Source organism: Eschrichtius robustus, chromosome X, assembly GCF_028021215.1.
Source record: "Eschrichtius robustus isolate mEscRob2 chromosome X, mEscRob2.pri, whole genome shotgun sequence".
Taxonomy (NCBI): domain Eukaryota; kingdom Metazoa; phylum Chordata; class Mammalia; order Artiodactyla; family Eschrichtiidae; genus Eschrichtius; species Eschrichtius robustus.
The window spans coordinates 56,227,538-56,299,626 of NC_090845.1; the positions used below are offsets into that span (position 1 = coordinate 56,227,538).

The following is a 72,089-nucleotide window of genomic DNA, read 5'->3' on the forward strand; positions in this document are numbered from 1 at the left end:
CTAAAGACATAAAGAAGGAGCCACAATGAGATGGGTAGGAGGGATGGACTCACCATATAGTCAACTCCCATACCCACACATGGAGAATAATTACATTGCAGAGGTTCTCCCATGGGAGTGAGAGTTCTGAGCCCCACATTAGGCTCCCCAGCCAACGGGGCTTAATTTTGGGAGTCCCACAGGGCTGGGGAAAATAGACACTTCACTTTTAAAGGGCACACACAAAATCTCACAGGCTCTGGGACCCAGGGCAAAAGCAGTCATTTGATAGGAGCCTGGGCCAGACCTACCTGCCAGTCTTGGAGAGTCTCCCAGAGAAGCAACAGGCAAATGTAGCTCATCTTGAGGATATAGACACTGGTGGCAGTCATTCTTGGATGCTGCTTCTACCATGTGGACACCGGTACACACGGCATCACTGTGGAATCCTCCCTTTAGCTCATTTGTGCCAAGACCTGGCCCAACCAACTGCCTATAGGCATCAGTGTTGGGCTGCCTCAGGTCAAGCAACTAACTCGACAGGGTCACAGGCCCACTCATCAACAGAAAAGCTGCCTAAAGTCCTCCTGAGCCCACAGACACCTGTAGATATTGCCCTGCCCATTGGAGGGCCCAAGACCCTTCTCCACCCACCTTGGGCAGCCATCAGTCCCAGAATCCCCTAGGCCCTGGCCCTGCTCTACAGGAAACCTGCTTTGGCCTCTGGACCAGGCTCAACCACCAGGGGGCAGACACCAGACACAAGAAAACCACAATCCTGTGGCATACAGACCCATGCTGCCCACAGCATAATAGACCCTGCCCTGAGCCCAGCTGAGTGCTGGCCCTGACCACTAGCAGGGCAACAAAAGCTTCAGGACACCCCAGAACTTGGACCCAAATGTGTCAGGAACTAAGCCCCCCTCCAAGCTGACACTGGCTCTGGGATCCCTGGGCCCTGCAACCAGACCCCAGGACATGACTCAGCTTGCCAGTAGTTCAACACTAAGCCCAGGACCTGACTTCATCAACCAGTGGGTGGGCAAGAGCCCTGGAGGCTTCTGGATTCTGACTCTGTCCACCAGTGAGACAGCACTAGCCCTGGGGATACTGTGGCCCCACCAACAAGCAGCTGGTAGCCTCCGCACAAGACAGGGCCTGGCAATCAACAAGACTGGGGGCTAACCAAGCCTACCATATTGCCCACATAGCTCACCACAACAAAAGGAACCACCTAGCCCTTATAGGGGAAACCCCTAGACCATATAGCTTGGGTGAGAAGAGGGAGTGTGCTTCTGGACCACATAGGATACCTTCTACAGAAGGCCACTTCTCCAAGGTCAGGAAATGTAACTAACTTACTGGATACATAAAAATACAAAAAGCAACTTAGGCAAAATGCGGCAACAGAGGAACAAGTTTCAGATGAAAGAACAAGATAAAACCCCAGAAGAAGAACTTAAGTGAAGTGGAGGTAGGCAATCTACCTGAGAAAGAGTTCAGGGTAGTGATCATAAAGATGATCAAAGAACTTGGGAGAAGAATGGACGCACAGAGTGAGAAGTTAGAAGTTTTTAATGTAAAGTTTGAAAGTATAAAGAAAAACCAAATGGAGATGAATAATAAAATAACTGAAATGAAAAATACACTAGAAGGAATCAATAGTAGACTAAATGATACAGAGGAACGGATCAGTGAGCTAAAAGAAAGAGTAATGGAAATCCCTGATGCTGAACAGAAAAAAAAAAAGAAAAGAGAATGAAAAGAAATGTGGAAAGTTTAAGAGACCTCTGGGACAACATCAACTGCACTAATATTCACATTATAGGGGTACCGGAAGGAGAAGAGAGAGAGAAAGGGACTGAGAACATAGTTGAAGAGATAATAGCTGAAAAATTCTCTAACCTGGGAAAGGATACAGTCACCCAAATCCAGGAAGCATAGAGATTCTCATACAGGATCAACCCAAAGAGGAACATACCAAACCACATTGTTATTAAAATGACAAAAATTAAAGATAAAGATAGAATATTAAAAGCAACAAGGGAAAAGCAACAAATTAACTTCGTTGTACAGCAGAAACTAACACAACATTGTAAAGCAACTATACTCCAATAAAAAAAAACTTAAAAAAAAACATACAAGGGAACTCCCATAAGTCTATCAGCTGAATTTTCAGCAGGAACTCTGCAGGTCTGAAGGGAGTGGCAAAATATATTTGAAGTGATGAAAGGGAAAAACCTACAACCAAGAATACTCCACACAGAAAGGTTCTTGTTCAGATTTGATGAAGCTTTATAGATAAGCAAAAACTTAAAGAGTTCAGCACCAACAAACCAGCTTTACAAGAAACGTTAAAGGAACCTCTCTAAGAGAAAAAGAAAAGGCCATAACTAGAAACATGAAAATTACAAAATGAAAAAGCTCACTGGCAAAGACAAACATACAGTAAAGTTAGGAAATCATCCATGCCCAAAGCTGGTAGGAAAGTTAAAAGACAAAAGTAGTAAAATAATCTATATCCACAATAAGCAGTTAAGGGATATATGAAACAATTAGATGTAAAATATGATATTAAAAATCAGTAATCATGTGGGGAGAAGAGTACAAATGCAGAATTGTTGAAATGCATTTGAAAGTAATAAATCAGCAACTTAAAACAATCACGCATATATACAGTTCTGTATAAAAACCTCATGGTAACCACAAACCAAAAATCTATACTATATATACAAAAAGCAAAAGGGATCCAAAGATAATACTAAAGATAGTCATCAAATCACAAGAGATGAGAACAAAAGATGAAGAAAGGGGAAAAAAAGACCTACAAAACAACCCCAAAACAATGAACAAAATGGCAGTAAGAGCATACATATCAATAATTACCTTAAATGTAAATGGATTAAAGGCTCCAACCAAAAGACATATACTGGCTGAATGAATACAAAAACAAGACCTGTATACATGCTGTCTACAAGAGACCCACTTCAGACCTAGGGACACATACAGACTGAAAGTGAGGGGATGGAAAAAGATATTCCATGCAAATGGAAATCAAAAGAAAGCTGGAGTAGCAATACTCATATCAGACAAAATAAACTTTAAAATAAAGACTTACAAGAGACAAAAAGGACACTACATAATGATCAAGGGATCAATCTAAGAAAAAGAATAATATGAAAGAAATAACTCTCCCTGATGCTACATCTCACTATATAGCTTTAATAAACAAGACAATGTGATACTGACACACAATAGACTTTTGAGAAAAGTATGATAGGAATTCAATGAAAGAAGGTAGTCTTTTAACAATTGTCAGTGAGCAATTGAACATCCACAGGGAAGAAGGAAGGAAGGAAGGAAAGAAAGAAAGAAAGAAAGAAAGAAAGAAAGAAAGAAAGAAAGAAAGAAAGAAAGAAAGAAAGAAAGAAAGAAAGAAAGAAAGAAAGAAAGAAAGAAAGAAAGAAGGAAAGAAGGAAAGAAAGAAAGAGAAAGAAAGAAAGAAAGAAAAGAAAGAAAGAAGAAAAGAAAGAAAGAAGGAAAGGGAGAGAAAGGAAGGAAGAAAGAAAGAAGGAAGGAAGGAAAGAAAGAGAAAGAAAGAAAGAAAAAGAGAGAAAGAGAGAGAGAGAAAGAAAGAAAAAGAGAGAAAGGAAGGAAGGAAGAAAAGAAGGAAGGAAAGAAAGAAAGAGAAAGAAAGAAAGAAAAAGAAAGAAAGAAAGAAGAAAAGAAAGAAGAAAAGAAAGAAAGAAAAAGAAAGAAAGAAAAAGAGAAAAAGAAAGAAAGAAAGAAAGGAAGGAAGGAAGGAAGAAAGAAGGAGGGAGGAAGGAAAGAAGGAAGGGAGGGAGTGAGGAAATTAACCTTTAAACCTCAAACCTTATACAAAAATTAACTCAAAATGGATCATAGATGTAAACATAAAACCGTAAAACTTTTGGAACAAAACATAGGAGAAAACCTTTATGACATAGAGCTAGGAGAAGAATTTTTAAATTGACACAAAAAGCACAATTCATAAACAGAAAAATTGATAAATTGGGCTTCATAAAAGTTTAAAACTTTTGTTTTTTTTAACAAACTCTCTTAAAATGATAAACAGACAAAATACAGAATAGGATACCAAAGTACTTGTGTATAGAATATATAAAGAACTCTAAAAATTGAACAGTAAAAAATAATTCAATTTTAAAAAGCAAAAACAATATGAACAGATGTTTCATAAAAGAGGATATGTAGATGGAAAAAAACCCATGAAAGCATATTTATCAGTAGTCATCCGAGAAATGCAAATTGAAACCATAATGTGATATCCCTACACACCTATCAGAATGGCTAAAGTAAAATATAGTGATAATAACAAATTTTGACACTAATGTAGAGACAATGGATTGCTCATACCTTGCTGGTGGGAATGTAAAATGGTACAGATACTCTGGAGGAAAGTATGATAGTGTCTTTTTAAAATATACATACATTATCATATGACCTTTGCAAACACAGTGTGCTCTAATATATATAACAACTTTATTCCAACTGAAAAGTGTAAACACTCCAAATGTCCTTCAACAAGTGAATAAACGAACTGTGGTACAACCATACTACTCAGCAATAAAAATAAATTAGTGTTAGATAGATGAAATCACTTGGATGGATCTCAGAGGGATTAGGCTAATTGAAAAACACTTATGTACTTTATAACAAAATTATAAAGACTGAGAATGTATTAGTGGTTTCCAGAAGTTAGAGATTGCAGGAAATGTGGTGAATTTGGTATAAAGGGGTAAAATAAGGGATCCTTGTAGTGATAGAACCCTTCTGTAACTACCATTTTGTGGTGCATACATAAATCTACACATATAGTTAAAGTGTATAGAATTGTATTCTATGCACACAAATATGAAAATAGTGAAAATCAATAAGTTCTCTGGATGGTATCAATGTCGATTTTGTACTTTAGATATTATACTGTAGTTATGCAAGATGCTCCTATTGGAGAAAACTGTGTGAAGTGTACATAGTAATTCCCTGTACATTTTTATGAAATTTCATGTGAATCTACAACTGTTTCAAAATACCAAAAAATTTAAATCTATTCCCAGTGTCTTTTGAGAGATGAGTTTAACTCATATACATTTATTTTACTTACTGATGCATTTGGATACTTTGCTAACATTATTATTTTGAGTGTTTCTATTTATCATACTTTTCATTCTTCATTTCCTGATTTTGTTGGTTTGATCAAGTTGTATTTCTTTTTTTAATATATTGTTTATAATCTGTTTATTCTACTTAGCACAGAAAAAATATTTTACATACTATTAAATATATTTTTGTAGTGGCTTACCCAAGCTGCCTTTTTTTTTGAAATTTTGAATTTTATTTTATTTATTTTTTAATACAGCAGGCTCTCATTAGTTATCCATTTGATACATATTACTGTATATATGTCAATCCCAATCTCCCAAATCATCACACCACCCCCCCACCACTTTCCCCCCTTGGTGTCCATACGTTTGTTCTCTACATCTGTGTCTCAATTTCTGCCCTGCAAACTGGTTCATCTGTACCATTTTTCTAGGTTCCACATATATGTGTTAATATACGATATCTGTTTTTCTCTCTCTCACTTACTTCACTCTGTATGACAGACCCTAGATCCATCCACGTCTCTACAAATGACCCAATTTCCTTCCTTTTTATGGCTGAGTAATATTCCATTGTATATATGTACAATATCTTCTTTATCCATTCGTCTGTCGATGGACATTTAGGTTGCTTCCATGTCCTGGCTATTGTAAACAGTGCTGCAGTGAACATTGAGGTGCATGTATCTTTTTGAATTATGGTTTTCTCTGGGTATATGCCTAGTAGTGGGATTCCTGGGTCATATGGTAATTCTATTTTTAGTTTTTTAAGGAACCTCCGTACTGTTCTCCATAGTGGATGTATCAATTTACATTCCATCAACAATGCAAGAGGGTTCCCTTTTCTCCACACCCTCTCCAGCATTTGTTGTTTGCAGATTTTCTGATGATGCCCATTCTAAATGGTGTGAGGCGATACCTCATTGTAGTTTTGATTTGCATTTCTCTAATAATTGGTGATGTTGAGCACCTTTTCACGTGCTTCTTGGCCATCTGTATGTCTTCTTTGGAGAAATGTCTATTTAGGTCTTCTGCCCATTTTTTGATTGGGTTGTTTGTTTTCTTAATATTGAGCTGCATGAGCTGTGTATGTATTTTGGAGATTAATCCTTTGTCCGTTGATTTGTTTGCAAATATTTTCTCCCATTCTGAGGGTTGTCTTTTCGTCTTGTTTGTAGTTTCACTTGCAAAAACTTTTAAGTTTCATTAGGTCCCATTTGCTTATTTTTGTTTTTATTTCCATTACTCTAGGACGTGGGTCAAAAAAGATCTTCCTGTTATTTATGTCAAAGGTTGTTCTTCCTATGTTTTCCTCTAAGAGTTCTATAGTGTCCAGTCATACATTTAGGTCTCTACTCCCTTTTGAGTTTATTTTTGTGTATGGTGCTAGAGAGTGTTCTAATTTCATTCTTTTACATGTAGCTGTGCAGTTTTCCCAGCACCACTTATTGAAGAGACTGTGCTTTTCTCCATTGTATATCCTTGCCTCCTTTGTCATAGATTACTTGACCATAGGTGTGTGGGTTTATCTCTGGGCTTTCTATCTTGTTCCATTGATCAATGTTTCTGTTTTTGTGCCAGTACCAAACTGTCTTGATTACTGTAGCTTTGTAGTATAGTCTGAAGTCAGGGAGTCTGATTCCTCCAGCTCCGTTTTTTTCCCTCAAAACTGTTTTGGCTATTCGGGGTCCTTTGTGTCTCCATACAAATTTTAAGATTTTTTGTCCTAGTTCTGTAAAAAATGACATTAGTAATTTGGTAGGGATTGCATTGAATCTATAGATTGGTTTGGGTAGTATAGTCATTTTCACAATATTGATTCTTTGAATCCAAGAACAAGGTATATCTCTCCATCTGTTTCTATCATCTGTAATTCCTTTTATCAGTGTCTTATACTTTTCTGCAAACAGGTCTTTTGTCTCCCTAGGTAGCTTTATTCCTAAGTGTTTTATTCTTTTTCTTGCAATGGTAAATGGGAGTGTTTCCTTAATTTCCCTTTCAGATTTTTCATCATTAGTATATAGGAATGCAAGAGATTTCTGTGCATTAATTTTGTATCCTGCTACTTTACCAAATTCATTGATTAGCTCTAGGAGTTTTCTGGTAGCATCTTTAGGATTCTCTATGTATAATATCATGTCATCTGCAAACAGTGACAGTTTTACTTCTTCTTTTCCAATTTGTATTCCTTTTATTTCTTTTTCTTCTCTGATTGCCGTGGCTAGGACTTCCAAAACCATGTTGAATAATAGTGGTGAGAGTGGACATCTTTGTCTTTTTCCTGGTCTTAGAGGAAATGCTTTCAGTTTTTCACCATTGAGAATGATGTTTGCTGTGGGTTTGTCGTATATGGCCTTTATTATGATGAGGTAGGTTCCCTCTATGCCCACTTTCTGGAGAGTTTTTATCATAAATGGGTGTTGAATTTTGTTGAAAGTTTTTTCTGCATCTATTGAGATGATCATATGGTTTTTATTCTTCAATTTGTTAATATGGTGTATCACATTGATTGATTTGCTTATATTGAAGAATCCTTGCATCCCTGGGATAAATCTCACTTGATCATGGTGTATGATCCTTTTAATGTGTTGTTGGATTCTGTTTGCTAGTATTTTGTTGAGGATTTTTGCATCTATATTCATCAGTGATATTGGTCTGTCATTTTCGTTTTTGTAGTATCTTTGTCCGGTTTGGAATCAGGGTGATGGTTGCCTCACAGAATGAGTTTGGGAGGATGGGTGTTAGTTCTTCTCATGTTATCATGTTTGATAGAATTCACCTGTGAAGCCATCTGGTCCTGGACTTCTGTTTGTTGGAAGATTTTTAATCACATTTTCAATTTCATTATTTGTGATTGGTCTGTTCATATTTTCTATTTCTTCCTGGTTCAGTCTTGGAAGGTTATACCTTTCTAAGAATTTGTCCATTTCTCCCAGGTTGCCCATTTTTTTAGCATAGATTTGCTTGTAGTAGTCTGTTAGGATGCTTTGTATTTCTGCGATTTCTGTTGTAACTTCTCCATTTTTATTTCTAATTTTATTGATTTGAGTACTCTCACTCTTTTTCTTGATGAGTCTGGCTAATTGTTTATCAATTTTGTTTATCTTCTCAAAGAACCAACTTTTAGTTTTATTGATATTTGCTCTTGTTTTCTTTGTTTCTATTTCATTTATTTCTGCTCTGATGTTTATGATTTCTTTCCTTCTACTAACTTTGGGGTTTTTTTGTTCTTCTTTCTCTAATTCCTTTTGGTGTAAGGTTAGATTGTTTATTTGAGATGTTTGTTGTTTCTTGAGGTAGGCTTGTATAGCTATAAACTTTCCTCTTAGAGCTGCTTTTGCTGCATCCCATAGGTTTTGGATCGTCGTGTTTTCATTGTCATTTGTCTCTAGGTATTTTTTGGTTTCCTCTTTGATTTCTTCAGTGATCTCTTGGTTATTTAGTAATGTATTGTTTAGCCTCCATGTGTTTGTGTTTTTTACATGTTCTTCCCTGTAATTTATGTCTAATCTCATAGCGTTGTGGTTAGAAAAAATGCTTCTTATGATTTCAATTTTCTTAAATTTAATGAGGATTGATTTGTGACCCCTGATGTGATCTATCCTGGAGAATGTTCCGTGTGCACTTGAGCAGAAAGTATAATCTTTTGTTTTCAGATGGAAAATCGTATAAACCTTAGCTAAATCTATCTGTTCTATTGTGTCATTTAAAGCTTCTCTTTCCTTATTAATTTTCTGTCTGGATGATCTGTCCATTGGAGTAAGTGTGGTGTTGAAATCCCCCACTATTATTGTGTTACTGTCGATTTCTTGTTTTATAGCTGTTAGCATCTGACTTATGTATTGAGATGCTTCTAAATTGGGTGCATATATATTTATAATGTTTATATCTTCTTCTTGGATTGACCCCTTGATCATTATGTAGTGTCCTTCCTCGTGTCTTGTAACAGTCTTTATTTTAAAGTCTATTTTATCTGATATGAGTATTGCTACTCCAGCATTCTTTGATTTCCACTTCCATGGAATATCTTTTTCCACCCCCTCACTTTCAGTCTGTTTGTGTCCCTGAGCCTGATGTGGGTCTCTTGTAGACAGCATGTATATGGGTCTTCTTTTTCTATCCATTCAGTGAACCTCTGTCTTTTGGTTGGAGCATTTAATCCATTCACATTAAAGGTTACTATTGATATGTATGTTCCTATTACCATTTTCTTATTTGTTTGGGGTTTTTTTTGTAGGTCGTTTTCTTCTCTTGTGTTTCCACTTAGAGAAGTTCTTTTAGCGTTTGTTGTAGAGCTGGTTTGGTGGTGCTGAATTCTCTTAGCTTTTGCTTGTCTGTAAAACTTTTGATTTCTCTGTCGAATCTGAATGATATCCCTACTGGGTAGCGTAATCTTGGTTGTAGGTTCTTCCCTTTCCTCACTTTAAATATATTGTGCCACTCCCTTCTGGCTTGTAGAGTTTCTGCTGGCAAATCAGCTGTTAACCTGATGGGAATTCCCTTTTATGTTATTTGTCATTTTTCACTTGTTGCTTTTAATAATTTATCTTTGTATTTAATATTTGTCAATTTGATTACTATGTGTCTCAGCTTGTTTCTCCTTAGGTTTATCCTGCCTGGGACTCTCTGCCCTTCTTAGCCTTGAGTGGCTATTTACTTTCCCATGTTAGGGAAGTTTTCGACTATAATCACTTCAAATATTTTCTCAGGTCCTTTCTCTCTCTCTTCTCCTTCTGGGACCTCTATAATGCGAATGTTGTTGTGTCTAATGTTGTCCCAGAAGTGTTTTAGGCTGTTTTCATTTCTTTTCATTCTCTTTTCTTTATTCTGTTCCATGGAATTGAATTCCACCATTCTGTCTTCCAGGTCACTTATCCGTTCTTCTGCCTCAGTTATTCTGCTCTTGATTCCTTCTAGTGTAGTTTTCATTTCAGTTATTGTATTGTTCTTCTCTGTTTGCTTGTTCTTTAATTCTTCTAGGTGTTTGTTCTTTAATATTTCTAGGTCTTTGTTAAACATTTCTTGAATCTTCTCGATCTTTGCCTCTATTCTTTTTCCGAGGTCCTGGATCATCTTCACTATCATTATTCTGTATTCTTTTTCTGGAAGGTTGCCTATCTCCACTTCACTTAGTTGTTTATATGGGGTTTTATCTTGTTCCTTCATGTAGTACATAGTCCTCTGCCTTTTCATTTTGTCTATTTTTCTGTGAATGTGGTTTTCATTCCACAGGATGCAGGATTGTAGTTCTTGTTTCTGCTGTCTGCCCTCTGGTGGATAAGGCTAGCTAAGAGGCTTGTGCAAGCTTCCTGATGGGAGGGACTGGTAGTGGGTAGAACTTGGTGTTCCTCTGGTGGGCAGAGCTCAGTAAAACTTTAATCTGCTTGTCTGTTGTTGGGTGGGGCTGAGTTTCCTCCTTGTTGGTTGTTTGGCCTTTGGTGACCCAGCTCTGGAGACTACAGGGTCTTTGTTGGGGTTAATGGTGGACTCTGGGAGGGCTCATGCCAAAGAATACTTCCCAGAACTTCTGTTGCCAGTGTCCTTTGTCCCCACAGTGAGTCACAGCCACTCCCCGCCTCTGCAGGAGACCCTCCAACACTAGCACGTAGGTCTGGTTCAGTCTCCTATGGGATCACTGCTCCTTCCCCCTGAGTCCTAATGCATGCACTACTTTGAGTGTGCCCTCCAAGAACTGAGTGTCTGTTTCTCCCAGTCCTGTCGAAGTCCTGCAATCAAATCCCACTAGCCTTCGAAGTCTATTTCTCTGGGAATTCCTTCTCCCATTGACAGACCCCCAGGTTGGGAAGCCTTACCTGGGGCTCAGAAATTTCACTCCAGTGGGTGGACTTCTGTGGTATAATTGTTCTCCAGTTTGTCACCCACCCAGCAGTCATGGGATTTGATTTTATTGTGGTTGTGCCCCTCCTACCCTCTCATTGTGGCTTCTCGTTTGTCTTTGGATGTGGGGTATCTTTTCTGGTGAGTTCCAGTGTCTTCCTGTCAATGACTGTTCAGCAGTTAGTTGTGACCCAGTGCTCTTGCAAGAGAAAATGAGCACACATCCTTCTACTCTGCCATCTGGAACCAATCTGCAAGTTTGCATTCTTAAACAGTATCTGTTTTATCCCCTCACTTCAATCCCCTGGTAACCATAATTTTATTCTCTGCTTTTTCAAGTTTTACTTTCTTAGGTTCCACCTGTAAGTGATGTACATTTGTCTTTCTCTGCCTTACTTATTTCAAATAGCCTATAGCTCTTGTGAATACTGCTGCAATAAACACGGGGGTGCATAATCTCTTTAGTATTTTGTTTTTATTTCCTTTCGTTATATACCCAGAAGAAGTGGAATTGGTGGATCATATAGTGGGTCTTTTTTAAATTTGTTGAAGAATTACCATATGGTTTTCCATAGTGAACCAATTTAAATTCCCACCAACAATGAACTAGGGTTCCCTTTTCTCCACATGCTTGCCAACACTTATCTCTTGTCTTCTTGATGATAGCCATTCTATCACATTTGAGGTGATATCTCATTGTGGTTTTATTTGATTTTACCTGGTGACCAGTAATATTGAGCATCGTTTAATATACCTGTCATCCATTAGTTTATCTTCATTGGAAAAACATCTCTTTAGTTCCTCTGCCCACTTTTTAAATTGAATGGTATGCTTTTTTTTTGTTTGCTTCTTTATTTTGCTATTGAGTTGTATGAGTTCTTTATATATTTTAGATATTAACCCCTTATCTGATATATGATTTGCCAAATTTTTTTCCCATTCTGTAGGTTACCTTTTCATTTTGTTGATTGTTTCTTTTGCTGTACAGAAGCTTTTAAGTTTGATGTAGTCCCTTGTTGATTTTTGTTTTTGTCGTTTGTGCTTTGGTATCATGCCAAGACCGATGTCAAAGACCTTCCCTACATTTACTTCTAGGAGTTTTATGGTATCAGGTCTTAGTTTAAGCATTTGATCCATTTCAAGTTAATTCTTGTGAGTGGTGAAAATAGTGGTCCAATTTCATTGTTCTGCATGTATTTATCTAGTTTTCTCAACACCATTTGTTGAACAAACTATCCCTTCCCAATTGGGTAACTTTGCTCCCTTGTCAAATATTAGTTAATCATATATGCAAGGGTTCAATTCTGGGCTCTTAATTTTGTTTCATTTGTCTATGTGTCTCTTTATGCCAGTACCATAGCGTTTTTTTTTTTTTTTTTGAAGTTTGAAATAATTTACTTAATCAGCTTCTAGTCCAGTTGGGCAGATTTGATTAACAGACATGAAGCAATTGTGAACAATACCAGATAACATGTTAAATGCCAAATTAAATGGGGCCTTTTGTTACATTCTAATTCTGTATAGTCACAGCAATCTTATTCTACTTGTCCGATGAACACTAGTTTAGAATTATTTTTAAAAACTTTAAATTTTAATAAAGTTAACACATAAAAAGACTTCAGTAAGATACATTGCTTTGATATGCACAAAATCACAACCTATACATTGATAAATTTTTACCAGAACCTCTATCCGCTGATCTGATTTCAGTATGTGCTGCTCTATTGAACAAATGCACGGTCCCTGCTGAATAACTTATTAAGGTTATTGATGTTTCTGGCTGAATGCAAGGATCAGTCTTGGTAACAAAAATTAGTTGACTGAAGGCCATTTTATCTGCACAGGTATTAACCAAATAATTAATTTTATAAAATGCCTATAATAATCGTCTGCTTTCAACGATAAGGCCAAGTCATCCATATCTTCACAATATTCGAATGTCTGAAATTTGACATGTAAAATGACATTGGGTCTTCAGGCAGAGATAAGCCCCCCTCACAACTTTCAGAGGTTTGAGATAAGGCTCCAGAGTTGGCTCAGGAGCTTGCTCTCTGCAGCCTCCAGGGAGAAGTGTGTTAGTAAACATAGAGGGATGCCAGGTAAGTTGGCAGAGATGAAGGCAATTCACTTGCTAATCAGTGCTGAAGCTCTTGGAAATTTGTAGCAGTTATCAATCATGCTGTGGACAACACAATTTTGTGGTTAAAGGGAAATCCATTTATCCTGTAACATTTGTAGCATGTGTCTCTCTTGAGTTTTGATTTCTAAGTTCAAAACTAAGAAAAATTATGTCTCAGGCTTTTCTTCCCATAGTGGAAGCTAACTTTCTTCTTGGCTTTTGTTTGCTAAGGCTTCAAATTAAGCAGCTCTTGGATTCTGATCCAATTAGTATTTGGTTTTATTTTGATGCTTTGAATTTGGTCAACTAGGTCTTTAATCTGTGGTCTGTCTTTGGCAAAGATGGCCAAGAAAAAATAAACTTTTCCAAGAATTGAATATGGCACCCGTTGTTAACTTTGGAATAATTCAATAGTTGAGAGTCTACTTGTTTCTTTACTAAGCAATTTAATGTTATTAGGATGAAATCCAATTATGATAAAGGAATGTCATGTAAATGGGCAGATATATTCCCTGCTTCCCTATGCTCTTTTATAACAGTTAGAAGAAACAGACAAACAAAAAGGCAATTTGGTTTCATTACCTGCTTTTTGGAAAGATTGTTCTCCCCTGTATTTCCTGTTTATTATTCTAGGAGCAAACGATGCGTTTTTAGGATTCCCTGTAACTTGGAGAGATTTTATTGTACTGACAGGAGAACTGTGTGGTTGCAATGCATGAGCAAAGAAGGGCAGGACATTCGAGTCTTTCCAGTCATGGAAGGGAAGAGTCAGGTTCACTAATTTCATCACTATACAAAGTGACAGGTAGACAACAGTGAAAACAAAGCCGCTCGCTTGTCTAGCTATCCACAGCACATTTTTCCTTAATGATCCAACGGATTGCTGCTGCTACAGACCGCACTTACTAATTTTCCTTTCCAACTATTGTTTTCTCTGTTTGTCTCAGTCTATTTCTCTCCTTGGCAATTTTATGTGTCCAATTCACAATCTGTAGCATCATTTCTTTTTTTGGTTTCCTGGTTCTTGGATGTGAACTTTCATTTTTAGTTTACAGCTCCCATGATCCTTGATTTATTTCCTGTTCTTGCTTTTGACGGGGTTTCCCTATGCTGGTCAATCTTGTATATGGTGACTTTTTCTTTATTTTTTTTTTCTTTTATATATTATTTCTCTTTTGTTTAGAGCTTGTGCTTCTAAGCACCGCAGCAGTGAGCATGTGAACTCAAGGCCCTGCAAATCTGGTTGGTCTTTGTATATTCTCGCAGGTCTCCACTAAGAATGTAGAATTCCTTTTATTCTCTTCTCTTTGTCAAACTCAGTTATTTCTTCCTTTGAATGACTCCCAATAGACTTCCGTAGTCTATCTGGAATAAAAAATAAGGGATGCATGCACAGATTTTCTAAATAATCTGGAAAAGTTGATGTATATCTGAAGTATTTTTTAAAAAGTGTACATTTTAGTTTCAACAAGGTGTCCAAGGAACCAGGCCCTATGTGTAAACAGTATTTAAAGATGGCTGTCTCTGCCTCTAATTATACTTTCATTTATTCAATAAGCATTTACTTAAGACTTACCCATGTACCCAACCCCACTGATACTTCATAGAAGGCAAAGGAAAGGAAGATATCAGTATCCCTCTTCAGATAGCCTCCTCATGTTGAAGAGACAAATCACAAAGCTACTAGAAAACAAAGATCAATACGTGATAATACAAGTCAGAAGGCATGAATGAATGTGGATGAGAGACAACGCAAAGGGCTCCTGCATGGTATTACTCAGGTAGACATTTGGAGGAAGTCTATTGGGAGTCATAGCGTTTTAATAACTATAGATTTTGTAGTGTAGTTTGAAAACAGGGGGAGTGATACCTCTGCCTTTGTTCACTTTTTTCTGCGGACTGCTTTGTCTATTCATGTTTTTTTGTGGCTTTATGTAAGTTTTAGGATTTTTTTCTATTTCTATGAAAACTTTCATTGGAATTTTGATAAGGATTGCATTGAATCTATGGCTTCAGATAGTATGGACATTTTAATAATATTAACTCCAGATCCACGAACATGGGATGTCTTTCCATTTGTTTGTGTTTTCTTCAATTCCTTCCAATGAAGTCTTACAGTTTTTATGGTAAAGATATTTCACTTCCTTGTTTAAACTTATTCCTAGAATTTTCTTTCTGTTACTGTGAATGAAATAATTTTCTCTATTTTTTCAGATATTTTATTTTTAGTGTGTATAAATTCAACTAACTTCTGTATGTTGATTTTACATCCTGCAACTTTACTGAATTCCTTGATTAGTTCCAACAGTTTTTTGGTTGAGTCTGTGGGATTTTGTATACATAAAATCATATCATTTGCGAATAATGACAATTTTACTTCTTCCTTGCTGATTTGGATGCATTTCTTTGCCTTGCCCGATTTGGGAGGACTTTCAGTGCTATATTGAATAAGAGTGGTGAGAATGGGCAACCTTGGCTTTTTTCTAATTTTATAAGAAAAGCTTTCAATTTGTCCCCTTTGAGTACAGTGTTAGCTGTGGGTTTGTAGTATATGGCCTTTATCATGTTGTGGTATGTCCCTTCTATAACCAATATTTTGAGTGTTTTTATCACGAAAGGATGTTGTATGTTATCAAATGATTTTTCTGCACCTATTGAGTAGATCACATGATTTTTATCTTTCATTCTGTTAGTGTGTTATTATATTACATTTATTGATTTGTCTTTACTGAACCATTCTAGCATCCCAGAGATAAATCTATCTTGGTAATGTTGTATAATCCTTTCAGTGTGTTATTGAATTTGATTTGGTAAATTTTTTAACAACTTTATTGGAGTATACTTGCTTTACAATCGTGTGTTAGTTTCTGCTTTAAAACAAATTGAATCAGCTATACATATACATATATCCCCATATCTTCTCCCTCTTGCGTCTTGCTCCCACCCTCCCTATCCCACCCCTCTAGGTGGTCACAAAGCACTGAGCTGATCTCCCTGTAATCATCAGGAATAAGGGTATATAGTGTTCTTTCCTTGTAGTCTCCTTATCTGGCTTTGGTATCAGGTTAATGCTGGACTTGTAAAATAATTATGGAAGTATTCCTTCCCCTTCAATATTTTGGAAGATTTTGAGAAATATTGATGTTAATTCTTCTTTAAATATTAGATAGAATTTCCCAGTAAGACCTTCTGATCCTGGGGTTTTCTCTGTCTGAGGGTTTTGATTCCTCATTCAATAATTTTACTCATAATTGTCTCTTCAGGTTTTTTGTATCTTCCTGATTCTGTTTTAGTAGGTTGTGTGTTTCTAGGAATTTAACTATTTCTTCTAGGTTATCTAATTTGTTGTCATATAATTGTTCATAGTAGTCTTTTATGATTCTATGCATTTCTGTGGTATCATTTGTAATGTCTTCTCTTTCATTTCTAGTTATATCATTTGAGTCCTCTCTTTTTCATAGTCTCACTAAAGATTTGTCTATTCTATCATTTCAAAAAATCAGCTCTTAGTTTTGTTGATTCTTTTTATAGATTTTCTGTTTGCTATATCATTTATTTTCACTCTGAGCTTTATTATGTTCTTCCTTATGCTAACTTTGAGCTTAATTTGTTCTTTTCCTAGTTTACTAAGGTGTAAAGCTCAGTTGCTTTTTGAGATAATTCTAATTTCTTAATATACACACTTATCACATAAACATTTCTCTCAGAAGTACTTTTCCAGCATCCCATAGGATTTGATATATTTTATTTCCATTTTCACTTTTTTGAGATACATTTATTTTTTCATATTTTAAGTTATTTATTTATTTTTATTTTATTGGAGTATAGTTGATTTACGATGTTGTGTTACTTTCAGGTGTACATCAAAGTGACTCAGTTATACAGGTACATATATTTATTCTTTTTTAGATTCTTTTCTCATGTAGGTTATCACAGAATATTGAGTAGAGTTCTCTGTGCTATACAGTAGGTCCTTGTTGGTAATCTATCTTATATATAGTAGTTTCTGTGTGTTTATCCTAAGCTTATGATTTATTCCTCCCCTTATGTTTCCCATTTGGTAACCATAAGTTTGTTTTCGATATCTGTAAGTCTGTTTCCATTTGTAAATATGTTCATTTGCTTCTTTTCCTTTTTAAAAAAAAATTAGATTCCACGTATGAGTGATATCGTATGATATTTGTCTTTGTCTGACTTACTTCACTTAGTATGATAATCTCTAGGTTCATCCATGTTGCTGCAAATGGCATTATTTCATTCTTTTTCATGGCTGAGTAGTATTCCATTGTATATATGCACCGCAACTTTTTTATCTATTCCTCTGTCAATGGACATTTAGGTTTCTTCCATGTCTTGATTATTGTAAATTGTGCTGCAATGAATATTGTGGTGCATGTACCTGTTTGAATTATGGTTTTCTCTGGATACATGCCGAGGAGTGGGATTGCTGGAATATATGGTAGTTCTATTTTAGTTTTTTTTTTTTAATTAATTAATTAATTAATTAATTAATTAATTTTTGTCTGCGTTGGGTCTTCGTTGCTGCATGCAGGTTTTCTGTATTTGCAGTGAGTGGGGGCTACTCTTCATTGTGGTGTGTGAGCTTCTCATTGCGGTGGCTTCTCTTGTTGTGGATCACTGGCTCTAGGCATGTGGGCTTCAGTAGCTGTGGCACACAGGCTCAGTAGTTGTGTCTCACAGGCTCTAGAGTGCAGGCTCAGTAGTTGTGGCACACGGGCTTAGTTGCTCCACGGCATGTGGGATCTTTCTGGACCAGGGCTGGAACCCATGTCCCCTGCATTGGCAGGTGGATTCTTAACCTCTGTACCACCAGGGAAGTCCTCGATTATAGTTTTTTAACGAACCACCATACTGTTCTCCATCGTGGTTGTACCAATTTACATTCCCTCCAACAGTGTAAGAGGGTTTCCTTTTCTGCACACCCTCCCCAGCATTTATTGTTGTAGACATTTTGCAGATGGCCATTCTTACTGGTGTACTTTGATTTTACTTTACTTGCATCATACTTTTGATTTGCATTTCTCTGATAATTAGTGATGTCAAGCATCTTTTCATGTGCTTTTTGACCATCTGCATGTCTTTTTTAAAGAAACATCTATTTAGATATTCTGCCCATTTTTTAATTAGGTGGCTTTTTTTTTTTTGAACAGCATGTGCTATTTTTATCTTTTGGAGATTAATCCTTTGTTGGCCACTTTGTTTGCAAATATTTTCTCCCATCCTGTGGGTTGTCTTTTGTTTTGTTTATGGCTTCCTTTGCTGTGCAGAAGCTTTTGAGTTTAATTAGGTCCCATTTGTTTATTTTGTTTTTATTTTCATTAATCTAGGAGGTGGATCAAAAAAGATATTGCTGAAATTTATGTCAGAGAGTGTTCTGCTTATGTTTTCCTCTAAGAGCTTTATAGCATCTGACCTTGCATTTAGGTCTTTGACCCATTTCACGTTTATTTTTGTCTACGGTGTTAGACAGTGTCTAATTTCAGTTTTCGTTTTTTTTTTTTTTTTTTTTTTGCTGCACTGAGTCTTCGTTGCTGTGCATGGGCTTTCTCTAGTTGTGCCGAGTGGGGCCTACTCTTCGTTGTGGTGCACAGGCTTCTCCTTGTGGTGGCTTCTCTTGTTGTGGAGCACAGGCTCTAAGGGTGTGGGATTCAGTAGTTGTGGCACGTGGGCTCAGTAGTTGTGGCTCTCAAAAGTGGTGACAGTGGACGTCCTTGCCTTATTCCTCATCCTAGAGGGAATGCTTTCAAATTTTCACCATTGAGAATGATGTTACCTGTGGGTTTTTTATATATGGCTGATATTATGATGAGGTGAGTTCCCTCTATGCCCACTTTCTGAAGAGATTTTACCTGAAAAGGGTGTTGAATTTTGTCAAAACCTTTTTTTTGTATCTATTGAGATTATCGTATGGTTTTTATTTTTCTGTTTGATAATATGGTGTGTCACACTGATTGATTTGTGGATATTAAAGAATCCTTGCTTTCCTGGGATAAACCCCACTTGATCATGGTGTATGATCCTTTTAATGTGCTGTTGGATTCTGTTTGCTAGTATTTTGCTGAGGATTTTCACATCTATGTTCTTCAGTGATATTGGCCTATAGTTTTCTTTTTTGTGGTATCTTTTTCTGGTTTTGGTATCAGGGAGATTGTGGCCTCATAAAATGAGCTTGGGAGTGTTTCTTCCTCTGCAATTATTTGGAAGACTTTCAGAAAGATAGGTGTTAACTCTTCTCTAGATGTTTGATAGACTTTGCCTGTGAAGCCATCTGGCCCTGGGATTTTGTTTGTTAGAAGCTTTTTAATCACGGTTTCAATTTCAGTACCTGTGATTGGTTTGTTCATATTTTCCATTTCTTCCTGGTTCAGTCTTGGTAGGTTGCATCTTTGTAATAATTTGTCCATTTCTTCTAGGTTGTCTGTTTTATTGGCATATATTTTTTTGTAGTAGTCTCTTATCTTTTGGATTACTGTGGTGCAAGTTTTAACTTATTCTTTTTCATTTCTACTTTTTTTTTGGGCTGGAGATTTTATTTGATGACTTTAAGATCCTTTCATTCTTGAGAATTGAGAGATATTGTTTTCCCATTCCAAAATTAGTCACAACTGATGTTTGACATGCTATGGAATTTTCATGTGATATGTATTCTCCTCTTCAATGGCTGTCTCATCTCTTTTCTTTTTTGAATCCAAACTTCTAGAATTAGTGTTCTCAACTATATCCTCTAAGTTCCAGTCTCCTAGCTTCACCGCAACTAAGAGAAATCAGGCTTTTGTGTTTATCATGTCACTGAAAGGCACTGTTTTTTTTTTGTTTGTTTGTTTTTGTTTTTTGTTTTTTTTAAACATCTTTATTGAAGTATAATTGCCTTACAATGGTGTGTTAGCTTCTGCTTTATAACAAGGTGAATCAGTTATACATATACAATATGTTCCCATTTCTCTTCCCTCTTGCATCTCCCTCCCTCCCACCCTCCCCATCCCACCCCTCTAGGTGGTCACAAAGCACCGAGCTGATCTCCCTGTGCTATGCGGCTGCTTCCCACTAGTTATCTATTTTATATTTGGTAGTGTATATATGTCCATGGCACTCTCTTACCCTGTCACATCTCACCCCACCCCCTCCCCATATCCTCAAGTCCATTCTCTAGTAGGTCTGTGTCTTTATTCCTGTCTTGCCACTAGGTTCTTCATGGCTTTTTTTTTTTCCTTAGATTCCATATATATGTGTTAGCATACTGTATTTGTTTTTCTCTTTCTGACTTACTTCACTCTGTATGACAGACTCTAACTCCATCCACCTCATTACAAATACCTCCATTTCATTTCTTTTTATGGCTGAGTAATATTCCATTGTATATATGTGCCACATCTTCTTTATCCATTCATCTGTCGATGGACATTTAGGTTGCTTCCATGTCCTGGCTATTGTAAATAGAGCTGCAATGAACATTTTGGTACATGACTCTTTTTGACCTATGGTTTTCTCAGGGCATATGCCCAGTAGTGGGATTGCTGGGTCGTATGGTAGTTCTATTTGTAGTTTTTTAAGGAACCTCCATACTGTTCTCCATAGTGGCTGTATCAATTTACATTCCCACCAACAGTGCAAGAGTGTTCCCTTTCCTCCACACCCTCTCCAGCATTTATTGTTTGTAGATTTTTTGATGATGGCCATTCTGACCGGTGTGAGATGATATCTCATTGTAGTTTTGATTTGCATTTCTCTAATGATTAATGATGTTGAGCATTCTTTCATGTGTCTGTAGGCCATCTGTATATCTTCTTTGGAGAAATGTCTATTTAGGTCTTTTGCCCATTTTTGGATTGGGTTGTTCGTTTTTTTGTTATTGAGCTGCATGAGCTGCTTGTAAATCTTGGAGATTAATCCTTTGTCAGTTGCTTCATTTGCAAATATTTTCTCCCATTCTGATGGTTGTCTTTCGGTCTTGTTTATGATTTCCTTTGCTGTGCAAAAGCTTTTAAGTTTCATTAGGTCCCATTTGTTTATTTGTGTTCTTATTTCCATTTCCCTGGGAGCTGGGTCAAAAAGAATCTTGCTGTGATGTATGTCATAGAGTGTTCTGCCTATGTTTTCCTCTAAGAGTTTGATAGTGTCTGCCTTTACACTTAGGTCTTTAATCCATTTTGAGTTTATTTTTGTGCATGGTGTCAGGGAGTGTTCTAATTTCATACTTTTACATGTACCTGTCCAATTTTCCAAGCACCACTTATTGAAGAGGCTGTCATTTCTCCACTGTATATGCTTGCCTCCTTTATCAAAGATAAGGTGACCATATGTGTGTGGGTTTAACTCTGGGCTTTCTATCCTGTTCCATTGATCTATATTTCTGTTTTTGTGCCAGTACCAAACTGTCTTGATTACTGAAGCTTTGTAATATAGTCTGAAGTCAGGGAGCCTGATTCCCCCAGCTCCATTTTTCGTTCTCAAGATTGCTTTGGCTATTCGGGGTGTTTTGTGGTTCCATACAAATTGTGAAATTTTTTGTTCTAGTTCTGTGAAAAATGCCAGTGGTAGTTTGATAGGGATTGCATTGAATCTGTAGATTGCTTTGGGTAGTAGAGTCATTTCCACAATGTTGATTCTTCCAATCCAGGAACATGGTATATCTCTCCATCTATTTGTATCATCTTTAATTTCTTTCATCAGTGTCTTATAATTTTCTGCATACAGGTCTTTTGTCTCCTTAGGTAGGTTTATTCCTAGATATTTTATTCTTTTTGTTGCAATGGTAAACGGGAGTGTTTTCTTAATTTCACTTTCAGATTTTTCGTCATTAGTGTATAGAAATGCAAGAGATTTCTGTGCATTAATTTTGTATCCTGCTACTTTACCAAATTCATTGATTAGCTCTAGGAGTTTTCTGGTAGCATCTTTAGGATTCTCTATGTATAGTATCATGTCATCTGCAAATAGTGACAGCTTTACTTCTTCTTTTCCGATTTGGATTCCTTTTATTTCTTTGTCTTCTCTGATTGCTGTGGCTAACACTTCCAAAACTATGTTGAATAATAGTGGTGAGAGTGGGCAACCTTGTCTTGTTCCTGATCTTAGTGGAAATGGTTTCAGTTTTTCACCATTGAGGACAATGTTGGCTGTGGGTTTGTCATATATGGCCTTTATTAGGTTGAGGAAAGTTCCCACTATGCCTACTTACTGCAGGGCTTTTATCATAAATGGGTGTTGAATTTTGTCAAAAGATTTCTCTGCATCTATTGAGATGATCATATGGTTTTTCTCCTTCAATTTGTTAATATGGTGTATCACATTGATTGATTTGCGTATGTTGAAGAATCCTTGCATTCCTGGGATAAACCCCACTTGATCATGGTGTATGATCCTTTTAATGTGCTGTTGGATTCTGTTTGCTAGTATTTTGTTGAGGATTTTTGCATCTATGTTCATCAGTGATATTGGCCTGTAGTTTTCTTTCTTTGTGACATCTTTGTCTGGTTTTGGTATCAGGGTGATGGTGGCCTCGTAGAATGAGTTTGGGAGTGTTCCTGCCTCTGCAATATTTTGGAAGAGTTTGAGAAGGATAGGTGTTAGCTCTTCTCTAAATGTTTGATAGAGTTCGCTTGTGAAGCCATCTGGTCCTGGGCTTTTGTTTCTTGGAAGGTTTTTAATCACAGTTTCAATTTCAGTGCTTGTGATTGGTCTGTTCATATTTTCTATTTCTTCCTGGTTCAGTCTCGGCAGTTTGTGCATTTCTAAGAATCTGTCCATTTCTTCCAGGTTGTCCATTTTACTGGCATAGAGTTGCTTGTAGTAATCTCTCATGATCTTTTGTATTTCTGCAGTGTCAGTGGTTACTTCTACTTTTTCATTTCTAATTCTATTGATTTGAGTCTTCTCCCTTTTTCTCTTGATGAGTCTGGCTAATGGTTTATCAATTTTGTTTATCTTCTCAAAGAACCAGCTTTTAGTTTCATTGATTTTTGCTATTGTTTCCTTCATTTCTTTTTCATTTATTTCTGACCTAATCTTTATGATTTCTTTCCTTCTGCTGGCTTTGGGGTATTTTTGTTCTTCTTTCTCTAATTGCTTTAGGTTCAAGGTTAGGTTGTTCATTCGAGATGTTTCCTGTTTCTTGAGGTAGGCTTGTATTGCTATAAACTTCCCTCTTAGCACTGCTTTTGCTGCGCCCCATAGGTTTTGGGTCGTCGTATCGCCATTGTCATTTGTTTCTAGGTATTTTTTGATTTCCCCTTTGATTTCTTCAGTGATCACTTCGTTATTAAGTAGTGTATTGTGTGGCCTCCATGTGTTTGTATTTTTTACAGATCTTTTCCTGTAATTGATATCTAGTCTCATAGCGTTGTGGTCAGAAAAGGTACTTGATATGATTTCAATTTTCTTAAATTTACCAAAGCTTGATTTGTGACCCAAGATATGATCTATCCTGGAGAATGTTCCATGAGCACTTGAGAAAAATGTGTATTCTGTTGTTTTTGGGTGGAATGTCCTATAAATATCAATTAAGTCCATCTTGTTTAATGTATCATTTAAAGCTTGTGTTTCCTTATTTATTTTCATTTTGGATGATCTGTCCATTGGTGAAAGTGGGGTGTTAAAGTCCCCTACTATGATTGTGTTGCTGTCGATTTCCCCTTTTATGGCTGTTAGTATTTGCCTTATGTTTTGAGGTGCTCCTATGTTGGGTGCATAAATATTTTCAATTGTTATACCTTCCTCTTGGATCGATCCCTTGATCATTATATAGTGTCCATTGTTTTCTCTTGTAATAGTCTTTATTTTAAAGTCTATTTTGTCTGATATGAGAACTGCTACTCCAGCTTTCTTTTGATTTCCATTTGCATGGAATATCTTTTTCCATCCCCTCACTTTCAGTCTGTATGTGTCTCTAGGTCTGAAGTGGGTCTCTTGTACACAGCATATATATGGGTCTTGTTTTTGTATCCATTCAGCCAGCCTGTGTCTTTTGGTGGGAGCATTTAATCCATTTACATTCAAGGTAATTATCGATATGTATGTTCCTATTCCCATTTTCTTAAATGTTTTGGGTTTGTTATTCTAGATGTTTTCCTTCTCTTGTGTTTCTTGCCTAGAGAAGTTCCCTTAGCATTTGTTGTAAAGCTGGTTTGGTGGTGCTGAACTCTCTCAGCTTTTGCTTGTCTGTAAAGGTTTTAATTTCTCCATCACATCTGAATGAGATCCTTGCTGGGTAGAGTAATCTTGGTTGTAGGTTTTTCTCCTTCATCACTTTAAGTATATCCTGCCACTCCCTTCTGGCTTGCAGAGTTTCTGCGGAAAGATCAGATGTTAACCTTATGGGGATTCCGTTGTGTGTTATTTGTTGTTTTTCCCTTGCTGCCTTTAATATGTTTTCCTTATATTTAATTTTTGACAGTTTGATTAATATGTGTCTTGGCGTGTTTCTCCTTGGGTTTATCCTGTATGGGACTCTCTGTGCTTCCAGGACTGGATTAACTATTTCCTTTCCCATATTAGGGAAGTTTTCAACTCTAATCTCTTCAAATATTTTCTCAGTCCCTTTCTTTTTCTCTTCTTCTTCTGGGACCCCTATCATTCGAATGTTGGTGTGTTTAATGTTGTCCTAGAGTTCTCTGAGACTGTCCTCAGTTCTTTTCATTCTTTTTTATTTATCCGGCTCTGCAGTAGTTATTTCCACCATTTTATCTTCCAGGTCACTTATCCTTTCTTCTGCCTCAGTTATTCTGCTATTGATCCCATCTAGAGTATTTTTAATTTCATTTATTGTGTTTTTCATCGTTGCTTGGTTCCTCTTTAGTTCTCCTACGTCCTTGTTAAATGTTTCTTGCATTTTGTCTATTCTATTTCCAAGATTTTGGATCATCCTTACTATCATTATTCTGAATTCTTTTTCAGGTAGACTACCTATTTCCTCTTCATTTGTTAAGTCTGGTGTGTTTTGACCCTGCTCCTTCATCTGCTGTGTGTTTTTCTGTCATCTCATTTTGCTTATCTTACTGTGTTTGGGGTCTCCTTTTCACAGGCAGCAGGTTCGTAGTTCCCGTTGTTTTTGGTATCTGTCCCCAGTGGCTAAGGTTGGTTCAGTGGGTTGTGTAGGCTTCCTGGTGGAGGGAACTAGTGCCTGAGTTTTGGTGGATGAGGCTGGATCTTGTCTTTCTGGTGGGCACATCCACGTCTGGTGGTGTATTTTGTGGTGTCTGTGGCCTTATTATGACTTTAGGCAGCCTCTCTGCTAATGGATGGGGCTGTGTTCCTGTCTTGCTAGTTGTTTGGCATAGGGTGTCCAGCACTGTAGCTTGCTGGTCGTTGAGTGAAGCTGGGTCTTGATGTTGAGATGGAGATCTCTGAGAGATTTTCGCCGTTTGGTATTACGTGGAGCTGGGAGGTCTTTTGTGGACCACTGTCCTGAAGTTGGCTCTCCCACCTCAGAGGTACGGCCCTGAATCCTGGCTGGAGCACCAAGAGCCTTTCGTCCACACGGCTCAGAGTAAAAGGGAGAAAAAATAGAAAGAAAGAAAGAAAGAGGCTATAATATAGTGAAGTAAAATAAAGCTATTATAAAGCAAAGCTATACAGACCAAATCTCACCCAGAAGCATATACATATACACTCACAAAAAAAGGAAAAGGGGAAAAATTAATATATCCTGCTCCCAAAGTCCACCTCCTGAATTTGGGATGATTCGTTGTCTATTCAGGTATTCAACAGATGCAGGCACATCAAGTTGTTTGTGGAGTTTTAATCCGCTGCTTCTGAGGCTGCTGGGAGAGATTTCCCCTTCTCTTCTCTGTTCGCACAGCTCCTGGGGATCAGCTTTGGATTTGGACCCGCCTCTGCGTGTAGGTCGCCTGAGGGCGTCTGTTCCCCGCCCAGACAGGACGGGGTTAAAGAAGCAGCTGCTTCGGGGGCTCTGGCTCGCTCAGGCCGGGGGGAGGGAGGGGTACGGAGGAGGCGGGGCGAGCCTGCGGCGGCAGAGGCCGGCGTGACGTTGCACCAGCCTGAGGTGCGCAGTGCGTTCTCCCGGGGAAGTTGTCCCTGCATCACGGGACCCTGGCAGTGGCGGGCTGCACAGGCTCCCGGGAGGGGTGGTGTGGAGAGTGACCTGTGCTCGCACACAGGCTTTTTGGAGGTGGCAGCAGCAGCCCCAGCGTCTCACGCCCGTCTCTGTGGTCCGCGCTGATAAGCACGGCTCTCGCCAGTCTCTGGAGTTCGTTTAGGCGGCGCTCTGAATCCCCTCTCCTTGCGCGCCGTGAAACAAAGAGGCAAGAAAAAGTCTCTTGCCTCTTTGGCAGCTGCAGACTTTTTCCCGGTCTCCCTCCCAGCCAGCTGTGGTGCGCTAACCCCTTCAGGCTGTGTTCACGCCGCCAACCCCAGTCCTCTCCCTGCGATCCGAACGCAGCCCGAGCCTCAGCTCCCAGCCCTGCCCGCCCCGGCGGGTCAGCAGACAAGCCTCTCAGGCTGGTGAGCGCTGCTCGGCGCCGAGCCTCTGTGCGGGAATCTCTCCGTTTTTTCCTCTGTGCCCCTGTTACTGTGGGATCCGCGCTGATAGCCGCGGCTCGCGCCCGTCTCTGAAGTTCGTTTAGGCGGCGCTCTGAATCCCCTCTCCTCGTGCACCAGGAAACAAAGAGGGAAGAAAAAGTCTCTTGCCTCTTGGGCAGCTGCAGACTTTTTCCCGGACTCCCTCCCGGCTAGCTGTGTTCACGCCGCCAACCCCAGTCCTCTCCCTGTGATCCCTGAGCCTGAGCCTCAGCTCCCAGCCCCGCCCATCCCGGCGGGTGAGCAGACAAGCCTCTCGGGCTGGTGAGTGCTGCTCGGCGCCGATCCTCTGTGCGGGAATCTCTCCACTTTGCCCTCCGCACCCCTGTGGCTGCGCTCTCCTCCGTGGCTCCAAAGCTTCCCCCCTCCGCCACCCGCAGTCTCCGCCCACGAAGGGGCTTCCTAGTGCGTGGAAATCTTTCCTCCTTCACAGCTCCCTCCCACTGGTGCAGGTGCCGTCCCTATTCTTTTGTCTCTGTTATTTCTTTTTTCTTTTGCCCTACCCAAGTACGGGGGGAGTTTCTTGCCTTTTGGGAGGTCTGACGTTTTCTGCCAGCGTTCAGTGGGTGTTCTGTAGGAGCAGTTCCACGTGTAGATGTATTTCTACTGTATCTGTGGGAAGGAAGGTGATCTCCGCGTCTTACTCTTCCGCCATCTTCTCTCCTCCCCAGGGCACTGGTTTTTCCTTCTCTTGTGTTTCCTGCCTAGAGAAGTTCCTTTAGCATTTGTTGTAAAGCTGGTTTGGTCATGCTGATTTCTTTTACCTTTTGCTTATGTATAAATGTTTTAATTTCTCCATCGAATCTGAATAGATCCTTGCTGGGTAGAGTAATCTTGGTTGTAGGTTTTTCCCTTTCATCACTTTAAATATATCCTGCCACTCCCTTCTAGCTTGCAGAGTTTCTGCTGTAAGATCAGCTGTTAACCTTATGGACATTCCCTTGTATGTTATTTGTTGTTTTACCCTTGCTGCTTTTAATATTTTTGTTTGTATTTAATTTTTGATAGTTTGATTAATATGTGTCTTGGCATGTTTCACCTTCGATTTATCCTGTATGCAACTCTCTGTGCTTCCTAGACTTGATTGACTATTTCCTTTCCCATATTAGGGAAGTTTTCAACTATAATCTCCTCAAATATTTTCTGAGTCCCTTTCTTTTTGTCTTCTTCTTCTGGGACCCCTGTAATTCGAATGTTGGTGCATTTAATATTGTCCCAGAGGTCTGAGACCATCCTCAATTCTTTTCTTTCTTTTTTCTTTATTCTGCTCTGTGGTAGTGATTTCCACTATTTTTCTTCCAGGTCACTTATCCTTTCTTCTGCCTCCATTATTCTGCTATTGATTCCTTCTAGAGAATTTTTAATTTCATTTATTTTGTTGTTCATCATTGTTTGTTTGTCATTTAGTTCTTCTAGGTCCTTGTTAAACGTTTCTTGTATTTTCTCCATTCTATTCCCAAGATTTTAGATCATCTTTACTATCATTACTCTGAATTCTTTTTCAGGTAAACTGCCTATTCCCTCCTCATTTGTTTGGTCTGGTGGGTTTTTACCTTGCTCCTTCATTTGCTGTGTGTTTCTCTGTCTTTTCATTTTGCTTAACTTACTGTGTTTGGGGTCTCCTTTTCACAGGCTGCAGGATCATAGTTCCCATTGTTTTTGGTGTCTGCCCCCAGTGGGTAAGTTTGGTTCAGTGGGTTGTGTAGGCTTCCTGGTGGAGGGAACTGGTGCCTGTGTTCTGGGGGATGAGCCCGGATCTTTTCTTTCTGGTGGGCAGAACCACATTCAGCGATGTTTTTTTTTGGGTGTTTTTGACCTTATTATGATTTGAGGCAACCTCTCTGCTAATGTGTGGGGTTGTGTTACTGTCTTGTTGTTTGGCATGTGGTGTCCAGCACTGTAGCTTGCTGATCGTTGAGTGGAGCTGGGTGTTAGCACTGAGATGGAGATCTCTGGGAGTGCTTTCGCCATTTGATGTTATGTGGAGCTGGGAGATCTCTGGTGGACCAATGTCCTGAACTCAGCTCTCCCACCTCATAGGCTCAGACCTGACACCTGGCCAGAGCACCAAGACCCTGTCAGCCACATGGCTCAGAAGAAAAGGGAGAAAGAAGGAAAGAAAGAAAGAAAGAAAGAAAGAAAGAAAGAAAGAAAGAAAGAAAGAAAGAAAGAAAGAAAGAAAGAAAGAAAGAGGAAGGAAGGAAGGAAGAAAGAAAGAGAAAGAAAGGAAGAAAGAAGTGAAATAAAAGAAAGTTATTAAAATAAAAAAATATTATTAACAATAAAAATAATTTAAAAAGTAATTAAAAAAAGAAAGAAAGAAAGAAAGGAGAGAAACCAAACCAATAAACAAAGCCACCAATGATAACAAGGGCTAAAAACTATACAAAGAAAAAGAAAAAGGGCAGACAGAACCCTAGCGCAAATGGTAAAAGCAAAGTTATACAGGCAAAATCACAAAGGGAAGCATACACATACACACTCACAAAAAGAGAAAAAGGGAAAAATATATATATATATATATATGTATATATATATATATATATATATATATATAAAGGAAGAGAGCAACCAAATCAATAAAATCTACCAATGATAATAAACTGTAAATACTAAACTAAGATAAACATAAAACCAGAAACAAATTAGATGCAGAAAGCAAACACCAAGTCTACAGTTGCTCTCAAAGTCCACTGCCTCAATTTTAGGATGATTTGTTGTCTATTTAGGTATTCGACAGATGCAGCGTACATCAAGTTAATTGTGGAGATTTAATCCGCTGCTCCTGAGGCTGCTGGGAGACATTTCCCTTTCTCTTCTTTGTTCACACAGCTCCTGGAGTTCAGCTTTGGATTTGGCCCTGTGTCTGCATGTAGGTTGCCCGAAGGCCTCTGTTCCCCACTCAGACATGACGGGGTTAAAGCACTACCTGATTAGGGGGCTCTGGCTCACTCAGGCTGGGGGGAGGGAGGGTTATGGAATGCAGGGCAAGCCTGCAGCAGCAAAGGCCAGTGTGACGTTGCAACAGCATGAGGTGCACCATGTGTTCTCCTGGGGAAGTTGTCCCTGGATTGCAGCACCCTGGCACTGGTGGGCTACGCAGGCTCCCAGGAGGGGAGGTGTGGATAGTTACCAGTGATTTCACACAGGCTTCTTGGTGGCTGCAGCAGCAGCCTTAGCGTTTCATGCCCGTCTCTGCTGTCCATGCTGATAGCCATGGCTCGCGCCTGTCTCTGGCACTTGTTTAGGTGGTGCTCTGAATCCCCTCTCCTTGCACACCCTGAGACAATGGTCTCTCGCCTCTTAGGCAGTTCCATGCTTTTTCCCAGCCTCTCTCCTGGCTAGCTGTGGCTCACTAGCCCTCTTCAGGCTGTGCTCATGCAGCCAACCCCGGTCCTCTCCATGGGATATGACCTCCGAACCCTGAGCCTCTGCTCGCAGCTCCCACCTGCCCCAGCAGGTGAACAATCAAGCCTCTCAGGCTGGTGAGTGCTGGTCAGCACCGATCCTCTATGCAGGAATCTCTCCACTTTGTCCTCTGCACCCCTATTGCTGCGCTCTCCTCTGTGGCTCCGAAGCCTCCCCCCCACCCCCCGTGTCCGCCAGTGAAGGGGCCTCCTAGTGTGTGGAAACGTTTCCTCCTTCACAGCTCCCTCCCAGAGGTGCAGGTCCTGTCCCTATTCTTTTGTCTCTGTTTTTTCTTTTGCCCTACCCAGGTACATGGAGAATTTCTTGCCTTTTGGGAAGTCTGAGGTCTTCTGCCAGCGTTCAGTAGGTGTTCTGTACGAGTTGTTCCACATGTAGATGTATTTCTGATGTATTTGTGGTGAAGAAGTTGATCTCCACGTCTTACTCATCTGCCATCTTGTAGGTCCCCCCTCTACTGTTATTGATTTGAGTCCTCTCCCTTCTTTTGTTGGTGAGTCTGGCTAAAAATTTATCAATTTTTTTTATCTTCTCAAAGAACCAGCTTTTAGTTTCGTTGATATTTTATATAGTTTTCTTCGTCTATTTTTCATTTATTTCTGCTCTGATCTTTATGATTTCTTTCCTTCTACTAACTTTGGGTTTTGTTTGTTCCTCTTTCTCTTGTTGCTTTAGGTGTAAGATTTGTTTGTTTACCTGAGATTTTTCTTGTTTCCTGAGGTAATATTGTATCCCTATAAACTTCTCTCTTAGAACTGCTTTTGCTGTGCCCCAAAAGTTTTGGATCATCGTGTTTTTGTTGTCATTTGTCTCTCTGTATTTTTTGATTTCCTCTTCAATTTCTTCAGTGATCCGTTGGTTGTTTAGTAACATATTGTTTTGCCTCCACATATTTGTGTTTTTTACACTTTATTTTCCTCTAATTTATTTATAATCACATATCACTGTGGGCCGAAAAGATGCTTCGTATGATTTCAGTTTTTCTAAGTTTATCGAGGCTTGATTTGTTACCCAAGATGTGATCTATCCTGGAGAATGTTTCGTGTGCACTTGAGAAGAAAGTACATTCAGCTGCTTTTCAATGGAATACTCTATAAATATCAATTTGTCCATCTGGTCTAATGTTCCATTTAAGGCCTGTGTTTCCTAATTGATTTTCTGTCTGGATGATGTGTCCATTGATGAAAGTGGGGTATTAAAGTTTCCCACTAATATCGTGTTACTGTCAATTTTTCCTTTTAGGGCTGTTAGCATTTGCCTTATATATTGAGGTGCTCCTATGTTGAGTGTATATATATTTACAATTGTTATATCTTCTTGGATTGATCCTTTCATCATAATGTAGTGCCCTTCTTTGTTTCTTGTAAGTCTTTATTTTAAAGTCTGTTTTGTGTAACATGAGTATTGCTACTCCTGCTTTTTTAAATTTCCATTTTCATGGAATATTTTTCCTTATTCTCACTTTCAGTCTGTATGTGTCCCTAGATCTGAAGTTGGTCTCCTCTAGACAGCATGTATATGGGTCTTTTTTTGTATCCATTCAGCCAGTCTATGTCTTTTGGTAGGAACATTTAATCCATTTACATTTAAGGTAGTTATCGATATGAATGTTCTTATTACCATTTTGTTAATTGTTTTGGATTTGTTTTTGAAGGTCTTTTTTCTTCCCTTCCTCTTTTGTTCTCTTCTCTCATGATTTAATGTCTATCTTTAGTGATATGTTTGGTTGCTTTTTCTTTTTTATGTGTGTATCTATTGTAGATTTTTGGTTTGCAGTTCTCATGTGGTTTTTCTATAACATTCTGGATATGAACAAGATTGTTTTAAGTTGCTGATGTCTTAATTTCACATGCATTTCCAATATCTTGCATTGGTACTCTCCTCTTCTCACGATTGCTGGTTTTGATATTATGTTGTGTGTGGATGATTTTTTACCTTTATTTTGTGTTTGCCTTTACTATTGAGCTTCCTAATTCATAATTTTCTTGGTTTTAGTTGTGGCCTCTTCTTTTCTACCTAGAGAAGATCCTTTTAGGATTTATCATAACTGTGGTTTGTTGGTGCTGAATTCTCTTAGATTTTGCTTGTCTGTAATACTTTTGATTATTCCATTGAATCTGAATGAGATCCTTTCTGGGTAGAGTTTTCTTGGTTGTAGGTTTTCCCCTGTCATCACTTTAAATATATCATGCTACTCCCTTCTGACCTGTAGATTTTCTGCTGAAAAATCCACTGATAACCTTAGGGTTCCATTGTATATTATTCGTTACTTTTCCCTTGTTGCTTTTAGTATTTTTTTGTCTTTAATTTTTGTCAGTTTGATTAATATGTGTCTCAGTGTGTTCCTCCTTGCATTTATGTTGTATGGGACTCTGCCCTTCCTGGACTTGAGTGACTCTTTTATTTCCCATGTTAGGGAAACTTATGGCTATAATATCTTCAAATATTTCTCAGGCCCTTTCTCTCTCTATTCTCCTTCTGGGATCCCTATAATGCGAATGGTTTAATATTGTCCTTGATGTCTCTGAGACTTCCCTCATTTCTTTTCATTCTTTTTTCTTTGTTCTGTTCCGTGGAAGTGATTTCCAACATTCTGTCTTCCAGCTCACTTATTCATTCTTCTGCCTCAGTTATTCTGCTATTGATTTCTTCTGGTGTATTTTTCATTCCATTTATTGTATTGTTCATCTCTGTTTATTCTTTAAAACTTCAAGCTCTTTATTAAACATCTCTTGTAACTTCTCAGTCTGTGCTTCCATTCTTTTTCTGAGATCTTGAATCATCTTTACTATCATTACTCTGAATTCTTTTTCAGTTAGGTTGCCTATCTACTCTTTATTTAGTTTTTCTTGTGGGTTTTTGTGTTGTTCCTTCATCTGAAACATATTTCTCTGCAGTCTCTTTTTATCTGACTTTCTGTGTTTGTAGATTCCTTTCTGCTGGCTGGAGGACTGTAGCTCCTCTTGCTTCTGGTGTCTTCCCTCTGGTGGGTTAGGTTAGTCCTGAAGCTTGTGGTGGCTTCCTGATGGGAGGAAATTGTGCCTGTCCACTGGTTCGTGGAGCTGGGTCTTGTCCCTCTGGTGGGCAGGGCTGTGTCAAGAGGTGTGTCTATAAGTGGCTGTGAGCTCAATATGGCTTTAGGCACCCTGTATGCTGATGGATGGGTCTGTGTTCTTATCTTGCTGGTGGTTTGGCCTGAGGTGTTCCAGCACTGGAGTCTGTAGGCTGTTTGGTAGGGCCAGGTCTTGATGCCAAAATGGCAATCTCTGATAGAGCTCACACTGATCAATATTCTCTGGGGCTTCTGCCACTAGTGTCCTTGCCCCCACAGTGAACCACAGCTGACTCCTACCTCCCCAGGAGACCCTCTAAGATCATAGGTAGGCCCACCCCTGGCTCCTATGGAGTTACTGCTTTGTGCTGGGTCTCAGTGTACGTGAAAGCTTGTGCATACCCTCCAAGAATCGAGTCTGCTTCTCCCAGTCCTATGGAGCTCTTGCACTTAAGACCTGCTGGCTTTCAAAGCCAAATGCTTTGGGGATTTCTCCTCCCAATTCCACACCCTCAGGCTGGCGAGGGTAACATGGGGCTCAGGACTCTCACTCTTGTGGGAGAACCTCTGTGATATAATTATTTTCCAGTTTGTGGGTTGCCCACCCAGAATGTATGGGATTTGATTATGTCACAAAAGCTCCCCTCCTTCTATCTCGTTGTGGCTTGCTCTTTTTCTTTGAATGTAAAATATATTTTTTGTAGGTTCCAGGTTTTTTTTATTGAAGGTTGTTCAGTTAGTTGTGATTTTGGTGTTTTCCCGAGAGGAACTGAGTTCAAGTCCTTCTATTCAGCCTTCTTTCCTGGAATTGAGGGGCTGCTTTTAGTTTGGATGCTTGCTGCCTCCTTCTTCAGCATGTGCTGGCCATTATCTCCTTGATATGGGGTGTGCAGGTAAAATGGCTCTTGCATGCTCCAGGGTACTGGGAGTAGGGCCTGACACCTGCTCAAGCATTTCCTATAGGCGGCTCTTCTCCACACTTTCTCAGGATAGCAGGGGCAAGGCCTGGCACCTGCTCACAGATTTCCTAGGGGAGAGCACTATCTGCACCCTCCTGTGACAGCAGGGGCAGGGCCTGGCTGCCTGCTCACTGATTTCCTAGGGGTGGGCACTATCTGCCCTCCCAGGACAGTGGGGGCAAGGCATGGCCCCTGCCTGAAGATTTCCTTTAGGCAGATGCTATCTGTGCCTTCCCAGGAAAGCAGAGGCAGGGCCTAGCGCCTGCTCACAGGTCTCATAACAGTGCTGGTGGCCACCTCTGGAGTCCATGATGACTCAGTGACTTGTGCCCACCCCCAGAGCTCATGTAGGTGGTGTCCTGTTGCCTGGGAGTGCTCACAGGGAAAGAAGCTCTTATGGTGGTCCCACCCCTCTCCTCATTCTCTCCCCAATAATGGCACCTTACCTCTCTGGCAGGCCCAGGCTTCTTCCGAGTACACCATCAGTTACCACAGCCCAGTCTCCTCAGGCTGTTTCCATGCAGCCAACCCTGATCGTCTCCCTGGATCTGGTCTCTGAAGCCTGAGCTTCAGCACCCAGCACCCACCTGAACCAACAGATGAGTGTCTCAGTCTGGGGATCACAGGGAGGCGGTGTTGAACTTCTGTGCAGGGTACTTTCCATTTTGCCTTCCACTAACCAGTTGCTGTGCTCTCCTCCTAGGCTCTGAAGCTCCTCCTCCATCCAGTCTCGTCTCCCCACCAGTGAGGAGACTTCCATGGGTGTGGGAGCCTTTCCTCCTTCACAGCTTCCTCCCTGTGGTGCAGGCACCATTCCAATTCCTTCTTTTTCTTTTTCCTTTTGTCCTGCCCAGTTACGTGGTGGTTTATTTTGTTTCTTTTTCTTTTTTGGAAGTCTGAGGTCTTCTGTTGGCGTTCAATAGCTGTTCTGTATGAATTGTTCTACTTGTAGATGTATTGTTAATATTTTTGTGGGAGAAGGTGAGCTCCATGTAATACTCCTCCACTATCTTGATCCCCTTCTCTGAGTTACTTTTTTTTTTTTGGCTGTTATCCTTCGAATGGAGGGAGATACAAATGCATTAGTGCCAAAGAATGCTTTACATACTCATTAGCATAGTGATTAATGTTAATTGAGGGATACACAATGTGTTAAACCTCAAAAACTACAAAGTTTCCTGCAACCTAAGATAATGGAAAGGCTCCTTCTTAAGTTTTTACCCACCGCCTTTACTTTTAAAGTTCTAAATTGTATATTGGGAACTAAAAAATAATAGGCTGGTTTCAGCTGTGGTTCAAGAATTCTAATGAAGCTGTATGGCAATGACACTGGGACTGTGAAGTTTCCCCAAAAGGGCTTTCTAGATGACCACAAGTACAAACTTTAAAAGTATTTCCAATAACACATAGGCAAGTTGAGTGGCTTAATAATTTAAATGCCTGGAAAGCAGCTAAGATGTCTCGTCTTAGAGAATTTTAAAACATGGTATAAGTACCATTTCTGTCCTACAGAGAAACTTTTTAAAGCATGGACATAACTTTAAGGATACCGAGGAAACATCAATAGTTTTCATAAAGCTTCAATAAACACCCCAAGGCATAAGTGTTCAAAACAGCCTATTCACTAATATGTCACTGCATTATACTTTTAGAGGTATAAGTATGCTATGCTTGCAGTGAGAGGACATTTAATTTATACCTAAGTGGCAAGTTCATCTTCCATTTACACAGGATGCACCAATAACACTTAGGATAGTGAATAGTTCAAGTACTACATTTCCAACATGTCTTGTCTTTTGCTTTTTGATTACTCAGCACTGGGACTCTACTGCCTATAGTTTTTCAGAATATTTTGAAAGAGACTAGGACTACCCTGAATATAGACTTCAAGCAATATTGAACCCTTCTGAAAGAGCTGTCTAGATACTTTAATAATGACATTTAGAGAAGGGAATAAAGACAAAACTTGCAGTAACTGAGTTTCTTTCAAAAGAAGAAAAATAATGTTGAACCTGGCATGTAAGCTAAAATGTTTTGTAATTAATGTCAAAATTTGCCAGGATTGTTAATACATATTTTGGTAAGAAAAAAAACACTATATTGGCAAGGTTAATTATTTGTGTGTAATATATTGTATATTAATGAAACTGAAGAATTCACCGGTAATGGAAGAAAACCCACAGCAAGGGAAGCATCCAAAGAAGGGCAATCAAAAAGTTAGGTAAGTTTACTAGCTTTAGAATACACAACACACCTTAATTATAGAACTATTTCATTTTTAAAACTACAGTTTTTTAATGTACTTCTAATAACAACCCCATCTAAGGAGCCATGGAGGCTTATGAAGAAGACCTAGCCACTAAGATGCTGTGTTTCTAGTGTAGGGGTGAATTAATGCTGCTATAAGAAGAAACTGAATCACCTCAGCATCAACAAACAGACTTTTTCTTTTACACAGTAACACATAATTTGATGACATTATTTCTCTTCATTAGTTCAAAATTAGGCAGGAAAGGAACTACATCAGACCCAGAAACACAATGATTTGGCAAGCCACAGTCACTCAGCTCATGGATTTGTGATAATCTGCAGAAAATTTGCTTGACTCTAGTACTCCATTTTTTCACATCTGTAAAGGAGTTCGATACAACCTTTTTTTTAAAATCAACTTTAAACTGCAAACAGGCAAAGAGATCACGAACTGCTGGGGGGGCTGTAAAGGTCTGGGGGAAAGTTGTGTTCCTCCTGTAGGGGCCAATTAAGTAATACTTCCTTGGCCTTCTTTCGAAGTAGCCACTTGTTTTCTCCTGAAGATAACTGGCTAAAATTTCCTCTCTTCTTTCCTGGCAAGACCCAGTCAGCTGTGTTAAAGCGAAACCAGGAAGTGGCCGAGAGGCTTGTAAGCTTTTGTTTGCAAGCTCTGTCCTTGGTAAGAGGCACTTCCTTGGAACATCCCTCTTTGCATGAGGGAGTAATGAGCCACTCTGACAAGGGACCTGTTTATGATTTAGAAGGAATCAGCAATTCTAGAAGAAGCCATTGCCTTTGGTGCCTTAGCTTGTTCTGTTGCCTCTTTTCTGAATGGACAGGGCCACATATTCAGGGAATCTTTATGTTTCCCAGGTTCAGGTTTTGGTTCCACAGGCATACCATTTTCATCCTTTCCTTCTTTCTTCAGAAGCCATTTACACAGAGCTTCCTTCTCACAAGTTTCATCACACATGCACTCTGCAAATCTTATACAGGGCTCATTGGCTTTGCAGACCTCCTCTACTTTATATGGGTCTTGATGGTTCTGAACAAGCCAATCCTCAGTAATCGCACTGGGAGCGGACATGGGTTTCTTGGACTTCAAGTGGTTATTCAGGCACTTCAGACTGACCAGATTTTCAGTCTCCACACCTTTGGGCAATTGGTACAGGAATCAGGCTTGACAAGGCAATCATACACACTGTAGGACTCCTGGGAACGCCTGGAACAAGAGCTTAAACTTCTCACTGGTTTCACATCTGCCATTCCCAGACTTCTCAAGCTTATGGGATTCCTGGGGAGTCACCAGCCAATCAGAAAGGTCCATCTCATCTTGATCAAGAAGCCCTAGATGTCCAACCTTTTCAATTTCAATGGAGTAAGAACTGGTAGTAGAATAGCTGTTACACTTTTAGCAACTTGGTTTTTCAGAAACTTCTTTTTGCCGACTCTTGTGGAGCCAGTTTTCCAATCCCTTTAGGTTGCCCCAGACATTATTGAAGAAATTGCAGGCTCTGGCAGAAGTCTGACTATTCTCCAAGGTCTGCTTTTTGGGTGATCCAGTCCTGGAGATTGGTGCTGGGTATGTAAGGAGCCTGGTGACCATTGGCAGGTTTGCTACCAAGGAGCCATTCGCTGAGAATGACAGCTGTGGTGCTGGATACTGACTTCTGCTCTGACAATGGTATATAGCCTCTTTTCTCCAGGAAAGACCCAATATTTGATGAACTAGCATGAGCCATAAAGTGCTCAGGAATTTCAATGGTCTTGAGAGACCCAAATATGGTGATGGCCTGGCGCAGGGCAGTTATGTTGGCTTCAAAGAGTAGGACAGTGGAATCTTTAGGTTTGAGGGTCAAACTGCCCAGTCTGTCCAGGCACACGGAGACTTGATTGCGTTCTAGCAATCTTTGTTTTGGGTGCAATCCAGTTGATGAATAAGACAACTGAACTGGCCCAGTAACCAGTTAAGCTGCTGGGTCTGCTGCTGAAGTGCCTTCTCTTTAAGCTGATAGATGAGATCTATCTGTTCATATACCCACACCTCACAGCTTTGAAGGCATTCCAGGTGACGACTTATGCAGCTGTGAATCTGGACTTTGACCTCTCACAAGTTATCTTTAATTTGCTGTTCAACCCAGAGAACTCCACCAATAGCAAGCTCCAAGTCCCTCTGTGCATCACAACACCTCAAAAGGGTTCTCTATTACTGGAGCAACCTCTCTGGACCTGTGAGGTACTCATTCTTCTCCCTGTTCCATCTAACACCAAGTAAGGCATTTCTAGTTCAAAAGCAACAGTGACTCATGCAACTTTCCAGGTTTCCCAACACTTCCTAGAAGCACAGTCACCCTAAGAAACCTGGGTCCCATCCTCCCTGGAAGCCACAGCCTACCATTCACTCTCCACTTCAGAGCAGGCAAGGGCACCACTCAGTACACATGCACACGGCTCTGGCTGCAGGGCCCATTCTTGGCCCAGCAAGGCAAGCCCACCCCGCGGGCTCCTGCTGTGGTGCTGGGCTGCCGGAGGTAACTCGCAGGCCAGGTCCCTGCCATGCCAGCTTCCTGGCAAGCAGGAGGTTGCTTTATCCAGGACTGGGGTAAGGAAGGTCCCTGAGCCTGCAGGCTGTGCCCCGCCCCTCCCATCCATCTGGCAGTGGCCCATGGGCAGAATTAGGATACTTTTATATTTCCCTTTTGATTTCTTCTCTGACCCATTGGTTCTTCAGAAGTGTCATTTAGTCTTCACATATGTGTAGATTTTCCACATTTCCTCCTGTTGATTTCTAGTTTTATATCATTGTGGTCAGAAAGGACTGTTGGTATGAGTTCCTTCTTCTTAAATTTGCTAAGACTTGTTTTGTATCCTATCACATGACCTATCCTGGAAAGTGTTCCATGTGCACTTGAGAAGAGTGTGTATTTTGATGCTGTTTTATGGAATAGTCTACATAGGTCTAAGTCCATTTTGTCTAAATTTATGGTTCAATTCCAACATTTCTTTGTAGATTTTCTGAGTGGAGGATCTATCAGTTGTTGATACTGGGTTATGAAGTCCCCTAGTACTATTGTATTGCTGTCTATTTCTCCCTTTAGACCTGTTAGTGTTTGTTTAACATAATTAGGTGTTCTGATGTTGGGTGCATATATATTTATGATTGTTATGTCATCTTGATATATTGTCCCTTTATCATTATATAATTACCTTGTCTATTGTTACCATTTTTGGCTTAAAGTCCATTTTGTTTGATATGAGTATCTGCATTTTCTTTTTGTTTACACTTCCATGGAATATATCCTTTTATTACAGTAAGTCCCCTATGTATGAACCTTCAAGTTGTGAACTTTCAAAGATGCATACATGCCTTTGCATGTCAAATCACGTAAGTTAGTTAACGTGTCTGGCATACACTGTCACATGTGTGCATTCTCTACAAGTAGTTGTGCTTTTGTGTACTTTACTGTTCAGTACTGTATAGAGTATGGTAGTATAGTGTCTTTATTTCAAGCCCAGGATGTCTGGAAGCAAGTGTAAAAGCAGCGGTGATGTAGCTGATACTAAGGAGCACCAAACGATAATGATGGAAACAAAAGTGAAAATAGTTGAGAGAGTGGAGCGAGGCAAAAAGATAGTAGATATCGCTTGTTTTTATAACATGAATCATTCAACCATCGGCACGATTCTAAAGAACAAGGACAAGATCATGGAACATGTGAAGTCTGCTGTGCCAATAATGTTGACAATAATATTGATGAAGTGTACAAAAGTGATGGAGGAAATGGAGAAACTTCTCAGTGTGTGGATGCAGGACCAGCATCAGCATCGAGTCCTGCTCAGCTTAATGCTGATTCAAGAGAAAGCTAAAAGCCTTTATGAAGACTTGAAGAATAAACACAGTGAAGAATCAGAAGGCGCATCTTTTAATGCCAGCCATGGCTGGTTTCATTGGTTCAAGGCTAGAGCCAACCTTCACAATGTAAAAGTAAGTGGCGAGGCAGTGAGTGCAGATATGGTAGCTGCCCAGGAATTTCCTAAAATCCTTCGAGAAATTATTGATGAAGGCACATATTTACCCAAGAAGGTTTTTAATGTGGATGAGACAGGACTGTACTGGAAGAGGATGCCAGACCAAAGTTACATCAGTAAGGAGGAAAAGTTTTTGTCAGGCTATAAAGCAGCAAAGGATAGGCTAAATCTGTTGTTTTGTGGCAATTCTTCCGGTGATATAAAGCTAAAGCCTCTCTTAGTTAATCATTCAGAAAACCCAAGAGCCCTTGAAAACATAGCCAAGGGCTCTCTTCCTGTCATTTGGAAGAGTAACCCCAAGGTCTGGGTTACACAGGTCATTTTCCAGGACTGGTTTTTCCACCACTTTATTCTGGAGGTAGAGAAATATTGCTTGGAGAAGAATGTCCCATTCAAAATTCTTTTGCTGCTCAACAATGCTCTGGGCCACCCCCCATTCATGGACGACTTTCATCCCAACATCAAAGTAGTGCATCAGCCACCGAATACTACATCGCTTATCCAACCTATGGACCAGGGAGTTATAGCGACTTTCAAGAAATATCATTTACATCACACTTTTCCTCAGGCAGTAAAGGCGAGTGACGAATCAGGAACAACTTTGTCACAATTTTGGAAGGACTATAACATCTACAAGGCCATAAAAACTTTGACTTCGCTTGGCGCAAGGTTACGGCTGTCACCATGAATGGGGTTTGGAAGAATCTTTACCCACAGTTTGTTCATGATTTTCGTGGATTTGAGATGGTGGATGAGGAGTCCAAAGAGATTTTCATCAACTTAGTGACGCTCAGTGAGAAGCTAGAGCTAGATCTGCAAGAGGACAACTTCATTGAACTCCTTGTTGTGCAACATGAGGAGCTTACTACTGAAGACCTTATGGAATTGGAGGCCCAGAGATAGGATGAATAGGGACAAGAAGAAGAAGTAACTGAAGATCCAAAGAGATTCACGACGCAGGAAATGGCAAGGGGATTTTCTTTATTTGAGGAGGCACTGTTAGTTTCTGAGGCACAAGACCCGAATGTAGAATGGTACACGAAGGTTGCAGCAGCTGTTCAGAATGCAATCCAGTGCTACTGTGTCATCTATGATAAGAAAAAAAGAGTTACTACCCAGACATCACTGGATCATTTTTTCAAGAGGGTAGATAGAGTTGAATCCAGCAAGGAACCATAACCTGTGCCATCAATGTCAGGCCTGAGTGAAATTGCAGCTTGCCCTCCGTCTCCTGTTGCTGACAGTCCTTCAGCTCTACCATCTCCCAACTCCTCTCCCTCCTCCAGTAAGTAACTATTCTTGCCTGTTCACTCAATGCCAGCCCCTGTATGCCAGCTGTTATACTGTACTACTGTACTTTTCAAGGTACTGTACTGTAAGATTAAAAATGTTTTCTTTATTTTTTGTGTTTATTTTTTATGTATTATTTGTGTGAAAAGTATTATAAACCGATTACAATACAGTACTATATAGCTGATTGTGTTAGTTGGGTACCTAGGCTAACTTTGTTGGACTTATGAACAAATTGGACTTATGAACGCACTCTCAGAACAGAACTCATTTGTATGTAGGGGACTTACTATACTTCACTTTGAGTCTATGTATGTCTTTAGAACTGAAAGGTGTCTCTTGTGGGCAGAATTTAATTGGGTCCTGTTTTTCTTATCCATCTAGCCATTCTGTGTCTTTTGATTATTAATTCAATCCACTTACATTTAGAGTGATTTTTGATATGTCAGGACTTACTTCTGCCCACTGATTGTTTTCTGGGCTTTTTAAGTTTTCACTTTTTCCCATCTCTGCCTAGCTTTGTCTTTAGTTGTAGAGTGGTGTAATTAAAAGTGGACTTGAAGGAAACATTAAGCTACAATGCTTAGCAAACTGACATAGGCCTCTTATCTCTACAGTATATTTTGCTATTAAATGGCTTGCCACAGCAGCATCAACAGCATTTTTCTTCATATTATGCCAAATTCAGAGCAGTAATGTGTATTAGAAATCAGACCCCGTATTTTACTTTGCTGTTTTAGAAGATAGCTGAATCTTCTGCCTTGGGCCTACCTCAGTGTAAGATTCAGATAAGATTAACTCTCTGATTGGCTTTTCTATATATTTTATACTGTTGACCTCTCCTTTAAAATCTTTACTTAGCTTTTGAGTAATCACTCTTATGACTCACCTACTCTCAGTATTTTTGTAGGTCTTTCTTCTCCATCCACATGTAAAAGTTGTTTTTCTCCAGGGTACTGTTCTTGACCTTATTCTTTTATCTTCACAATATGAGTGTTTTAATTCACACTCACAGTTTCCACTATAAGTTACATACTAATAGATCCCAAATTTATATACAGGCATACCTCAGAAATACTTTGGGTTCAATTCCAGACCACCACAATAAAGCAAATATTGCAATAAAATGAGTCACATGATTTTTTTTGGTTTCCCAATGCATAGAAAAGTTGTATACAATAATGTAGTCTAAGTGTGCAATTAAATATACTTTATTGCTAAAAAAATGCCAACAACCACCTGAGCCTTCAGTGAGTCAAAGTAATAATATCAAAGGTCACTAATCACAGATCACCATAACAAATATAATAATAATGAAGAAGTTTGAAATATTGTGAGAATTACTAAAATGTGACACAAAGACATGAAGTGAGTAAATGCTGTTGGGAGAATGGTATCGATAGATTTGCTCAAAGCAGGTTTGCCACAAATGCCATGCTGCATTGTAAAAAATGCAATATCTGTGAAGTGAAATAAAGCAAAGCATAATAAAATGAGGTATGCCTGTATCTTGATCAGGTCTCCTGCGTGAAGTTAATTCAGTCAACTGCAAACCTAACTTTTTAATCTAAAAATTCATTAGGCTTTTTAAATTTAGTGTATCTAATGCTGAACTCATATTCTCTTTCAAAACTACTCATCCTCTTAAACGCCTTTTCTTAGGTAATGGGGTTATCACCTACCAAATTACCAAAAGGAATCAGAAATCTGGGAGTCATAACCATCGCATCTGTAGTTTTTCTTCTCAAACTTCACATTTAATTGGTCATAAGAGCTAAGAATCTACTACTCAAGATATATATATATAGACAGAGAGAGAGATACATAGATATATAGATATAGATATCTATCTCTTTTTTTAAAACCTCCCCATTGACACTTTTTTACTCCTTTAAGTTAGGTTCTCTGTATTTCTTGCCTGGATGATTGCAGTAGTCATCTAATTATTCTGGATCTAAACTCTCTGCAACTTTCCCATACTCTTTAATCTTTCCTTCATACTGATTCCAGAGTGATGTATCTAAAATAAAAATCTGATTTATTCTCATGCTTCAGTGAATCATTTCCTACAGAATAAAAATTGAATTTTTTTATCATAGTCATTGCTCCATCCATGCCACAATATTTATAGTTCCCCAGAATTCACCATACAGTTTCAAGCCACAATGATTTGTGAATAGTTGCCTCTGTGAGTATTCATTCATACTCTTCTATATGCCTATCTGCCTGCATGATTTTGTACCCATCCTTCAAAATCTATTTGGCATAACTTCTTTTGTGAAATCTTGACTGCCTTCAGTGAGTCTCTACTTTCAAGTACACCTTTGACTTGACTTTAAAGAATATTTTGAATTTGAAGTTGAAAAAAGACAAATTTTAGAGATATCTTGAATGAAGCATGGTGGAAATTAGTTAATACAACACTGTACTAAGACTTAAGAAATCCATTCTTAGTTCTAGGTCTGCAGAGAATATATATATATATATATATATATATAACTTAAGTCATTTAATATCTGACTCACTTTTCCTATCTGAAAAAATATTAATGTTGAATTAAATGGCCTTTAAAGGCTCTTGCAATTGTAGCATTATTGATTTTGTAGGTCCAGTTGGAAACGGGGAGTAGATAACAAGTTGAATCTGTAGAGAACCACAGGGATCTGAAGAAGTTTCAACTTTAGTGTTTAGCTGAGTACTGGTCAGCAAAAGAGAGAGAGAAAACTATGCAAGATTATGGAAAGAACTACCTAAAAAGATAGAATAGTGATTGTAGTTTACATGGTTCATGGAAGTGTTCATTCTGTCACCAGCTAGAGTGAGATTCCTTGTGATATACAAGACAATCTTTAGAAATATCAGTCATGGTGAAAATTAATGACAGACTAAATGCTGCTCTAGTCCTTCCTAACAAATTAAAATTAAGACCTGAAAATATAACTCTTTCCAAGTAACATAAAAGCATTATTGAATAAAGATGAAGATTATTTACAAAGAGAGTGACGTTAGCATCATGGAAGCAGGAGACACTCTTTTTTCTCTCCCCATCAATCTACAACCAACAAAAGTGTCTCTGCCCAACACACAAGTATTCTGGGGAATTCCCCATATCTGTACATCTAAAAGTGGATGTACTGGAACACTTAGAGGAGGTGGAACCAAGGGAGATAGCAGAGATGGCACCTGTGATGGTGGACCCCTGGCTGTGATAGCTGAGCCCACAGCCCTAGAGAACACAGTAGCAGCAGGAGATAGACAGAGTGACACACACAACTCCAGCCTCCCAGCTTCAGCATCACCTGTGGCCACAAGGAACTGGGCAGCAGCAGCAGTTGGGCCTGCAATCTGTCTATCTAACTAAAGAGGTGCCCATGACTCTGCTCTCCTATCCCCATCGTAGCAGTGGCACCCATGAACCTGACAATACAAGATATGGGAAAGATACCCATGATCCCGGCTCCCCCTCAATCATCTCTCTCCCCCTGAAGCTGTGGAGTTGTGACACAGGAGATCCTAGATGCAGGACACTGGCCATCCTTGTGCCCAATGCAGCAAAGCTAGCAACAACAGCAGTGACACTGGCAAAAAGTCACCAGCAACCTTAGAGGCACAAGCAGTAAAGAGACCACCAGACAACACCTCTGGTGCTAGAGGATCCACTTTCTAGGGGGAGATCAAGGTGATAGAGTAGGATGACGCTGAACTCACTCTCTCCAAAAACACATCAGAAATACATCTACATGTGGAGCAACTCTTGCTGAAAACAAGCTGGAGGCTGGCAGAAAGGCTATTCTATAACCAGGACTGTAAAGAAAGATACACAAAGAGTCAGGTAGGAAAGGAGAAGTGATCAGGTCAGGACCTGTGCCCATAGCAGGGAACACAGAAGAGGAGGGGGATATCCCAGGCTTGGGAGTCCTCACTGGGGAGTGAAAGGTTTGAGACACATAATGGGCACCCCAGCCCTGGGGTCCGACACTGGGAAGACCAGTCCCCTTAGCTGGTTTGCAAACCAGTGGGGCTTACTAGAGGGCTGTAAGGAACTGAGAGTCTGCTCATGAACAGAACATGCACAGGCTTGCTTATTCCCAGGAATGAGTAAGAGGAAGCAGACTGAAAATGGCCTGGGGCTCTGGCTGGTTTCACAGGACCAGCCCAGCACGCACCCTAACCCACATTGAGTGTCTGCTCTAGTCCCTCTTGCTCCAGTTCAACTCTCTACTAGAGCAAAGGCTGCCATTGCTAAGAAGATTTTACACTGGGGGGAACAGAGCTAGCTCAGACCTGGCCCTGCTTCTGAACAGGGCAATGGTGGACATTGCCAGTGAACATTCAGAGTCAGCAGATTGGGAGCTACCTGAGGCTCTGATTGGCCTGTTGAGACCATCCCAGCACCCTGGCCTGCACTGAGCACGTCCTCCAGTTCCTCTTCCTCTGGCTCTGCTCTCTGCTGGGGTGAATGTGCCATTGCTTGGGGAGGGGGTACATACACTTGGAGGAAACAGAGCAAGCTCAGACCTGGCCCTGCCTCTAAATGGAGTAAGGGCAGCTGTTGACAGTGAATACACAGAGGCAGAAGATTGTAAACTACCTAGGGCACTGAATGGCTTGCTGGGACTATCCCAGCCTGCACCCCAGCCCACAACAGGTGTGTACTCGAGCCCCTATTGCTCCAGCACTACTGTCCACTAGGGAAGAAGTGCCCTTGCCAGGGGGAGAGCGCACACTTAGAAGGAATAGAACCAGCTCAGAACTAAACCTCATGACTTCTGATCCAACACTTTGGGGCCAGACTCCACCCCTGATAGGGCAGTGACAACCATTTCGCAGAGGAGAAGTCCTAGCTCACACATGGCTCTGGTTTTAACCCTTCCATCACCAGCGCTACCTCCTACCAAGGTGGTAGCTGCCAGTACACCTCAAGGAACGATGTGATCCATGCTCACTTTAGATCCAGCTCTCCCAACACAGGCACTGGACACATGCAGACTTCATAGGGACACTCCCACTCAAAGACAGCCCTTCAAGACTGAGATAGGTAACTGTTTAATTTCATAAAGATAGAGAAAGTTAAACACAATGAGAAGATGGGATTTTGTTTCAAATGAAAGAACAAGGGGGAGTTCCCTGGTGGTCTAGTGGTTAGGATTTGGCACTTTCACTGCCATGGCCCAGGTTCAATCCCTGATCAGGAAAGTGAGATGCCACAACCATGCAATGTGAGAAGGAAAAAAAAAAAACCAAGGAAAAAAACCACTAACAAAACAGAGGTAAATAATTTACCTGAGGGCTTCCCTGGTGGTGCAGTGGTTAAGAATCTGCCTGGCAGTGCAGGGGACACAGGTTCAAGCCCTGGTCCAGGAAGATCCCACATGCCACAGAGCAACTAAGTCCATGTGCCACAACTACTGAACCTGCGCTTTAGAGCCCATGAGCCACAACTACTGAGCCCATGTGCCACAACAACTGAAGCCCACATGCCTAGAACCTGTGCTCCACAACAAGAGAAGCCACCGCAATGAGAAGCCTGCACACTGCAACAAAAGAGTAGCCCCCACTCACTGCAACTAGAGAAAGCCCGCGCACAGCAATGAAGACCCAACACAGCCAAAAATAAATAAATAAATAAATTTATTTTTAAAAAAATAATAATTTACCTGATAAAGAGTTCAAAGCATTAGTAATACATATGCTAACTGAACTTGGGGAAAAAATAGATGAACTAAATGAGAATTTTAAGAAGAATCTAGAAAATATAAAAGGAACCAGTCAGAAATGAAGAATACAATAACTGAAATGAAAAACACACTACAAGGAATTAGCAGACTAGGTGACACACAAAAATATATTAACAATCTGGAAGGTACAATAATGGAAATAACCCAACCAGAACAGAAAAAGAAAAACAAATTTCTAAAAATGAGGATAGTTTAAAGGACCTCTAAGACTACACCAAGCATACCAACATTCACATAGGGGTCCCAGAAGGAGAGAGAGAGAAAGAGGTAGAAAATGTATTGATGAAGTTATGGCTGAAAACTCCCTGAAGCTGAAGGAGGAAACAGATTTTCAGGTACAGGAATTACAGAGATTTCCAAACAAGATAAACCCAGAAAAAGCCACAGAGACTTCATGCTTTGTGTAGTTACAGTATGCATGAATTTCAAGCTTAGTTAAATTAATACAGTCCTAATAAAAGGAATTAGGAAAAGAAGAACAACAACAAAAACGAAAGCCAAAGTCAGCAGAAGTAAGGAAATAATAAAGATCAGAGAGAAAATAAAGACCAAATAAAGGACCACAAATAACAGATGTTGGCAAGGATGTGGAGAAAAAGGAACCCTAGTACCATGATGGTGGGAACATAAACTGGAGTACCCATTAGATAAGACAGTATGGAGTTTCCTCAAAAAAACTAAAAATAGAATTACCATATGGTCCAGCAATTCCACTCCTAGGTATTTACCTGAAGAAAACAAAAACAGTAATTTGAAAAGATACATGCACCCCAATGATCATAGCAACAATGTTCCTAATAACAGAGATATGAAAGCAACCTAAGTGTCCATCAACAGATGACTGAATAAGGAAGCTGTGGTTTATATCATATATATACATATATGACCCAGCCATAAAAAAAGAATGAAATTCTGCCATTTGAAACAACATGGATGGACCTGGAGTGTATTATGCTTAGTGAAATAAATCAGACAAAGGCAATTACTGTATGTTATCACTTATATGTGAAATCTTAAAAATAAAACAAGCTACTACATAAGAACAGAAACTCCCAGACATTGAGAACAAACTTGTGGTTCACAATGGGAAAAGGTATAGGAGAGGGACAAGATAGAGGTAGGGGATTAAGAGGTACAAACTATTACATATAAAAGAAATAAGAAGAGGGAGTCAGATAAAGATAGTGAAATGGGAGGACATGGAGCTCACCTTGCCCCCCATAAACACATCAAAAATACATCTACATGTGGAACAATTATCATGGGAAAAGAAAAAAAGATGAAAATGACAGAACTCCTATACACCCAAAGCTGCAAGAAAGATTTCCATGTAACTGGGTAGGATGGAAAAAAGACATAGGGTTGGTTCTTCTGCCCTTGGGAAGGATCTGAAAAGAAGAGAAAGTACACATGGGCAGACCATTAGGGATTGAGTAGGTTGAGCCAAAGACTGCATGCCCCCGTCCTTTGGTGCTATGCAAAGGAGACAAGAACCTTGGCTGCTAGAAGAAGTGCTTAGACAGATATAAGTGAGGGAGAAGGATAGACTCCACTTGCAAATAGAATGTGAGCACTGGCCTGACAATAAATAGGGTGTAGAAAACTTTGTACTAGTGGTTGACACCTCACCTCACTCCCCAGTCTGAGAGGGGTGAACACACTGGGGCTGCTGTTTCCACACTGAAGCTTGGCATGGGAGCTGGGCTACCCAGGCCCTGGAAAAATGACTTGGTCTAGCTACACATAGGCCAGAGACCTGGTGTGTGGTCAAGTGGATCAGTGCTGACCATTGTTGGCACTTACTCAAGTGGTGCCTCAGGAAACTCTGTGATTTCCACACCTTGCTCACTGCTCCCATTTGAGAAAGAGCTCTGATCCCACCCACTCTAAGCCACAGATTGGTACTGGATCTGGGGAAGACAGGTCCTGGGAAAAGGTGGGATCTAGGGACAGAGAGGAGGATGGGGTCCTGAGGTGCTGTGCAAGTGGGGTGACAGCAACCAATGTTGGCACTGACTCAATCAGCACCACAGAAGAAGCTCAGATCTCAGACAGCAGTGCAGCCAGTTCAGTTCCTGCTACCACAATGCCCTGAACCCAAGCCCCAGCCTAGCAAATGCTCCAGCTCCACCCACTCCATGCCACAGCATTGTACCATATCTGGGAGGCCCAGAACAGGGGGAGGGACACAACATTGGGCTGCATCTGAGTGGAGACATGGAGACCTACACAGACAATGCATCAGACCTCTGTGAGCACACGAGCCTCACTTAACATCAGCACTCCCCTCTTTGGAGCAGCACATGCACTCAGAGGAAACAGAACCTGCTCAATCCCGACCCTCAGGGCTTCTGCTATAGCAACTGTGGAGCGGACCCCACCCCCACTGAGAGGATGGAAACAGCCATGGAGCAAAGAGGAAGTCCTGCCTCATACCCTGCACAGACTTTAGATCCTCCAACACCAGCCACACTCCCTATCAAGGTGATAGTGTTCAGCACATCCTGAGGAAAGACATGGCTGGCGTCCACATCAAAACCAGCCTTCACACAAAGATATTGGACACATGCAGTCTACACAGGGACACTCGCACATGAAAACACGCCTTCAAGACCACAATAGATAACTGTTTCACCTAAATTCATTGAGGCAGAGAAAGTTTAGTAAAATAAAAAGGCAGAGGAACAACCCCCAATTAAAAGAGCAAGAGGAAAACCCTGAGAGACTAAATAAAGAAACAGAGATCATCAGTCTACCAGACATTGAGTTCCAAAAAGAGGTGATAAAAATGTTAACTGAATTAAGAAAGATTACCAATATAAACACAGATCATTGTAACAAGACACTATTAACTATAAACATGACCCAATCAAAAATAGATAATTCAATTTCCGAGATAAAAAGTAATCTACAAGCAATGAATAGCTGATCAAAAGACACAGAAGAATGAATAAGTGATCAGGAAGGCAGAAAAAATGGAAATCACACAATCAAAAGAGCAGACAGAAAAACAAATGAAAAAAGCGTGAAAGCAAGATACAAGATCTACGGGATAATATAAAATGTTCCAGAAGGAGAAGAGAGAGAGAAGGGGATTAAAAATGTATTTGAAGAAATTATGGCTGAAAACTTCCCAAACCTAAGTCCTGAGGAAACAGATATTGAGGTACAGGAAGCACAGAGGGTCCCAAACAAAATGAAACCAAACAGACCCACACCAAGACATATTATAATTAAAATGGCAAAAAGTTGAAGAAAAAGAGAATATTCTACATGCAGCAAGAGAAGTGCAAAGAGTCATATACAGGGGAACCTCTATAAGGCTATCAGCTTATTTCTCTGCAGAAAAGTTGCAGGACAGAAGGGTGTGGCATGATATATTCAAAGTCCTGAAAGGGAAAACCCTGCAACCTAGGATATTCTACCCAGGAAGATTTTCATTTAGAATAGAAGGAGAGATAAACGATTTCTCAGACAAGCAAAAACTAAAAGAAGTCATCAATAATAAACCTTCCCTAAAAGAAATGCTGAAGGGTCTTCTCTAAATGGAAAACAAGCTGGAATCTATAGAAAAGGGAAAATCCCAATAGGAAAGGCGAATATATAGTAAGGCTTGAAGATCACTTGAACAAGTCAGTACATAGATTAAAAAACAACAAAAAATTTGTAGGAGATATTATAACTACAAGAAACAGTAAAAGGATAAGCATGAAGATGTAAAATAGAACATGAAAAACACAAAATGTAGGGGAGGGGTGTCAAAAGTGTGGATCATTTAGAATGTGTTTGAGATAGTGATTATTAGTTTAAAGCAAGTAGATATAGTTACAGGTCAACATACATAAACGCCATGGTAACCACAAACCAAAAATCTACAATAGATACACACAAACAAGAGAGAAAGGAACACAAGCATTCTACTCAAGAAAATCATCAAACCACATGGGAAGAAACTAAAAGAAGAAGAAAAGAACAGAGAAGAACTACAAAAACAAAACAAAACAGAAAACAAGTAACAAAATGGAAATACATTCATACCTGTCAGTAATCACCTTAAGTGTCAATGAACTAATGCTACATCAAAAGATATAGAGTGGCTGATTGGATAATAAAACAAGACCTGCTAATTATGAGGCCTATCAGAGTTTTACTTCAGAGTGAAAAACACACACAGACTGAAAGTGAGGGGATGGAAAACGATATTTGATGCAAATGGAAATGAGAAGAAAGTGGGGGTAGCAATATTCATATCAGACAAAATAGACTTTAAAACAAATGATATAGTGAAAGACAAAGAAGGACATTGTATAATGGTGAAGGGATCAATAAAAAAGAGGATGTTACACTCGTTAACATACACACACCCAATACAGGAGCACCTAAATACATAAATCAAATGCTGACAGACATAAAGGGAGAAACTGACAATAAGACAATAATAGTAGGAGATTTTCATAGCCCATTGATGATATAGCAATGGACATATCATACAAGCAGAAAATCAGTAGGGCAACAGAGGTCCTAAGTGACACAACAGACCAGTTGGACTTAATTGCTATCTACAGGACACAACATCCAAAAAAAGCAGAATACACACTTTTCTCAAGTGTACGTGGAACAGTCTCCAGGGTAGAGAACATACTAGGTCACAAAACAAGCCTCAGCAAATTTAAGAGGAAAGAAATTATATCAAGCGTAATTTCCGAACACAACTGAATGAAACTAGAAACCAACTACAGAAAGAAAAATGGAAAAAGAACAAACACGTGGGGACTAAAAAAATGTTCTGCTACGAAACCAATGTAAACAATGAAATCAAACAAGATATCAGAAAATACCTCAAGACAAACAAAAATGAAAACACATTATAAAACCTACGGGATGCAGCAAAAGCAGTTCCAAGAGGGAAGTTCTTAGGGACACAGGCTTTGCTCAAGAAACAAGTAACATCTCAACTAAACAACCTAACCTACCACCTTTAAAAGAATTAGGAAGAGAAGAACAAACAAAGCCCAAGGTCAGCAGAAGGAAAGGCATAATAAAGATCAGAGAAGAAATAAAATAGAAACCAAAAAACAATAGAAAAATCAATGAACCTAAGAGCTTTTTTAAGAAACATAAGCAAAATTGACAAAACTTTAGCCAGGCTCACCAAGAAGAAAAGAGAGGTCCCAAAAAACAAAATAAGAAATGAAAGCAGAGAAATAACAACCGATACCACAGAGAAACAAAAGAATCATAAGAAAATAATATGAACAGTATGTGACAAGAAAATTGGACAACCTAGAGAAATGGACACATTTCTAGAAACATTCAGCCTGCCAAGACTGAGTCAGAAAGATACAGACAATTTGAACAGACTGATCACTAGAAGTGAAATAGAATCTGTAATAAAAATAAATTCCCTGGAAACAAAAGTCCATGACCAGACAGCTTCACTGTGGAATTCTACCAAACTTATAATGGAAGAACTCACACCTATCCTTCTCAAACTATTCCAAAAAAAATGAAGAGGAGGGAACACTCCTAAATGCATTCTACAAGGCCACCATTACCCTGAAAATGAAACCAGAGAAAGACACTGCAAAAAAAAAAAAGAAAGAAATTTACAAGTCAATATCTCTGAAGAATATAGATACAAAAATCCTCAACAAAATATTGGCAAACCCAAATCAACAATGTATACAAAGGATCATACACCATGGTCAAGTGGGATGTATCCCAGGGATGCAAGCATGGTTCAATATCCACAAATCAATCAATGTGATACATCACAGTAAGAAAAGGAAGGATAAAAATCACATGATCATCTTAATAGATGCAGAAAAAGGATTGGAGAAAATTAAACATCACTCACATTAAAAACTCTCTTCCCACTGGTTATAGAGGGAACATATCTCAACATAATAAAGGCCACATACAACAAGCCCACAGCCAACTCAATACTCAATGGTGAAAAGCTGAAAGCCTTCCTGCTGGATTCAGGAACACGGTACGTATGCCCACTCTCACTACTTCTATTTAACACAGTATTGGAAGTCTGAGCCACAGCAATCAAAAAAGAATAAGAAATAAAAACGGTCCAAATTGGAAGGCAATAGATAAAATTGTCAGTATTTGCAGGTGACATGATACTCTGTATAGAGAACCCTAAAGTTTCTACCCAAATATTTTAGAACTAATAAATGAATTGAGCAAGGGTGCAGTATATAAGATTAGTATAAAGAAAATTTTGCATTTATATACACGAATAATGAACTTTTTGAAAAGGAATTTTTTTTAAAAAATTGTTTTTAAATTACATCAAAAATATACCTAAGAATAAACTTACCCAAGGGGGTGAACATCCTCTACCCTGAAATCTATAAAACACTGACAAAAGAAACTGCAGATGAGTCATCGAAATGAAAAAATATCCTGTATTCTTGGACTGGAAGAATCAGTATTACTTAAGTGGACATACTATCCAAAGAAATCTACAGATCTAATTCAATTCCTATCAAAATACCCAGGACATTTTTCACAGCACTAGAAAAAATATTCCTAAAATTTATATGGGACCACAACAGACCCCAAATTGCCAAAGAAATCCTGAGAAAAATAGAACAAAGTTGGATCTATGTCTCCCAGACTTCATAATTTACTACAAATCTACAATTATCAAAAGTGTGTGGTACCTGTACAAATACAGACACCTAAATGAATGGAACAGAAAAGGGAGCCCTGAAAACAGCACATACAGTTATATCAATTAATCTATGACAAAGGAAGCAAGAATATTCAATGGGGAAAAGACAGTCTTTTCAGCAAGTGGTATTGGAAAAACTACATAGCCACAGGTAGAAGAATGAAATTAGAACATTCTGTAATACCACACACAAAAATAAACTCAAAATGCATTAGAAATCTAAATGTAAGACTGGATACTATAAAACTCCTAGAGGAAAACAGGCAGAACACACTCTGACATAAATTGCAGCAATACATTTTTTGGATCTGTCTTCTAGAGTTGTGGAAATAAAAGCAAAATTAAACAAATGGGACCTAATTTAACTTAAAAGCATTTGCACAGCAGAGGAAACCATAAACAAAATGAAAAGGCAACCTATGGAATGGAAGCAAGTATTTGCAAATGATGTAATTGACAAGGAGTTAATATACAAAATATACAAACAGCTCATACAGATCAATATCAAAAAACGAAACAACCCAATTAAAAATTGGAGAGAAGACCTGAATAGACATTTCTCCAAAGAAGACATACAGATAGCCAGCAGGCACATGAAAAGATACTCAACATCACTTATTATTAGAGAAATACAAATCAAAGCTCAGTGAGGTATAACCTAACATCAGTCAGAATGGTGCTCATCAAAACGTCTACAAATAATAAATGCTGGAGAGGATGTGGAGAAAGGGGAACCCTTGTATGCTGTTCGTGGGAATGTAAATTGATGCAGCCTCCATGGGAAAAAGTATGGAGACTCCTTAAAAAACTAAAAATAGGACTACCATATGATCCAGCAACTCCGCTCCTGCATATACATCCAGAAAAACGGAAAACACTAATTCGAAAATACACTTGCACACCAATGTTCATAGTAACACTATTTACAATGGCCAAGATATGGAAGCAACCCAAGTGCCCATCAACAGATGATAGGACTAAAAATATGTGGGCTATATATATATATATATATATATATATATACACACTAATAATGTAATATTATTATATATTATATATTATATACACTAATGTATATATTAGTGTGTGTGTGTATATATATATATATATATATATACACACAAGGAAATATCACTCATCTATGAAAAACACTGAACACTGAAATACTGCCATTTGCAAGAATGTGAATGGACCTAGAGAATATTATGCTTAGTGAAATAAGTCAGGTAATGACAAATACTATATGATATAACTTATATGTGGAATCTAAAAAATAATACAAATGAATATATATACAAAACAGAAACAGACTCACAGACATAGAAAACAATTTTGTGGTTACCAAAGGGGTAGGGAATAGTGGAGGGACAAATTAGGGATATGGTATTAACAGATACAAACTACTATAAATAAAATAGATAAGCACCAACCTGTATTGGAAAAGAATTTGGAAAAGAATAGATACATGTACGTGTATAACTGAATCACTTTGTTTTATACCTGAAACTAACACAACATTGTTAATCAACTATACTCTAATATAAAATAAATTTTTTAAAATAGATAAGCACCAGGGATTTAATGTATAGCACACAGAACTATACCCATTATGTTTTAATAACCTATAATGGAATATAATCTGCAAAAATACTGAATCACTATGCTGTACACTTGAAACTAACAGAATATTGTAAGTCAACTCTAATTAAATTAAAAAATCCGAAAATTAAAAAAAATTAGAAATTCCCAGATAAGTCAAAACTTGGGTTTGGGGCATTGTTCATTACTCGTAGACCTAACATACACAATTCTATATGGAGGCAATGAGGTTAGAATGAAAGGATAATATAGAGTAACTAAAATCAAATGATGAAATAAAGAAAAACAGTAAAGGTAGATACAATGGTACATATAAAAGCCAGTAGTATTTTATTTTTAGTTTGTAACTTCTCTTTTTGTTCCTATATAATGTAAAAAACAAATACATAAAACAATAATTATAAAACTATATTAATGTGCACACCACACATAACCATGTAATTTGGGACAATAACAACATAAAGTGGAGAAAGATGGAGATGTATAGAAATATGTATTTTGTATTCAGTTGAAGAAAAGTTGGTATTTAAGGTACATTTTTATAACGTTAAGATGTTATTTTTAATTTGGAGGTAAACACTAAGAAAAAACTAAAATACATACAAAATTGGAAATAAAAGGATATAACAAACAATACAATTGAAAAAATTAAGCAGAAAGCAAGGCAGTAATAGAAAAATTGAGGAGAAAAAGTTATTAGAAAGTTAGAAAACAAAGTAAAATGACAGAATTCTTGCATGTCAGTAGTTACTTTAAATATCAATGAATGAAACTCACCAATTAAATGGCTCAGATTGACAGAATGTAGAAAAAAGTTATGATCCAACTATATTCTGTCTATAAGAACATCACTTTAGATTCTAAGACATAAATACATTGAAATTTAAAGAGTGGACAAAGATATTCTGTGCAAATCATAACCAAAATAGTGCTAGAGTAGCTATCATATTATAAGAAAAAATAGGCTGTAAGACAAAAATTGTTATGAGACAAAAATGACATCATGTATTGATAAAAGGGTCAATCACTCAATAAGATATAACAATTATAAACATACATGCACCTAGGAAGAGAGTCTCCAAAATATATCAGTCAAACCCAAAGAGAATTACAGAGAGAACTAGAAGCTATAACGTAATATTTGGAGACTTCAATAGCTCACTCTCACTAATAGATAGAACTAGACAGATGACCAACAGGAAAATAGAGTACTTGAACAACACTATAAATTAACTAGACCTAACAAACATATATTAAACCTTCCACCAAACAACAGCAGAATAGATATTCTTCTCATGTGCACATGGAACATTCTCCTGGATAGATAATATATTAGGCCACAAAACAAGCCTCAATAAACCAAATTTAAAAGTTTGAAATCATAAAACGTACCTTTTCAGACCACAAATGAAAAATTCACAAATATATGGAAATTAAACAGTACACTATTAAATAACCAATGTGTCAAAGAAGAAATGAAAAAAGAAATTAGAAAATACTTTGAGAGGAGTGAAGACTAAAATTTAGCATAACAAAACTATGGAGCACAGTGAAAGCAGTTCTCAGAGGAAACTTATAGGTGCAATCCCCTATATTTTAAAAAGAGAAAAGATGTCAAATTAATAACCTTAATTTATTCCTAAGGAACTAGAAAAATTATAGCAAACTAAACGTTACCCAGCAGAAGAAAGTAAATAATAAATATTAGAACAGTGATAAATAAGATAAAAAATAGAAAAATATAGAATCAATGCAACCAAGAGTTGGTTCTTTGAAAAAGTAAAAAAAAGTGTGACAAACCTTTAGCTACATTGAGAAAGAAAAGAAGAGAGAATATTTGAATTACTAAAATCAGAAATTAAAGTGGGGACATTAGTACTGAGCAGATTCAATACAAAAGAACAAGAGAATTATATGAACAATTGTACACCAACTAATTTGATAATTTTAATGAAATCAACAAATTGCTAGAAACATATGAACTACCTAAACTGACTCAAGAAGAAATAGAAAATATAAACAGATCTACAGCAAAGAGATTGAATCAGTAATCAAAAACTTCCCAACGATGAAAACCCTAGGACCAGATGGGTTCACTGTTGAATTCTGCCAAATCTTTAAAGAAGGATTAATACCAACCTTTCCCAAACTCTTCCAAAAAAAAGAAAAAGAAAAAAGAAAAGGAGGGAACACTTCCTAACTCATTCTATGAAATAAGGATTACCCTGATATAAAAGATAGACTTAGATATCACAAGAAAGTAGACTATAGAATGATATCCCTTACAAATACAGGTGCAAAAATGCTCAAAAAAATACTAGCAAACTGAAGTCAGCAGTATACTAAAGGGATTATACGCCATGACTGAGATTTCTCCTAGGAGTGCAAGAGTTCTTCAACATAAAAAATCAATCAAAATAATAAACCACATTAATAGAATGAAGGGGAAAAAACACAAAATCATCTTGACGCAGAAGAGCCATTTGACAAAAACCAACCCCATTTCATATTAAAAACACTCAGAAAACTAAGAATAGAAGGGAACTTCCTTAATATGATAAACAGCATTTATGAAAAAAAACATAGGTAACATGACGCTCAAAGGTGAAAGACTGAAAGCTTTTAAGATCAGGAGCAAGCCTAGGATGCCATTTCTATTCCACATTGTATTGGGAGTCCAAACCAGAGCAACTAGTCAAGAAAAAGAAATAAATAGCATTCAAATTGGAAAAGAAGTAAAATTATAAACGTTTTCATATGACATGACCTTACATGTAAGAAACCCTAAAGAATCCACACACACACACTAACCCGATAGAGCTAATTAAAGAATTCAGCAATGTTGTAGGACACAAAATTAAAACACAAAAGTCAATTGTGTTTCCATACACCAGCAATGAACAATCCAAAAGTATATTAAGGAAATAATTCCATTTACAATACACCAAAAAGTATATATACCTAGGAATATACTTGACCAAGGCATCACAAAACTTGTACCTGAAAACGCTAAAATATTCTTGACAGAATTTAGAGAAGATTCAGATAAATAGAAATATATCTTGTATTCTTGTGTTAGAAGACTTAATATTGTAAAGATGTCAGTACTACCCTGGCAGTCTACAGATTCCATGCAATCCCTAGCAAATTTCCATGGGTTTAGAAAAATGCATTCTAAAATTTATGTAGAAACTCAAGGGACCATGAGTAGCCAAAACAACTTTGAAAATGATGAATAAAGTTGTAGGTCTCACATTTCTTGATTTCAAAACTTATTACAAATCTACAGTCATCCAAATTCTGTGTTACTGGCAAAAAGACAGACATATAGGCCAGTGTAATAGAATAGAAAGCCCAGAAATAAACCCTTGCACAAATGTTCAAATGGTTTTTGACAAGGAAGCAAAGGCCATTCAATGAGGAAAAGAGAGTCTTCTCAAGAAATGGTGCTAAAAAATTTGAATATCTATATGAAAATAACAAAGATTGACCCTTGCCTCACATGGTATACAAACTTTAACTCAAAACAAATCAAAGATCTAAAACTATAAAACTCTTGGAAAGAACCATAGTGGGAAAATGTCATGACATTGGATTTGGCAATAATTTCTTGAATATGACGCTAAAATCCCGGCAACGAAAGAAAAAAAAAGATAAATTGAATTTCATCCAAATTGTGTATCAAGCAGCACTATCAACAGAGTGAAAAGGCAACCCTCAAAGTGGGAGAAAATATTTGCAAATCACATATCTGATAAGGGAGTAATATCCAGAAAATATAGAGAACTCCTACAATACAACAACAACATAAAAATCAAACAACCCAGATGAAAAATTTCCAAAGAAGATGTACAAATGGCCAATAAGCACATGAAAAGATGTTCAACCTCACTAATCATTAAGAAAATGAAAATCAAACCAACATTGATATACCACTTCACACCCATTAGGATGGCTATGCTGAAAAACAAAAAAGAAAATAACTGGTGTTGGTGAGGATGTGGAAAAATTAGAACCCTTGTACACTACTGGTGGAAATGTAAAATGATGCATTGTGGAAAATGGTAAGGTATTTCCCCAAAAAAATTAAATATATAATAACTATATTATTCAGAAAGCAAAGACCCAGATACTTGTACACCAATGTTCATAGCAGTGCTATTCCCAGTAGCCAAAAGATGGATGCATTCTGTGTCAACCGATGAATGGATAAACAAAAGGTTATAGAAATATTATTCAACCTTAAAAAGGAGTGAAATTCTGATACATGCTACAACATGCATCCACTTTGAAGATAGTAAACTAAGTGGAATAAGCCAGACAAAAAAAGCCAAATACTGTATAATTCCACTTATATGATATACCTAAAGTAGTCAAATTCATAGGGACAGAGAGTAGAACAGTGGTTACCTAAGGGTTGGGGGGAGAGAGGAATGGAGAGTTATTATTTAATGTGTACAGAGTTTCAGTAGTGAATGATAAAAAATTCTGAAAATGGATAGTGTTGATAGTTGCACAACAATATGAATGTGCTTAATACTGCTGAACTATATGCTTAAAAATGGTGAAAATGGTAGATTTTATGTTATGTATGTTTTGCTACAATTTTAAAAATTAAAATTTAAAAATATAATGGAATAGATGAGGAATTCCATTTTGAGTATGTACAATCTGTGGTGTCCATGAGACATCCAGAAAGCTACCCATCAGGAAATTGGAAATACAGGATTGAAACTGTTCTGGGACTTGTGAGAAAGATCAGAGCTAATGAATGTCTGCACATATATATGGCTGTTAAAGTCATGGAATAAAAAATACTGCTAAAGAAGAAAGGAGAAAGAAAGAAAATTGGAAAATTGCCCTGGTTCTTACTCATTTCTGTATCCCCAATAGTTACCATAACACATGGCATAGGTGCTTAGTAGATGGATCCTGAATAAATGGATGGAAACTCAAAGCTTTATTCAGTATATAGAAAGAGAAAAAGAGAAAGTATGATCAGAGATGAAGGAGAATGTGGCATTAATTTCCATATCCATTAGTTTCCTTGATGTTAAATTCTAGATAATTTCCTCGAATTTTGACTTATGAGCTGCTTTGAAAATGTTTATATAGTTTTTTTTCAATTACTGAAAATTCCAGGCGACAAAAGTACTATTTTTCTAATGATCTCTATTTTCCGTCTGCCACTTACAGAACAAATGCCATGATATATACATGCAGTCATTATCTGAGACCTTATGTGCCTATGAGAACAAGCTGCCTCATTATTGTGTTGCCTTTTATGTTTATACATGAAACACAAATTCTTTAGAACAAAATGTAATTGGCACTGCAGTGTGCTTTTTAAAAAACTATTTATATATTTATTTGGTTGCACTGGGTCTTAGTTGTGGCAGTGGGCTCCTTAGTTGCAGCACATGGGCTCCTTAGTTGTGGCATGTGAACTCTTAGTTGCGGCATGCATGTGGGATTTAGTTCCCTGACCAGGGATCAAACCCGGGCCCCCTGCATTAGGAGCGTGGAATCTTATCCACTGCACCACCAGGGAAGTCCCTGCAGTGTGCTTTTAAATCTCACCTATTTTTGTCAATGAAGTCATCCATAACTTTAGAAGAGTTTTTCTTAAAGCAGCAGTTTCTAAGCAAAAAATGCTTTGCTATTGTATCAGCTTCTTGTATTGGAGTTTCATTGTGTTACTACTGAAATACAAGTGGATGTTATTTTTTCTTCCAGTTCTTTTGGGGGGCAGATACAATTAACTTACAGCACTGTATAAGTTTAAGGTGTGCAGTTAATGATTTGACATACATACATAATGACATGATTACCACAATAAGTTTCGTGAACATCCATCATCTCATATAAGTACAAGATAAAAGAAAAACTATTTTCCTTTTGATGAGAATGCTTAGGATTTACTCTCTTAACTTTCATATAAAACATACAGCAATGTTAATTATATTCATCATACTGTACATTACATCCCCAGTATTTATTTATCTTATAACTAGAAGTTTGTACCTTTTGACCACCTTTGCCTCCATTCAAAGATATATTATTATTTACTACATTACCCACACTACATTTCATCCCTGTGACTCATTTATTTTGTAACTGGAAGTATGTACCTCTTAATTTCCCTAACCTATTTCATTCATCCTCCCCCCCCAACCCCCTGGCAACCAGCTGTTTGTTCTCTGTATCTATGACTCTGTTTTTGTTTTATTTGTTCATTTATCTTGCTTTTTTAGATTCCACATATAAGCGAAATCATACAATATTTTATATTTGTCTTTCACTGTCTGACATTTTATTTAACATAACACCTTCTAGGTCTATTTATGTTGTTGCAAATGGCAAGATTCCATTCTTTTTATGGCTGAGTAATATTCCATTGTATATATACACGACATCTTGTTTATCCATTCATCTATTGATGAACATTTAGGTTGCTTCCATACCTTGGCTATTGAGAATAACACTGCAATGAACATAGAGGTGAACACATCTTTTTGAAAGACTTTTGTTGCTTTCTTGTTTTCTTTGGGAAATTACCCAGAAGTGGAATTGCTGGATTAAATGGTAGTTGTATTTTTACGTTTTTTAGGAATGTCCATACAAGTGGATGTTATTTAAATTAGAAAATTCATGCAATATCATAAGATATAACCTGATTTGGGGGTAAAAATTGATTATATTCCTAGGTTACCAATATAATCTATTTATTTTTATTATGTTTTACTTACTATAGTGATCACTCATCTCATCCCTTAAACCCCATCCACCTTAGAAGTCATTTATACATTTTTAAAAGGTAAATGTAGTTCCACTATACAAGGAAATCTCCAAAGGAAAACATTATTATTTAAAATATATTTAAATTTAAAAAAAATTATTTCAAATTCAGTGTTCTCAATGTGGATTGAGCAAATGTATTAGACATAGAACAAGACTAGTAAAAATATCTCCTTAAACGTGCCTATATTTTTATCTATTTGTGATAAAGCTTAGGTAAATACTTAGGGTTTTATTAAACAATAATGAGACAAAGTTATATTTCACAATGGGAAATAAATTCAGATATGTAGTTCCAGCATATTAAAAACCAAACTTATTTTTACTTAAAATAAGATGAGTTGCTTCACTTATACTCAGCCTTTTCCGAAATTCTCCTACTCAATGCAATAATATTAATCTTATTATAACATCATGTTTTTAAATGAGGTAAAAATCATGTAACTTAAAATTCACCATTTAAATTATTTTAAAGTATACAATTCACTTGCTCTTTTTTTTCTTTTTTTAAACTTAAGTATAGTTGATTTAAAATGTGTTGCTTTCAGGTATACAACAAAGTGATTTATATATATATATATGTGATTTATAATATATATATTTATATATAATGATTTATTATATATATTTATAATAAATATATATATATATATATATTTCTTTTCCAGATTCATTCCCTTATGGGTTATTTTAAAAAATATTGAGTATAATTCTCTGTGCTATACAGTAGCTCCTGGTTGGTTATCTATTTTATATATAGCAGTGTGTATACGTTATACCAAACTCCTAATTTATCCCTCCCCCATTCCCTTTGGTAACCATAAGTTGTTTCTATGTCTGAGGGTCTATTTCTGTTTTTTTATATAAGTTCATTTGTATCATTGTTTTTTAGATTCCACATACATGTGATATCATATCATATTAGTCTTTGAGTTACTTCATTTCATATGATAATATCTAGGTCCATCCATGTTGCTGCAAATGGCATTATTTCAATCATTTTTTATGGCTGAGTAATATTCCATTGTATATATATATACCACATCTTCTTTTTATATTTTTTTAATTTTTTTTGTTGGGGTATAGTTTTTTACAATGTTGTGTTAGTTTCTACTGTAGAGCAAAGTGGAGTTCCCTGTGCTATACAGCAAGTTTTCATTAGTTACCTATATTATACATATTAGTGTGTATATGTGAATCCCAATCTCCCAATTCATCCCACCCCCCTTTCCCACCTTGGTATCCATATGTTTGTTCTCTACATCTCTGTCTCTATTTCTGCCTTGCAAACAGATTGATCTGTACCATTTTCTAGATTCCACATATATGCGTTAATAAACAATATTTGTTTTTGCTCTTTCTGAGTTACTTCACTCTGTATGACAGTCTCTAGGTCCATCCACGTCTCTACAAATGCCCCCATTTCATTCTTTTTATGGCTGAGTAATATTCCATTGTATATATCTACACATCTTCTTTATCCATTCATCTGTCAATGGGCATTTATGTTGCTTCCACACCCTGGCTATTGTAAACAGTGCCACAATGAACATTGGGGTGCATGTGTCTTATTGAGTTACGGTTTTATCTGGATATATACTCAGTATTGGGATTGCTGGGTCATATGGTATTTCTATTTTCATTTTTTAAGGAACTTCCATACTGTTCTCCATAGTGGCTGTATCAATTTACATTCCCACCAACAGTGCAAGAGGGCTCTGGTTTCTCCACACCCACTCCAGCATTTATTGGTTGTAGATTTTTTTTTAATCAGTCACCAATTTTATACACATCAGTGTATACATGTCAATCCCAATCGCCCAATTCAGCACACCACCATCCCCACCCCACTGTGGTTTTCCCCCCTTGGTGTCCATACGTTTGTTCTCTACATGTGTCTCAACTTATGCCCTGCAAACTGGTTCATCTGTACCATTTGGTTGTAGATTTTTCAGTGATGGCCATTCTGAGCGGTATGAAGTGATACCTCATTGTAGTTTTGATTTGCATCTCTATAATAATTACTGACATTGAACATCTTTTCATGTGACTCTTGGCCAACTGTATGTATTCTTTGGAGAAATGCCTATTTAGGTCTTCTGCCCATTTTTTGATTGGGTTGTTTGTTTTTTGTTATTGAGCTGTATAATCTGTTTATATAGTTTGGAAATTAATCCTTTGTCCATTGATTCATTTGCAAATGTTTTCTCCCATTCGAGTTTTGCCTTTTCATCTTGTTTATGATTTCGTTTGCTGTGCAAAAGCTTTGAGGTTTCATTAGGTCCCATATGTTTATTTTTGTTTTTATTTCCATTATTCTAGGTGGGACAAAAAAAGATCTTGCTGTGATTTATGTCAGAGTGTTCTTCCTTTGTTGTCCTCTAAGACATTTATAGTGTTCAGTCTTACATTTAGGTCTTTAATCCATTTTGAGTTTATTTTTGTGTATGATGTTAGGGAGTGTTTTAATTTCATTCTTTCAAATGTAGCAGTCCAGTTTTCCGAGCACCACTTATTGAAGAGACTGTCTTTTCTCCATTGTATAGTCTTGCCTCCTTTGTCATAGATGAGTTGGCCATAGGTGTGTGGGTTTATCTTGGCGCTTTCTATCCTGCTCCATTGATCTATATTTCTGTTTTTGTGGCAGTGCCATATTGTCTTGATTACTGTAGCTTTGTAGTATAGTCTGAAGTCAGGGAGCCTGTTTCCTGCAGCTCCGTGTTCTTTTTTTTTTTTTTCCTCAAGATTGCTTTGGCTATTTGAGTTCTTTTGTGTCTCCATACAAATTTTAAGATTTTTTATTCTAGTTTGGTGAAGAATGTCATTGCTAATTTGATAGGAATTGCACTGAATCTGTAGATTGCTTTGGATAGTATAGTTATTTTCACAATTTTGATTCTTCCAATCCAAGAACATGGTATATCTCTTCATCAGTTTGTGTCATCTTTAATTTCTTTCATCAGTGTTTTATAGTTTTCTGCATACAGGTCTTTTGTCTCCCTAGGTAGGTTTATTCCTAGGTATCTTATGCTTTTGGTTGCAATGGGGATTGGGATTGTTTCCTTAATTTCTCTTTCTGATCTTTCCTTCTTAGTGTATAGGAGTGCAAGTAATTTCTGTGCATAATTTTGTATCCTGCAACTTTACCAAATTCATTGATTAGTTCTAGTAGTTTTCAGGTGGCATCTTTAGAATTTTCTATGTATAGTATCATGTCATCTGCAAACAATGACAGTTTAACTTCTCTTCCAATTTGTATTCCTTTTATTTCTTTTTCTTCTCTGATTGCTGTGGCTAGGACTTCCAAAACTATGTTGAATAATAGTGGCAAGAGTGGACATCCTTGTCTTCTTCCTGGTCTTAGAGGAAATGTTTTCAGGTTTTCACCATTGAGAATGATATTTGCTGTGGGTTTGTCATATATGGTCTTTATTATGTTGAGGTAGGTTCCATCTATGCCCACTTTCTGAAGACTTTTTATCATAAATCGGTGTTGAATTTTGTCAAAAGCTTTTTCTGCATCTTTTGAGATGATCATATGATTTTTAGTCTTCAATTTGTTAATATGGTGTATCACATTGATTGATTTGCATATTTTGAAGAATCCTTGCATCCCTGGGATAAATCCCACTGATCATGGTGTATGATCCTTTTAATGTGTTGTTGGATACTGTTTGCTAGTATTTTGTTGAGGATTTTTGCATCTATATTCATCAGTGATAATGGTCTGTAATTTTCTTTTTTTCTGATATCTTTGTCTGGTTTTTGTATCAGGGTGATGGTGGCCTCATAGAATGAGTTTGGGAGTGTTCCTCCCTCTGCAATATTTTGGAAGAGTTTGAGAATGATGTGTGTTAGCTCTTCTCTAAATGTTTGATAGAATTCATCTGTGAAGCCATCTGGTCCTGGACTTTTGTTTGTTGGAATATTTTTAATCACAGTTTCAATTTCATTACTTGTGAATGGCCTGTTCGTATTTTCTATTTCTTCATGATTCGGTCTTGTAAGGTTATACCTTTCTACGAATTTGTCCATTTCTTCCAGGTTGTCCATTTTTTTGGCATATAGTTGCTTGTAGTAGTCTCTTATGATCCTTTGTATTTCTGCTGTGTTTATTGTAACTTCTCCTGTTTCATTTCTAATTTTATTGATTTGAGTCCTCTCCCTCTTTCTCTTGATGAGTCTGGCTAAAGGTTTATAAATTTTGTTTATCTTCTCAAAGAACCAACTTTTAGTTTTATTGATCTTTGCTATTTTTTCTTTGTTTCTATTTTATTTATTTCTGCTCTGATCTTTATGATTTCTTTCCTTCTACTAATTTTGGGAGTTTATTCCTTCTTTCTCTAGCCCCTTTAGGTGTAAGGTTCGGTTGTTTATTTGAGATTTTTCTTGTTTCTTGAGGTAGGATTGTATTGCTATAAACTTCCCTCTTAGAACTGCTTTTGCTGCATCTCATAGGTTTTGGGTCATCATGTTTTCATTGTCATTTGTCTCTAGGTATTTTTTGATTAGCTCTTTGTTTTCTTCAGTGATCTCTTGGTTATTTAGTAGTGTATTGTTTAGCCTCCATGTGTTTTTGTTTTTTACAGTTTTATTCCTGTAACTGATTTCTAATCTCATAGCACTGTGGTCAGAAAAGATGTTTGATATGATTTCAATTTTCTTATATTTACCGAGGCTTGATTTGTGACCAAAGATGTGATCTATCCTGGAGAATGTTCCATGTCACTTGAGAAGAAAGTGTGTTCTTCTGCTTTCAGGTGGAATGTCCTACAAATATTAGTTAAATCTATCTGGTCTATTGTGTCATTTAAAGCTTGTGTTTCATTATTCATTTTATTTCTGGATGATCTGTCCATTGGTGTAAATGGGGTGTTAAAATCTGCCACTATTATTGTGTTACTGTCAATTTCCCCTTTTATGGCTGTTAGCATTTGCCTTATGTATTGAGGTGCTCCTGTGTTGGGTGCATAGATATTTATAATTGTTATATCTTCTTAGATTGATCCCTTGATCATTATGTATTGTCCTTGCTATCTCTTATAACAGTCTTTTTTTTAAAATCTGTTTTTTCTGGTGTGAGTATTGCTACTCCGTCTTTCTTGTGTTTTCCATTTGCATGGAATATCTTTTTCCACCTCCTCACTTTCAGTCTGTGTGTGTCCCTAGGTCTGAAGTGGGTCTCTTGTAGGCAACATATATGTGGGTCTTGTTTTGGTATCCATTTAGCCAGTCTGTTTGTTTTGGTTGGAGCATTTAATCCATTTGCATTTAGGGTAACTATCTATATGTATGTTCCTATTACCATTTTCTTAATTGGTTTGGGTTTGTTTTTGTAAGTCTTTTTCTTCTCTTGTGTTTCCCGCTTAGAGAAGTTCCTTTAGCATTTGTTGTAGAGCTGGCTTGGTGATGCTGATTTCTCTTAGCTTTTGCCTGTCTGTAAAGCTTTTATTTTCTCCATTGAATCTGAATGAGATCCTTCCTGGGTAGAGTAATCTTGGTTCTAGGTTTCCCCCTTTCATCACTTTAAATATATCCTGCCACTCCCTTCTGGCCTGCAGTGTTTCTGCTAAAAGATCAGCTGATGACCTGATGGGGATTCCCTTATATATTATTTGTTGCTTTCCCCTTGCTTCTTTTAATATTTTTCTTTGTATTTTGTTTTTGACAGTTTGATTAATATGTGTCTTGGCATGTTTGTCCTTGGGTTTATCCTCTATGGGACTCTCTGTGCTTCCTTGACTTGATTGACTATTTCCTTTCCAATGTTAGGGAAGTTTTTGACTATAATCTCTTCAAATATTTTCTCAGGCCCTTTCTCTTTCTCTTCTTCTTCTGGGTCCCCTATAATTCAAATGTTGGTACATTTAATGTTCTTCCAGTCATCTCCGAGCCTGTCCTCAATTATTTTCATTCTTTTTTCTTTATTCTGCTCTGCAGTAGTGATTTCCACCATTCTATATTCCAGCTCAATTATCCGTTTTAGTGCCTCAATTATTCTGCTATCGGTTCCTTCTAGTGTATTTTCCATTTCAGTTATTGTGTTGTTCCTCACTGTTTCTTTTTTCTTTAGTTCTTCTAGGTCCTTGTTAAATGTTTCTTGTATTTTCTCCATTCTATTTCCGAGACTTTGGATATGTTTACCATCTTTACTCTGAATTCTTTTTCAGGTAGGCTGCCTATATCCTCTTCATTTGTTTGGTCTTGTGCGTTTTTACCTTGCTCCTTCATCTGCAACATTTTTCTCTGTCTTCTCATTTTGTATAATTTACTGTGTTTGGAGCCTCCTTTCCTCAGGCTGCAGGGTTGTAGTTCCTCTTACTTCTGGTGTCTGCCCACAGTGGGTGAGTTTGGTCCAGTGGCTTGTCTACGCTTCCTGGTGGGGGGACTAGTGCCTGACTTCTGGTGGGTGGAGCTGAATCTTGTCCCTCTGATGGGGTGGGCCATAGCTGGTGATGTGTTTTGTGGTGTCTGTGAGCTTAGTGTGACTTTAGGCAGTGTGTTTCCTAACAGGTGTGTGTGTGTGTTCCTCTCTTGCTAGTTGTTTGGTGTGAGGCATACAGTACTGGAGCTTGGTGGCTCTTGTGTGGAGCTGAGCCATTGTGTTGAGTTGGAGACCTCTGGGAGAGCTCTTGCCAATTAATATTCCCTGGGTCTGGGAGTTCTCTGACAGTCCAACCTCCTGGAGTCAGCTCTCCCACCTCAGAGGCTCAGGCCCACCTCATGTCCAGAGCATCAAGAGCTTGCAATCTGCACAGCATGGAAGAACAGGAAAGAAAGAACACAAACAGACAAACAAAACTCCAAGACAAATGGTAAAAGCAAAAGCAAAGAAACGCAAAGAAACACACACACACACACATGGCAAAAATAATAAATAAAAATAAATTTTAAGAAGGAGAAAACGAAAAAGGGAGCAACCAAACAAATAAAAACTAAAATAACAAAAAAACGCAAAAACAAATCAAAAGCAGAAAGCAAATTCTATGTAGGTCTCTGAACCTGCTGTGTGCACTGTAGGGCCAGCTCAGAGTCTGACTGGGCCCAACTCCTGTGTATACTTGCCCCCAAAGTCCGCAGTTGCCTCCAAAGTCTGCAGCCTCAATTGTGGGAACACTCTTTGTCTATTCAGATATTCCACAGTTGCAGGGTTTTCCAAGCCAACTGTAGGGATTTAATCCATTGCTCCTGCAGCTGCATGGAACAATTTCACTTTCTCTTCTTTGGTTTCACAGCTCCTGGCGTTCAGCTTTGATTTTGGCCCCACCTCTGCATGTGTGCCACCCTGAGGCATCTGTTCCCTGCCCAGGCAAGAGTGGGTGAAAGTAGCGGCTGATTAGGGCTCACTTGCTCACTCAGGCCAGGGACAGTGAGGGATACAGCAGTCACAATTGGGATGTGTGTGCTGTGTGTGCAGTGCCTGTGATGGCAGAGGCCAGCAGGAAGTTGCAACAGCCTGAGCCATGCCAATCCCTTTCCTGGGGATGTGGCCCTGGATTGCTGGACCCTTGGCAGTGGCCAGCTGCACAGGCTCCCAGGAAGGTGTGGGCAGTGACCTGTGCTTGCTCACAGGAATCTTGGTGGCAGCGGTGGCAGCAGTAGCCATTGCACCCGCCTCTGGGGTCCGAGATAAGAGCCGAGGCTCACGCCAGCCCCTGGAACTTGTGTAGGTGGTGCCCTGCTGTCTGTGAGAACACAGAGAAAGAAGATCCTATGTCAGGCCTGCCCCTCTTTTTGTGCACCCCGCAACAATGGTCCCTTGCCTCTCTGGTAGGCCCAGGTTTCTTCCTGGTCTCCCGCATCTGTGGCACACTAGCTCCTCAGGCTGTCTTCCTGCAGCCAACCTCAGTCCTCTCCCAGGTGTCTGACTTCCGAAGTCTGAACCTCAGCACCCAGCACCCACCACGCCGGTGGGCAGGCAAGCATCTCAGGCTGGAGAGTGCTGGTTGGCACTGATCCTCTGGGTGGGATTCTCTCCATTTTGCCCTCTACACCCCTGTTGCTGCACTCTCCTCTAAGGCTCTGAAGCTCCCCTCTGTCCCTGCCAGTGAGGGGGCTTCATAGTGTGTGGAAACTTTTCCTCCTTCACAGCTCCCTCCCAGAGGTGAAGGTGCCATACCAATTCCTTTGTCTCTTTTTTTTCCTTTTTTCTTTTGCCCTACCCATTTATGTAGAGATTTTCTTGCCTTATTGGAAGTCTGAGGTCTTCTGCCATCATTCAGTAGGTGTTCTGTGGTAGTTGTTCCACATGTAGAAGTATTTTTGATGTATCTGTGGGGAAGAAGGTGATCTCCACATCGTATTCCTCTGCCATCTTCCCTACATCTGTACCACATCTTCCTTATCCATTCCCCTGCTGATGGACATTTAGGTTGTTTCCATGTCTTGGATATTGTAAAGAGCACTGCAATGAACATTGAGGTGCATGGATATTTTCAAATTACCATTTTCTCCAGACATATGCCCAGTAGTGGGATTGCAGGATCTTATGGTAGCTCTACTTTTAGTTTTAAAAAGAACCTCCATACCATTCTCCATACTGGCTGTAACAATTTACATTCCAAACAACAGAGTAAAAGGGATCCTTTTTCCCCACACCCTCTCCAGCATTTATTATTTGTAGACATTTTGATAATGGCCATTCTGACTGATGTGAGATGATACCACATTGTAGTATTTCTTTACATTTCTCTAATGATTAGTGACGTTGAGCATCTTTTCATGTGCCTTTTGGCCATCTGTATCTCTTTGAAGAAAAGTCTATTTAGATCTTCTGCCCATTTTATGATTGGGTTGTTTGTTTTGTTTTGTTTTTTGATATTGAACTTCATGAGCTGCTTGTATATTTTGGAGACTAATCCCTCGTCAGAATCATTTGCAAATATTTTCTCCTGTTCTGTAGGTTGTCTTTTCATTTTTTTTTTGAATTTTATTTTATTTATTTTTTATACAGAAGGTCCTTATTAGTCATCAATTTTATACACATCAGTGTATACATGTCAATCCCAATTGCCCAATTCATCACACCCCCACCCCCACCCCCAGCTGCTTTCCGTCTTGCTGTCCATATGTTTGTTCTCTACATCTGTGTCTCAATTTCTACCCTGCAAACCACTTCATCTGTACCATTTTTCTACGTTCCACATATATGCGTTAACACACGATATTTGTTTTTCTCTTTCTGAATAACTTCACTCTGTATGACAGTATCTAGATCCATCCACGTCTCAACAAATGACCCATTTCATTCCTTTTTATGGCTGAGTAATATTCCATTGTATATATGTACCACATCTTCTTTATCGATTCGTCTGTCGATGGGCATTTAGGTTGCTTCCATGACCTGACTATTGTAAATAATGCTGCAATGAACATTGGGGTGCATGCATCTTTTTGAATTATGGTTTTCTCAGGGTATATGCACAGTAGTGGGATTGCTATGTCATATGGTAGTTCTATTTTTAGTATTTTAAGGAACCTCCATACTGTTCTCCATAGTGGCTGTATCAATTTACATTCCCATCAACAGTGCAAGAGGGTTCCCTTTTCTCCACACCCTCTCCAGCATTTGTTGCTTGCAGATTTTCTGACGATGCCCATTCTAACTGGTGTGAGGTGATACCTCATTG

General features: G+C 38.4%; 1 protein-coding gene and 1 pseudogene across 1 annotated transcript; one reads left to right on the plus strand and one right to left on the minus strand.

The window, feature by feature from the left end:
- Positions 1-36,691: 36,691 nt before the first annotated feature.
- Positions 36,692-38,562, minus strand: LOC137757251 (nuclear receptor coactivator 4 pseudogene; annotated as a pseudogene).
- Positions 38,563-39,835: 1,273 nt separating this feature from the next.
- LOC137756321 (tigger transposable element-derived protein 1-like) lies at positions 39,836-41,035 on the plus strand. The gene has a single exon (XM_068532619.1). The coding sequence runs from the start codon at positions 39,836-39,838 to the stop codon at positions 41,033-41,035; it is 1,200 nt and encodes a 399-aa protein (XP_068388720.1).
- Positions 41,036-72,089: the final 31,054 nt, after the last annotated feature.

Coding starts and splice junctions, on each gene's coding strand:
- LOC137756321 (XM_068532619.1), top strand. CDS start 39,836: ATGTCTGGAAGCAAGTGTAAAAGCAGCGGTGATGTAGCTGATACTAAG.